This window comes from Armigeres subalbatus, chromosome 3 (genome assembly GCF_024139115.2).
Source record: "Armigeres subalbatus isolate Guangzhou_Male chromosome 3, GZ_Asu_2, whole genome shotgun sequence".
In the NCBI taxonomy this organism is placed as follows: Eukaryota; Metazoa; Arthropoda; class Insecta; order Diptera; family Culicidae; genus Armigeres; species Armigeres subalbatus.
The window spans coordinates 54565458-54630457 of NC_085141.1; the positions used below are offsets into that span (position 1 = coordinate 54565458).

General features: G+C 40.6%; 2 long non-coding RNA genes across 2 annotated transcripts; one reads left to right on the forward strand and one right to left on the reverse strand.

Annotated features, from left to right (window-relative positions):
• The first annotated feature begins 20919 nt into the window (after window positions 1-20919).
• On the forward strand, window positions 20920-22013 carry LOC134226025 (uncharacterized). The gene is made up of 3 exons (XR_009983373.1): window positions 20920-21196; window positions 21719-21823; window positions 21911-22013. It is a non-coding gene; the product is annotated as an uncharacterized LOC134226025 (long non-coding RNA).
• Window positions 22014-31593: 9580 nt separating this feature from the next.
• Window positions 31594-35506, reverse strand: LOC134224824 (uncharacterized). The gene is made up of 3 exons (XR_009983076.1): window positions 35172-35506; window positions 34853-35117; window positions 31594-31854 (listed from the first exon to the last, which is right to left on the reverse strand). It is a non-coding gene; the product is annotated as an uncharacterized LOC134224824 (long non-coding RNA).
• Window positions 35507-65000: the final 29494 nt, after the last annotated feature.

Here is a 65000-nt window from a genome sequence, read left to right on the forward strand (position 1 = left end):
CCTACTCCAGAGATTCCTTGTTCAACTCTGAGGATACTGATATATAAAAGTAATAATATTGCAATTAAATTGGAGCGAGCTTAAAATCTGTTGAATTGACTCATAACACATTTCTATCAAATCTGGTGATTGTGACCAAATTCAGACATATAGGGACATACTGGTCGTAAGACGATCATACGATTCTCTTTGAAATTTCGCCAAAGAAAATGATTTTCATACGATTCAATAATGGAATGCATTTTATAAGACAATCTTATGAAAAATTTATGTTCGTTTAAAAAAGTGTAACCTGGTTTCGAACCGGACGTGTGATTAGGAGGCGTGAGATCACACCACACCCACCGACGCTTCAGGAAACGTCTTGTTGGATATACAATAAAAAGATTAATTTGACCGAAATATGATCTAATATTTTCATAGTTCAATTCTTATGAAACATTTCACAAGTTTGGTCGGAAATACTTACGACCAGTATGCTCAGTGTATAAGTTTCGACACCTGACTTGGAACATATGTGCTACTCGAGGGATTGTGTTTTTACTTCCGAAACATACGCAACACTATCACCATATTAGCTGCAGATAAAATGGAACACAAGATTGTCTGTATTCTCTGCATATGAAACAAAGAGTTACTGCTATTCTCTTTTGTTGCTGTTTATTTTTGCATTTTCAGCGACAATTAAACCTTTCAACATCCACACATATCACGAACACAAAAAGCGAAAGGCTATAAAAACACATCTCATATTCCTTTCGTGTGGTTTCAGTCAGAAGGCTTAATTCAATAACAAAAACACTTCATACAGTAACCATAGAGGTGTATAGGTCACCGCATCTCTCAGACGGTTTTGTTCATGCTCTAGGTTCGAATCCTGGTGACAGCCATGGAGGGGAAGGGTGGGGCATTTAAAGAGACTGTAAGGTGTTCAACCGTACGGCACACTATTTTTGTAACACATACACGCTCACATGCACACATATAGCCTAAAGAGACTAATAGAAATTTTTGATTTGGGGCAAAGCTTCTTAGTTGTCGACCGCGTGACTAAGAAGGACGGCAGGGCTGTATGACCAAGTATCCCAAAATAAACTATTTTTCATGCGGTTTGAAAAATGGGATTTTAGGGTAACAAATCAATACTTCCATTACGAAACTGGGACCAGTCTGGGTGTGGTATAGGAATCTGCACAGCGGGAGCGCAGAATGTTGGCTTTGTGGGGAGTTGATAGTAACAACAGTGCATCATTGAGACCCATGTGGGCGGTAGCAGTGCGAAACCACCTGCGAGAGCGCAAAATGTTGGCTTTGGGGGTTGATAGTAACCAACAGTGCATCATTGAGACCCATGTGGCGGTAGCAGTGCGGAAACCGCACCTGCGAGAGCGCAAAATGTTGGCTTTGGGGGTTGAAGTAACCAACAGTGCATCATTGAGACCCATGGCGGTAGCAGTGCGAAACCGCACCTAGCAATACGTAACCGAACGAAGTACATCAGTCTCAGCTTTACAAGAAATCTGTGGAGAAAGATCTCGGGTCTACACGCGTAACCAAAGTTCTATCGACTAGAATCGAAGTTTCAAAAGAGGTACACGCTATTTGTGGATTTTAGTATAAAATGGGATCACTACATATATCCTGCACTATTCTAGAAATATATGGAGTGAGGTTTAAAGTCAACATGCATAATCAAAGTTCTATCGACTTGTTTCAAAAGTGGTACAATCTGTTCATGGTCCTTGTAATAGAATATGACTACAGCATATGTTCTGCGATATCCAAGAAATTCGGGAGTGAGATCTTAAGGCGTACACCCGTAATCAAAGGTCTTTTGAGAAGCTTCAAATATAATACATGTTTTTGTGGATCTTAAAATACTATGTGGCCTTGTCCCATTCATTTCCTTGAGAAATCTATCACACATAGGAATATGTACCATATTTGAAACAGTCTGGTAGATCTTCATTTACGATTGAAATCTTAAAGGATTACTTCAGAGATTTCTTGCATAGTTTTGAACACATGATAAAAATACATTCTATTAAAAATACTAGAATAGCTTGTTCAAAATTTAAAACGGGCTAATAGACCTCTGGTTACGCATGTAGACCGTGTAAACAAACGCAACACTGATGGTATTCCCATCGTCCATGCTCTAAACAGTTGTATTAACCCTTAAATGTGCTATTTTGTTTTAAAACAACAAATCAAGACAAAATTTTCAAAACGACTTATCTGCTTTTGTAAACAAAGATTTAAACGACGATTTGACGAATCTGATAGCTCTCCCATGTAAACCAACACCATCCATAGGTAGGTGAAGGTTTCCGCTACCTGTTGATGGTGTTGGTTTGCGTGGGCGAGCTATCAGATTCGTCAAATTGTCGTTTGAATCTTTGTTTACAAAAGCAGATAAGTCGATTTGAAAATTTTGCTTTGAAATATTAAATGATCAAGGAAATGATCCATTTAAGTAAAGCATTCCAATAAAACGGCGATAATCTTGCACTTTATCGGTTGTGTCTAGACATTCGTGTATATTAGACCTCTTCATGTTTTCAAAAAGTATCAAAAATTCAACTGGTCAGCCCAGAATCACAATTCTTATGATAAAATAAGTCTCCTGTCAAATTTTCAGCTAATTCGGATAAAAATTCGAGGTGGCTCAAGTCGATTTAGTGTTTTTGGGCTACTTTCAATTTTGGAAAAAAATCTAACATGAGATATAAACGTCAAAAACTATCGCAACAACCTCTATACGGAAGCTATTGGTGTCCTCTACAAGTCTTGTGAACATTGCGATTCGTTACGTTTACGTTTTGTCCATGTTAAAGCGATTTTTATGCTTTTAGGTGCATAAAAATACTGTTTCCCCCAAAAGTCGTTGCTCTACAAAATTCTTGAGTTTATAACAAATGATTGTTAATTTATTATATTATTATTCCTCTTTTTTCCCTGGAAATTTGAGTCATAGAATTGCCCATTTGCGATTTACCGTTAAATTCTTAAAAATCAGAAGCTGAACATTTGTCATAAATTTGCACGCTGAGATTTCTTCAAACAAGTTGTTCAAACAAAGAAGCTTCGATTTCACTTGTTACTACGATGCACTCAATGTTAAAAGCATGCAGACATATGGTGAAATTAACAAAACTTGGAAGTCGTTTGTTGTAAGCATCAAATATCATATGATTTGATTTATGTTTTGTTCGAACAACTTGCTTGAAGAAATCCTAACGTGCAAATTCATGACAAATGTTCAGCTTCTCTGATTTTTAAGAATTTAATTATATCACTCAAATTTCCAGGGAAAAAAGAGGAATAATAATATAATAACATAATAACAATCATTTGTTATAAATTCAAGAATAAACACTAAATCGACTTGAGCCTCCTCGAATTTTTATCCGAATTAGCTGAAAATTTGACAGGAGACTTATTTTATCATAAGAATTGTGATTATGGGCTGACCGGTTGAATGTTTGATACTTTTTGAAAACATGAAGAGGTCTAGTGTATATATTGGTAAATGATTCATTGCGCTCAATGTTTTACTTGCCAGAAAACGCAATGAATCATTGTATTTGGGGATGCGGGACGCAAAGTCTGTCAGAATAAAAACTGAATAGAGTTTATTACCAGTAACACAGATGAAACATTGAAATCGTTACATCAAATGCAATTCAGAAACCAAAAAAACCCACCACTGATTCTGGCAACTTGTATTGTTATAACGGCGCCGATCAAGTCCTTATAGTCAGTTAGGAAAAGAGAGGAATGCTAGTATGTAGTAGTAGTAGTGTTTTACTATTTTGTGATTTTTTCAGCAGTGAGCACGCATGTTGACAAAAAGAAGCGACGAATTTGGTGCCGTATTACTTTGTTTAGCGATGAGATGGATATATGTACAGTGAGATGGAGATCGGAACATTTCCCGAATTGTTGCGAACCCAAAACAAAAAGTTGTGACATTCTTTGTATTAAGCGTTTTGTATGAAATCTCGCATGCAAACCACTCAGAGAATGTTATATTTGTTATGCCAGCTCATTGCATAAGTGCGGTTTATTTGGTTTCGATTAATACATCTAAACGATTCTCCTTACTCCTTCATATGATAATTATCAGATTCATATAACATAAAACGAAGATAATGGTAGTCTTTTATCACTACTCATCTCTCATCTGGTATACAGTCCAGATGGCTAGCGCGTCAGTCGAATAGCGCAAGGGCTTGGTGGAGAGTTCAATTATCTTTTTAGGCCGATTTTTTCACATGGTATGAAAACTAAGAAATAGTGTATTCACACCATAATGAGTTCGATACCATATGTATGTATTGTCAGAACTCATAACTTGTTACTTTGAGCGACATTTGTTTCAAAAAGTGGAAACAGTTGAGTGTTGACGGAAAGGTCTTACAATTTGCAGACCTAAGTTCGATTCTCAGGTTGTTTTTTTTTAAATTAAAATTTAATAAAGTACAACATGTAAACTCAAACACATGTTTTGAGATTACGAATGAAATAAAAATGAAATGTTTTTAAAAACTTGCTTTCAATAATGCCATTTATTATTGATAAAGGTTAATCAATAATAAAAAACTGAAGAATTTTTCTCAAGGACTTTTTCTGAAATTCTCATTGAATTCCTCCAAGTACTTTTCATGAATTACTTCGAGAATTTCCACAAAACTCCTTTTGAATATCACATAGAATTTCCACGCCCGGAAATTTCTCCAGATTTTTTTCTGAGAATGCTTACGGAAATTCAATTGCGAATTTCTCCAGAAAATACCTCCACGTAGTTTCCGAAACATTCGTCCAAGAATCCACCTGGAAAATCGTTTTCAAATTTGTCAGTAATACCTTCGGAAATTTCCCTTAACACTCCTTAAAAAAATCTTCTGGAATCCACATGAAAACTCCTCTGTAAATTATAAGGCATTTTATGAGACAGATTGAAACAGCTGTTTCTCTCGTGCTTATCTACTTTGGCAAATAGTGGGAGCCCGTTTGTTTGGTTAATTCACGCTGAACATTCCAATGGGTCGGATCATCACTTCTACCTAGTTTTTTTTGGTTTCTAGAGCTTAAGAACAAAGCTTTTCATACCATTTCCAATACGTGTTGCTAGATTATTCATACTATTGCATTCTTAGCATAAAATGCTGAAGAAAACATTATTAAAACAAATTAAAAGTTAGAAAAATTATTTTGTGTTTGGACATAACTAGATGTTCACGCAGAATTATACCAAAACAAAACATTAAATTACATGTAATCGGGCCGCCGCGAAACGTTTCATAAAATACCTTATATCCAGCTGGGAATTTTTGACAAAATTTCTGATTAATTTCCCATTGGACATCATGGAAAAGTTACCGAAAAAAATCTGAAAGAATTGAAGTATTTCTAAAAGAAATTCGAAAAGAATTTCCTGTTTCGAATTAGATTTTTTTAAATAAATTCTTGAAATAACTTGGGCGGATTTCTCGATAGGCTTCTATATTCTCGACGGAATTACTAAAAGAAGTATTTTGAAATGGAGTTCCTTAAAAAAAGAATCTTTCGAGTTTCCAAATTAAATTACTTGTCATAAGACAACACCAATGAAAAAGAAGAATATGAAATTGACTGAAAATTTGTATTTCCTATAGGATGAACCAGTAGAAATGTTCAGTACGAAACTCGTTAACTTACTGGTTTAATACTCGTTCAATAGCCATCGGCGTGGTGAAAAATATTCATGCGGCGGCTCGCCGATTAATTTTCGACGGCGGCGGCGACGTGAGAAAATCACCGGCTGCGGCGGCGGCATGACGCAGCGGCGCACAGGTCTTCATCATGCAGTAATCCATGTGGTACCATACGGTACAATCACACCATACTGCTACACCACATCACACCACAATTAGCCTTACTAATCTTCTTTCACTTTCACTTTATGAAATCCTGATTCAGGATTTAAATAACACTTTCTTCTCATTTCTTCTTTCCGCAGCAATACGAAGTGCACATATAAATTCAATAAACCCCAATTCACTGAAAAAAAGCCCACCACACGACCGCAACTACCGTCACTTGCGCGATAAATTCAATTGAACACTACTAAAGAAGAAAAACAGTCTATATTCAGCTGATGTAACTGTTATTTCTGTTTTTCTTCAAAACTATCACGAAATAGTTACAACCGACGACCGTGTTGACAAGACTTGAACTGTTCCATTCGATTTACCCGCCGTGGAAGGCAACACGAACCGCACGAAGACTCTGAGCGGGTGGTTCGTTTGCACGCTTAAGTTAATCAACATAGTTTTGTATACACATAACGGGCATTTCATGAGATAAAATTATTATGTGAATGGTAAATTAACCAACAGTGGATCTCCTAGAACCTGCATTTCACTATTGCTACTATTGTGGTGTCAAATTGTTGATTCATTGTTATTATTGTTTCAGTTGAAATTAGAATGGACCGCAAAAACCGCCGCTATGAAATGAACAGATCGTGCCACCGTAGACATGTTCTGTCAAAAGCACATGAATAGAAATACATGGACCATTGCATCATGACGTCATCGACAATTTTTTTTTACCCGTGTTCAAATGGCGAGTGAAGTTTCATGAGGGCAATGTTTACATTTTTTTTATATGGAGTTTTTGGCTCGTGCAATCGTCTATATGCGTATACAGTGCGATACCTTGATTGATCCATTTCGATCTCGCGAAAACTGATTTTATTCGCGTTCAAATTATAGCGCATCATTGCGCATGTAGTACATATTGTCTGCAACCAGATGCGCTATGCAGCGCACCAGATGCGCAGTAATAAAACTTGCGACTAATAGGAGAAACATTGATTTTCGCGAGTAAAAGATACCAGCAAAATACAGCAGTTACCCTTCCTGGCAATCTGAAATGAAACCTTGGGCCTCGAAGGTTACACAAAAAAAAGCTAAAAACTCAACAGCGCAGATACCACAATTGGCAGGATTATTTGCTTCGTCGCATGAATCAAATCTCTTAGGCTAGAGCTAGACCCCTTTTGCTTTATTTTATTATGAGTAATCGAACTGATTGCTCAATTCAATATGAAGAGAATTATTGAGAGAAAATGGAGAATTCAAAGATTCTACCATCCTTTTTGTTAATGCTCAAGGTATAGCAACGTGGAAACGAGACCTTCTGAAGGTTTTTTCCAGAACGGTGTCCTTGCAGGCAGAGTGTATGTAATTAAGAGTGGCGACGATACTGTCAGAATTGGAACAAAATTCATCTGTCATTCCCATATAAAATTGTGTTCCAAACGAGCAGGAGACCTGTCAAATGCGGCACACTCTGCTTGCAGGATCACCACCGCTTGGCGGAATTTTTCTTTTGCAAATGGCTCCAACGTAAAACGGAGGCACATGTAACGGGATCAATAGGTACAAAAAGCTCTGAGAAGTGCTGTTGAAATTAAAATAGCATTGGGTAGCATTAAAAACTTCCTGCAACATTGTACATATTGCACAGAGAGAAGGGGTAACGATGGTAAAGTGAACAGGTGGGGTAAAGTGGGTAACGGGAACGGCTTGTTTATTTATTTTTTTATTTATTTATTTATAGAACAACTAGGATTTAGCTAGTCGCGCTGCAGCAAGGTACCCGGCAGAAAGTGGAACGTTATAGACGGAATCGGAGACAGCAGACCCGTCTTTTTCAGGAGAAGAAACGCCGCCTGTTAGAGGCGGAGTGCGAGGAGATGGAATAGCTGTGCCGTTCTCAAGAAACACGCAAGTTCTGATAGAACTCAACGCATCCCGCAAAGGCTTCGTGCCGCGAGCCGAAATGTGAAGGGATAAGGATGGGAGCATCTTGACGGATGAACGTGTGGTGATCGAAAGGTTGAAGCAGCAAGTGAAAGTCAAGGCAGCGGAGGAGATGACTACGTCAGTTCAGCGGACGATGGAAGCCAACCAGCTTCACCCTTGAGGGAAGTTAAGGATGCCATCCAACAGCTAAAGACCAATAAAGCAGCTGGTGTGGATGGTATCGGAGCTGAGCTCATCAAGATGGGCCCGGAAAAGCTAGCCACTCGCCTGCACAAATTGATAGTCAGAATCTGGGAAACTGAACAGCTACCGGAGGAGTGGAAGGAAGGGGTTATATGCCCCATCTACAAGAAAGGCGGCAAGCTGGAGTGTGAGAACTTTCGACCGATCACCATCCTTAATGCCGCCTACAAAGTGTTATCCCAGATCTTTTTCCGTCGTCTGTCACCATTAGTGAATGAGTTCGTGGGAAGTTATCAAGCCGGCTTAGTTGACGGCTGCTCGACAACGGACCAGATCTTTACTGTACGGCAAATCCTATAAAATGTCGTGAATACCAGGTACCAACGCACCATCTGTTCGTTGATTTAAAGGCGGCATATGACAGTATAGACCGCGTAAAGCTATGGAAAATTATGGACGAGCACAGCTTCCCTGGGAAGCTTACCAGACCAAAGCAACGGTGGATGGTGTGCAAAACTGTGTGAAGATTTCGGGCGAACACTCCAGTTCGTTCAAATCACGCCGGGGACTAAGACAAGGTGATGGACTTTACTGCCTGTTGTTCAACTTTGGTGTCATGCGGAGAGCCGGGTTTTCAACAGATGCAGTTAATTTATTTGTTTCGCGGATGACATGGACATTGTCGGCCGAACATTTGCAAAGGTGGCAGAACTGTACACATGCAGACAAAGTACATGCTTGTGGGCGGAACCGAGCGCGACAGGGCCCGCCTGGGAAGCAGTGTTACGATAGACGGGGATACCTTCGAGGTGGTCGAGGAATTCGTCTACCTCGGATCCTTGATAACGGCTGATAACAATGTTAGTCGTGAAATACGAAAGCGCATCATTTGTGGAAGTCGGGCCTACTGCGGGGTTCAGAAGAAACTGCGATCAAAAAAGATTCGCCACCGCACCAAATGTGTCATGTACAAGACGTTAATAAGACCTGTTGTCCTCTACGGACATAAAACATGGACAATGCTCGAGGAGGACTTGCAAGCACTCGGAATATTCGAGAGACGGGTGCTTAGGACCATCTTTGGCGGTGTGCAAGAAGACGGTGTGTGGCGGCGAAGAATGAACCACGAGCTCGCCCAGCTCTACGGCGAACCCAGTATTCAGAAGGTAGCTAAAGCTGGAAGGGTACGAGGCAGGACATGTTGCAAGAATGGCGGACAGCAACCCTGCAAAGATGGTGTTCGCTTCCGATCCGGCATGTAAGAGACGGCGTGGAGCGCAGCGCACGAGATGGGCAGACCAGGTGCAAAACGACTTGGCGAGCGTGGGGCGTATTCGAGGATGGAGAGTTGCGGCCTCGAACCGTGTATTGTGGCGTCAAATTGTTGATACAGTGTTATCTGTTTAGATGTAGACCAAATAAATGAATATACTGAAAATAAATTCTTTCCCTAGTCGCTATAATCAAGCAGGTATCTCAAGCATACCACATCGTTATATAGTTGCATGATTGAGTGTTTGGTTTTAATAAGATATCGAAAAAAAATTATGCCTAAAAAAGGTGGTAGAAAAGATATTTTAGTTACAAGATAAAGATTGTCGCTGTCGTCGCTGTTCGGAATATCTTTTGCTGGCGAAGATAGGGTGCTAAATGTCAATGAAGGAAAAATACATACGATTTGACAGATTGGTACCACACATGTTTGGGACAGCAGAACAAATGGAAGCGACAATCTTTATCTTGTAACTAAAATATCTTTTGGTAGTAGCTAATTAACACTGTTATTTACATTTAGAACCAAATCCAGATGTCACACATATCGGGGTAGGGTTTTACTGTTCCGCCTTCTTCCCCTGCCGGAGTGGCCTGTGTAGTACACAAAAGTCTTCTCCATTCAGCTCGGTCCATGGCTGTACGTCGCGCAACCACGCAGTCTGCGGAGGGTCGGCAAATCTTTCCCACCTGATCTATCCACCTTGCCCGGTGTGCACCTCGCCTTCTTGTTCCCGTCTATAGATAGTAGAATCTATAGATGAGCGAAAGCATGGCTGAGTCGATTTTTTTGACCGTGCACACGCGCATATGACGTCACAGCCCTTAACGTTTCCATTGAAATCGTGACGTCATGCTCGTTTGGAGACACGTTTGACAGTTCGTTTGGAGACAGAGGATTTATCTTCGCTCATCTATATATTCCACTATCTATATTCCCGTCGGATCACCACACACTATGCCGCCAAAGTACTCTTTAATGGGTAAAAAAACACCCATTATGAAGTTAAATAGTTCAACTCATTAAAAGAGTAAACACTGTTTACTCATTAATGGGTAAATGGCCTGTACGTCAAATTTAGGTGTAATTTTTACCCATTATTGCGATGAGATGTTTTGGCATAATGGGTAAAATTTACTCTTGTTTTGCAAAATAATTCGTTTTAAAAGATAAGTGTAATGATTTGATTTATGTAGATAATTTTTTATGTTTAAAGGCATTTAGTTTTTATTAGTCAACTTTAATAGAGTGTTTACATAGAAGACATAGAGGAAAACATTAAAGCACTGCCTAAAATGTTGTGCTGCGCGGTGCTGCGATCATCTTCCGTCGTCCTTCACATTGTCCTAAGGAATACCGGTTCACTTTCACCGTCAGCTAAACGCTGAATTTAAAGTTAACCACATCTTCCGGCTACCGATCCCTGCATTTTGGATGATAAGTTTCGCTGACGCTAGATCATGATCGTTTGCTGAAATTAGTAAAATGTATTGAATTTTTATTTATAAAATAAATTATAAAAATAGAAGTTTTACCTTATTTGACCATTAGATTTTTTGAATGTTCAAGATGAAAAGACGACATCAAATGTTGGATGCTTGTTTCATATTGGAGCAGTGGCAACAGCAGATGAAACAATTTGTTGGATCCACATCCGGATCAGATTTACGTATCCAGGCTCTCAATTTTTGATAGCTTTTAATTGATATCACCGGTTGTTGAACAACGAGATTCTTTCTTTCATTGAGCTGGAATAAAGGAATGTTGAAATAATTGATAATAGCAGCAGAATGCTTCTAATCTTACGTTTCATCGCCATTGATTGCACAGGATTTTATTCACTTTATCATATTAAGTTACTTGCTTCCTCACAAGAAGATTTTCACCCATTAATGGGTAAGCATTCAGTTCGATAGAATGGGTTCAAAGTACGCATTATTCAAAAAATCAAAATACCCATTATTTTGACAGCTTCATATATCGCCAAAAAATGAGGAATTTTTACTCCTTAATGAGTAATGCCAGGTTTACAGTGCAGTCTTCCGATTTTCACGGTGTGAATGATGGATGGTTCTATCAACAGCTGGTGCAATTCGTGATTCATTCGCCTCCTCCACGTACCGTCCACCATCTGAACCCCGCCATAGATGGTACGCAGCTCTTTCCTTTCGAAAACTCCCAGTGCGCGTTGCTCCTCTTCGAGCATTGTCCTGGTCTTGTGTTCGTAGAGAACTACCGGTCTAATAAGCGTTTTGTAGATAGTCAGTTTTATACGGCGGCGAACTTTATTCGATCTTAGCGTTTTGCGGAGTCCAAAGTACGTACGATTTCCTGCCATGATGCGTCTCCGAATTTCTTCGTCTTGTATCGTTAACGGGGGCCACTAGTGAGCCTAAGTACACGAAATCTTCAACCACCTCGATTTCATCACCGATAGACCGATAGAAACTCGTGATGGGTGGTTTACATTGACCTCTCTGGAGCCTCTTCCTATCATGTACTTCGTCTTCGACGTGTTGATGACAAGTCCAATTCGTTTAGCTTCGCTTTTCAGTCTGATGTAGGCTTCCTCCATCCTCTCAGAGTTACGTGCCATGATATTGTAACATATCCTATGTTTCAACCCAAAACATTTCCCTTTTGGTGATAGTTTCCCTCGAAAATCAAGAACAAAAATACTGTACTTAAAATATATCTATTTTGCAAGAACTCTATTTGAATTATATAAATTTAACTTGTACCGTATCGTCTAAACCGCCAATTGAAATATTTCAAGTTAATAGATAGAAAGATCAGGTACTGATAGGGCACATCAAAAACTATACGTCGATAAGCGACTACTGGCCCTGCTCGAGAATTCTCATGCCGACGCAACACACCAACTGAAGCCTGTGAGTGTTTGTTGAAACCAAAATCTCCACACCATCATGTGTAGAATGATATGGGTGAAATAATCATCTGAGTATCGAATGACGATCACGCGATATTCTACCCAACAGCTATATAAGGACCGGCTTCCTACTTGTCGGGTCTCTTTTTTTTAGAAAATTCCTGGGAAGCGAGAAAACGGTGCGATAGTCAGAAGTGTAGTTCAGCAAGTTGAGGATCGAACGCTAATAAATCTGGAAGTAGTGATTCGTAACGGACAGTGAGTTTATCCTAAGTGATTTTATCACCCTTCCAATAGATCCTCAAATAGACAATTTGAAGCATAGTCTTTGCTTAAATCTAGCTCGCGTTGAAAGTGAAAACTTTTAGTGGCCACTGGGTGGCGAACTGGACCTCCTTACTGCCAACGTTGAGGCCAGTTAGTGTTTAGAGGTCGTCCTCCGGTGTTGCAAAAGTTAAGACGATACGAAGAACTGTCCGTGTAGTTAAGCCACCGGGAAGACAAGGTGTCGCGATTGTGAGCTAGATAATCCCTCTAAATTAAAAACTGCAGTGATCAGTGCAGTGATGTGATTCCGCTCCCAGATGCGCTGAACAGGTCGTCCGTCAACATACGACCGCGGCCAAACGTTATATACGGCCTGCAGCAAACGGAATTCGAGCCCGGATACGGGTGAAGCGCTCCAGCCAAGAAAGCTCCAGCATCATCTAGTAGCGAGGGAACCACGTGGCATCAGCAGCACAGGCAGATTATTGAAGGTAACTCGAGCAGAGACCCAATTAGGCTTTCCAAATTATAAGTGAAAGGAAAATGAATATAGATCTAATTGATGTGGCGATTATAATTAGCTTTTCCTATTGATTTCTTGCATCCACTGAAAGAAACAGTTACAGGTTGAGACATTTTAAGTGAACAGGTGAGTTTTCCCCAGCACGTTGTGCCGACCCTGAGAAACTGAAGAGGTGAGCTGGCTCGGGACGTAAGGACGTCCATGCCACAGACGCATGGGCGTCATTGGTAGTTACAATATCTATGTCGTCGGCGAAACCAAATAACTGGACGGACTTCGTGAAAATCGTACCACTCGTGTCAATCCCTGCCATTCGTATTACTCCCTCCAAAGCGATGTTGAATAGCAGACACGAAAGACCATCACCTTGCCGTAACCCTCTGCGCGTTTCGAAGGGACGAAAGACGTTCAAAAAAGACTTCACAAGGGCCCTACGAATCGCCACGGTTTGCCTTTTTGACAAAGTTATACTGATCTGATACATATCTGATTACATTTACACTCTATTTAAACATTGAGTCGGATAACTTTTGTAAAAAAAATAGGACAGAATAGTTAAAGATACTTTTCGTTTTCTGTTAGATATTTCTAACAAGCCACTGAAGACGTAGGAAAAAAACGGCTTTGGCAGGTTTTGTTCTATTATTGTCAGGGGGTTTTTGTCGACCAAATTTTATGAAATTTGGCCACATTAATTTTGATATGCAAAAGAATGTTTAAGCCAAATTTGAGCATAATCAGTCATAAAAAACCCCGTCATTCCCCTATAATAAAGAAAAATAAGTACGCATTTGTCGACATTATATAGTAAGCGTTAACAGAAAATGTGTATAACGAGTATAACGAATTGAAAATAGCTTTATGATTTTTATTCAGCGGCCCGGCCAAAAATTTTGAGTTTACTCTTGCACTCAGAGTTATATTTTTTTTGGGGGAATAATTATGCCAAAAACACTAAATCGATTTGAAGCGCATCTAAATTCCAACCAATTGAACTGAAATTTTCACCAGAAGTCTATCTTAGCATAAGAATTGTGAATACCAGTAGACCGGTCGATTTTAGGAAACTTTTTGAAACAGATCTAGTGGGCAGGTTGTATTCTTGGCATTTCTGCGATACCTGACGTACGGCGAATACCTGATCTGTGGTAGAGCGTTCACCCATAAATCCCGCCTGGTACTGCCCCACGAACTCTCTTGCAATTGGTTTTAGTCGGCGGCATAAAATTTGGGAGAGTACCTTGTAGGAGACGTTCAGCAATGTGATTGCGCGGTAGTTGCTACAATCCAGCTTATCGCCCTTTTGTAGATGGGAGACACGACACCTTCCATCCACTCCTGCGGCAGAGCCTCATCCTCCCAAACCTTGGAAATTACCCACTGCAGCGCTGTAGCCAGTGCCTCACCACCGTGTTTAAGCAGCTCCCCTGGTAGTTGGTCAACTACTGGGGCTTTGTTGTTTTTCAGCCGGCCGATCTCCTCCTGGATTTCCTGAAGATTTGGAGCCAAAAGTCGTACGTCCTGCGCGCGTGCCCAGGTTCATTACCATACCGCCACCGTTGCCTGCCACATCGCCATTCAGGTGCTCTTCGTAGTGCTGCCGCCACCTTTGGATCACCTCACGCTCGTTCGTAAGAAGGTTCTCGTTCATGTTCTTACACATATCGGGCTGTGGCACGAGGCCCTTACGTGAACGGTTTTACTTTTCATAGAACTTTCGTGCGTTATTAGCGCGGTACAGTTGCTCCGTCTCTTAACGGTCTCGATCTTCCTGCTGGCGCTTTTCTTCCGAAAAATCGAGGTGTTGCAGCAACCTCACCCATGCTGCATTCTTCTCCTCAACTAACTGCTCACATTCGCTGAAACATTACATAACAGTCGTTCTCTGGTCCGGGGACACCGTGCCTAGTGCAGCGGTTGCGGTGCTTCCAATGGTGGATCGAAATTCCAGCCATCTTCAAGAGACGCTGCGCTTAACTGCTCTTCCGTTGGGAGTGCCACTTCCAGCTGCTGCGCCGTATTGTACCGCCCAGTCGTTAGATTCAATATTCGCACTGCAGTAAGTGCGGACGCTCGTGATATCAGAGAAGAATTTGCTGTTGTTTAGTTTTCCGATTCTTGATTAGGTGATCTCCATGTCGCCTTATGGATATTCTTGCGGGGAAGAAAGTGCTTATACCATCCCGCGGGAGGCTACAAAGTGTATACACCGTTGGCTGTTGTCTGTACATGTAAAAGGGTATGAACCACAAATTGTATCAGCTGTTGGGAGAACCATTCTTTGTTCGCACCGCACAAATTGGACGACGGTGGTGGACGGTATATTTAACTTCACTTAAGGTGCGAGTTGGTTAGTTTGCATCGTCCGCTGAACTGACGTAGTCATCTCTTCTGCTGCCTACAGCCTCACTGCCTTGACTTGCCTCTCACTGCTTATGTTCTCAGCGCCATTAAATTTTCCACCTTTCGATCGCCATATGTTCATATGCAAGGAGGCTCTCATCCTTATCCCTGCACAGTGGACACTGGCGTTTTTTAAACGGTACTGTTCCATCTCCTCGCACTCTACTTCTCCCAGGCCGCTTTGCTTCTCATGGAAGGGGTGGGTCTGCTGTCTCCGTTTCCGTCTATTGCGTTCTACCTTCCTCCGGGTTCTTTGCTGCAGCGCGACTGTCCACACTGCGCCCTTCTTCTTCCGAATCTGTATGCACTCTTCGCCGAACCAACTAGGAATGATTACTAAGGTATGATTACCTGTAAACGTTCACACCATTATTGATCCCTTCTAACACTCCTCCTGCAACGCTACGATGCCGAATCTGCTGTCTTTCAGCACTTCGACGAGGATCCGTGTGCTCCCAATGAGGTTGGAAGATTTGCAATTCAACGAACCGAACTTTCAGATCAAAGTTTCACTGAAATTCGTAGTTTTAAATATGCGCCCTCATAACCACCTTGTTGTACTAGCGCCCCCTTTAAAAATAGGCGACTAAGTAGCTCATATTTTACGACGACAGGGCTGCTCCTGGCACTGGCCGGCTTTGTGCCTGAAGAGCACTGTCAAGGATCAGCTGGGATAGAAACTCGTACTCTTCTCGCGGTGGAAGTGCTTCTATCGACATTACGCCATCAATGATGACCTCCGCATATGTGCCCCAATCGATGTGCTTCGTGAGGTCATATGAGAGGTCGACAGAAACAGATTAATAACGTCCATTGGATATCGAGACTTCGATCGGCAAATGATCACTACCATGGGGATCTTGGACCACCTTCCAAGTACAGTCCAACGATAATGAGCTCGAAGATAGAAAGACCTAGACGGCTATCTCTTGCTGGAGGAGCCACTCATGTAACTTCTCCTGTATTCAAAATTGACATATTAAAGTCGTCGCAGAGGTCGTATATCATTGTTGAACGGTTGTCGTCGTACAGTTCCCCCAGCCTGTTCCGTGGGAGCTAAAATCTCCTAAGACATGCAACAGCTTCGGTGCCAGACATCGGCGCAAGATCGACTCTATAGAATGAGTGCTGTTTTTTGATCCCTAAAAGCACCCCTCCATATCGATTAGCCCGATCGTGGCGGATTATGTTGAAATCAGGAAAATGAAGGTTCACATCTGGTGTTAGCCAAGTTTCACATAAAGCAAAAGCATCGTATTGTAATTTGTTAACTAAAAATTTGAAAATATCTAATTTTGGAAGAATACTTCGACAGTTCCACTGTAGAATCCAAATCATGTTACCCTTATTGACTAAGTTAGCCATCGAAAGATACAAATGACTCGAGGAGGGGCATTTTCGAAACCAGCTGCTTCAGGAGAGGAGTCAGAATAGGAAGAACAGTTTTGACCATGTTCTTCACGGGATCGGAAGCATCAAAGAAGTTGAGGATGAGCTCCACGATGCCAGAAAGTTCACACTCGGGAGTTCTTCTGCTCGCTCTCTATGTTCTCTTTCCGGCTGAGAAATCGCAAAAATTGGGGCATGTGGAGGAGCATGGAGCATGTGGAGGGCTTTTGTTACAATAGACACATTTCGGTGCCGTCTTGCACGCCCCCTCCGCATGATGCAGAGCGAGGTTTATTGCAGCAGTACTGAGCGGTGTGGCCCAGCTGCTTGCAATTAACACAGTTCATCACCTTCGGTACATACAGCCGAAGAGGTAGACGAAGTTTGCCAATCACTACGTAGTCAGGCAGTGCGGACCCGGAAAAGGTGACGCAGAAAGAGTCAGACGGGGAATAAATCCGCTTCTCTCCCTCCTGCGACACCGAATACATTTGTTTGCAATCCAGTATCGCAACAGGAGGCAAAGAAACGTTCTTGAAACGACCGAAACCTTGTTTCAAATCGTCGCATGTCATACTTTCCGCCGTCACCACCCCTGCGATCTCACACACTGCTGACGGTAAACACACCTAATATTCAAAAGTGAAAAGCTCGCAGGTGGCAATCTCGTTGGCCTGTTTGCGATCACTGACCGTGACGCGAAGCTTACTGGACCCAACCATGTCAATGGTCGTGACAGACGAAAATCGCTCTTCCAGATCTTTGCTGATTTGGCTGATATTCAAACGTTTGCCTTTGGGTCGAAAGAAAACCACATACGGCCCACTAGAGTCGTGAGGGTAGACCAGGGAATCAATATTCGAGCAACGCCCAACAATATGTATACCCATTGTCGTCAACCGAGTTTGTTACTGACAAACGCACCTCGCAACAAGCCTTTGTCAGAACCCAAACACAATATGACAAGAATCATTTGGCCTGTATGCTCTGATATTTCCGAGAATACCATGATAATTTTGTAATCAAAGTTATATTCTCGAATATTTCCATAAAAGCAGAAACTATGATAGCTTAAAACCGAGATTTGTTGTAGAGATAATGCAAAATAACGGGATGAAAAGTTAGCAACAAAATTGTCTTCTTTTTTGTTGCTGACAAAACAAATCGGATCTTTGTCATTATTCTCTCCGACAAAAACAAAGCTTTGTCGTTGGTTCTCTCTTGTCGCTTGTTTCGCAAGCGCATCCAAGAAAAATTGATTCCCTGGGGTAGACCTTGGGACAGGGGCTCGTAGAGGAAATTTTAGCGTTGCTGGTGTCCATTTCGTTTTGGTTTGGAACACCCGAATGCAACGAAACATCTGACATGGAATACGAAGTACCCCCGCCAACTTCACCTTCGCGCATTGCGGACACGAAATGCGCCGCTGCAGCGAGGCACAATCTATTTTAAAACTAAACAATTGTCACGAAGACAGAAAAAAACACACACACAGAAATTAATGAGAGGGAAAGACGAGTTAAAGAAAAGAGGAAAAAAAACTATTCCAATAGGATGAAGAAGAGAGGGGAACAACGAGAGGGAGCTCAAGTAAATACTTGCGTTCACACTGCTGTGTTGCCGGCTAACGGTTCTGGCAGCACACACTGGCTGGATGGACACTCGCCGGTGGTGCGGTCGAAGCGAACCACGCTGTTGTTGGTGTTCTTGCCGCAGACAACACTGCAACTGGGAGGATGGATGGTGGCCTGGCAGGACGGTAGCGTCTGTGTTGATGGAGACGCACGATGGATGATGACTGTCGGCGTGGGGTGATGATGCCTGCGCCTGCAATGGACGCCGAAGAAACTGTAAAACTTTGCGTTGTCTTGCAAAAGCAACGAAATGGCTACTTAACTGCTTCAGCTAAGCACCACTTCCACTCAAGCATTATGCTTTAAAACACTTTCGGAAAAAAACCTCTACCTGTACTTCAGGAAAAAACCAAAAGAGAAGCAGACCGTACGCGGACTTACAACCGTCTCGCTCGGATGCTCGACGTGGAATGATCTCTGAGAAATTCTAGGGAGACTTTTGCAAGGAGTTCCTTAAGGATTTTTCGACGGAATTAATGGGACAATTTTTGAAGTAATTCCTGGAAGAATTTTCAAAGGAAATTTTACATATAATTTATGAAGTTACTCCTTGAGGAAGATTTCCTAAAGGAATTTCTGAGGCGATTTCTGTTCTGAGGAATATTCATCAGGATTAATTCCTGGAAAATTTCTAATGGGATTTTTAAATGAATTCTCGAAGGAGTTCCTGGAGTTATTTCCGAAGCAAACGTGTTCGCGTGTGAAAATGAATATTATTTTTTTGTAGAGATCAGAACCCTAGCTTCGGCAAGACATATTCTATTCGGGTATATTTACCTGGACAGACCAGGGCACTTTACCCATTGGTTAGTGATGACGAACGTCGAAATCTGGATGCTTTTGGCGATGGCAAATTTTTGTCTTCGAGTGGAAAGGTTAGTGGCGAAATTGTGATTTATGGCGTTGGGGTGCTTCGGGTAAGTGCGATTCTCAATGGCGATGATTGAATCCTCAAAGCGCGTTTTTTTTTTGGTTGCCGAATGTCTCCAGACACCCGGTTCGATGAACCAAATGCAGGGACCGCTACCTTCGATTGGCTCTGGTTCCGGTTGATTTTTGGGTTTCGGTTAGTGGGGTTTTGGGTTCCTTGGATGGTTTGGGGTTTCTTCTTCGGTTTTCTCGCCTTTGCTAAATGATCCGAACGCACTTTTACACTCATTTACTCCACTGCACTTATCACTCATTTACTCACAATACACCAAATTTATTCTTCTACCTTACAATACACATTTTAGACATTTATTTCATCTTACAGACTAGACATTTAGATTTGTGGTATTCGGTACGGCGATCATTTCTAACTAATGATGGTGGATTTCTGTTGATTGTTCGTGTTGCTGTTTTCGTTATTCCCGCCGTAGTTACGTAGTCAGTAACCGATCTCAAAAGGGGTGGGGAACTTATTGGTGCATTCCTAAACAGATACACTATGCCCAGAGAGAGGAGAATGTTTGAAAACATCCTAGACCGAACCGAGAATCGACCTCGCAATCTCTGGATTTGCAATCTTAGGCTTTTGCTCACAAGGCTAACTGGAGACCCAACACCTGGTATTTAAACTATAATTGAAACTAAACCAGCCGAGATTTTGCTTGTATAGCTCAACTAATAATAACATTAAACTCTATTTTTTTATGGGCTTATGGCATCACTGGAAAGCTTTGGCTTTTCAATTCCAACTAAATAACGGTATGACTGTACTTGGCTCAAAAACACTGTTGCAGTGGGCTCTGTTAAACTTCTTTAAAACGCTGCGAGTATCCGTAAGCACCAGGTTCCACCAAAGCGACCATGTGCCGCTCAAAGCGCACAAGCCCAAGTTGATGCTGGGTGGGACACTACGCAGACCTGAAACGACGGCCCTCCGAAGAGACAGGAGATTCCCGCAGACCAAATAAGCGAAATGTAAAACCAATAAATACGAACGACATAAAATTTAATACAACTCGATACAATCGGCAATGAATTAGGCGACGAATAACGGATCTTGAATCAGATTCACGACACGACTCTCCGACGACAGCAGGCAAGATTCCGCCCTGGAAGATCATGTGTTGACCATATTGTCACGCTTCGTATCATCCTGGAGCAAGTCAACGAATTCCAAGAGTTCCTCTATCCGGTATTCGAAAATCTGTGAGACGCCCTTAGACGCAAGGACTCCCCGGATAAAAATATACAGTAACTTGTATGACATAACCCATTGAAATACAATAGATTGTGTGGTAAACAATACAAACTATTGTATGCTTATTGTAAAATGTTCACGGTTGTAAAAGATCTTTATTGTACTTACATTCAAATAACAATATATTTGAGTGTTACCAATACATTCTATTATATTTTTATTGTTCGCTTATGTTTAGTATTGCTCATCCAGAAACTAAACAAATTATAAAAGTATTCGGTTTGGAAATCTGGAAATTCGTCTAATGTGATTAAATTAATATATTTTTGGGATATTTCATGGATTTATGATATTGATGAAATAACAATTGAAAACAATAAAATTACAATAGCTTTGCTAATTAAATGAATGAAAATGTTATATGTACCGATTCTCAAGTAATATATTTTCATATTGCAGGTCTAGAAATGTTATGCAATAAAAGTTTGAATTCAAAAAAAAATAAAAGGGAACAAAAACTTTTGCTCATCATTTTACTCGGAGAATGGCTAGATTCATTTGAGCGTGTACAGTTTTGTTTATAATAAGTGAAGAGATGAAAATAATGAAACTGTATGGTGCAGAAAGTGTCTTTTTCATTACAGTTTCTGGTGCTGGGCATCGGTAGATCACTAGGGCTTTGTACCGTGGTAAGTATCTAAAGTGCTAGAACGCGTTAGAGCATCATTACTGGGCGCGAGTATTTTGATCACCATCGCCGTGCTGTCATTTTAGATTAGTCAAACTTTTTCGCATCGGTCACTATTTTCGGTTATCATTTTGGTGGCTGCATTCCGTACCGGTGGCATTTGACATGGTGGCGTTTGACATTTGATAGTTCACCAAATAGCAGCGCCGTGATCGCGCTGTAAAATTGGTCACCTGTCAGCTGCGCTACTGTTTTATCAGCGCGTTTAGTAGCGACCGGTAAAGTGAGATTTTTGAAAATGAATACTGCGCTGGCAAACGGCTTCCCTTTTTGTGGCACAGACCTGTTGGTCCATATATTGCAAACGGCTTATATTCACCACCGGTAATCGTAATCTGATACTACAAAAGTTCAATGTACATAATCGACGCAGTGGTTCATCCCGAACAAAAAATAAATAAAAATCGTATCATCATAATACCTGATGACATACCTGATAACATGTATCCTTGTTCCTTTACAGAAATGAAGCTTATGATGAAATACTGGTGCTTGCCGTTCACTGACTCAAGATCGTTCAGTGGTTATCATTGGCCAATCTCACCAACGGGATATAATAAGAACTGATGTAGGTATTTTTTATCTTTTCTTCTCAACGTTCTTTTTCTAATAAAACTAACATTCTTTTATAATTTACATTTTCATTTACTTTCAGCGTTTATGCACCCGTGGCCAAGTAACAACAAAGCGAGGTAAAATGAGTGAAAATTAAGTTTGAACTAAATTAAAATTATATTAAAAATAAAATAATTTATAAAACAATTAATTGTATTGTATTTTTATTGTAATGTTGGAGTATAATGTATTCTAAATCCTGTTGTATTTCTATTGTAAAACAATAGAAACAGTAATTGAAAACATTTAAAACACAATGTTTTCTATTGTTTTGTTGCTCGAAATCATCCCATTGAAGAACCGTTAAATCAATTGTTTTGCTCAGAATTTTGTATGGAAAATTTTCGATTTTTTTATTGTAAAGATACATAACAACCCCCCTTTTTTATTGTAAAAGTCCCATTTACCATTCATTTTATCGTGGAAAACCATTATTTCTCATGTGATTTTATTGTCAAAATTCCATTATATTCAATGGTAAAAACTATGTTTTAAATGGTGTTGTAACAATAAAATTTATGATATTTTAATGATATTTTTTATCCGGGTCCCTCGGACAAAATTGTCAGCCTCATCTAAGCACAGTACAAATCTTTCAAGTGCAGAGTCCTGCATCACGAAGCTTTGGCAGTTTGGAGCACCTAGTATTGTATTCATCTTGGGATGGCCTTAAATTACGATAGATACGAAAATTCGCAGTGTCGGTTTTACCCAAAACTCTCCTAGATATCTGCGTATTATTCCATTGTATTCCATTTTATTCTTATTCTACCATTTATACTTTCAGATACGAACTTCAGCTCATGCGCAAGTCAACTCTCTCACGATTCTACAGGGAGATCATTGCACTTGACGCTGACGCTATGTGAGATCAAATTTAGTGGAAGTCAAATGTCATTCTCGTTGCCAAATGCACCATGCAAAAATTCAAATGCAATGGAACAAAAGTGCATCCACGAAGCTCCTAAAAAAATTGCTTCGCATATCTCAATTATTATTCTACACTCTATTTGCCTTGCTTCGATAAGCTTCTAATACCCAGCGTTTTCCAGTTCCGTGACCTACCGATTCCACCCAGTCCTGACCGCAAATTCCAAAGCAACGCATCGCTCTGATGACGTGACTATCTAGCGAATTGTTTTGAATTGCAGTGATAATTTCGTATTCATAGAGCGTTGCACGCTGGAAAGGAGTAAACAGCGGCACTCCCAAACACACTCATTGCAATGGCAAAATTGCAAACGCGAGATAGTGTGGCAGCGAGCGATTGTGAAATTTATTGCGCTTGAGACGAGATGAAAATTTACGATGATGCTCCTCCCGGGAGGAATTTATGGTGCAATGGTCCAGCGAACATTCCCATCTACCCACTAACAGCCAGATCGTTGATTCGTTTGTACAATTGCCGGAGTTCATGCATGCTTGCACACCGAGGCACATCATCCTTGCATCATCAGCATGTTTAGTGGCTGTTAAAGTTGTATCGCATTCCAAATCTCGCACAAACACCAAATTTAAGGTTTGGGGTTGCCAGCTTCGTTGTTTCCCCGCCGCAAAAGCGCTGATTTCGGCAAACGTCGATGCTAGTTTCCCTCCATTTTCCGGATCTGACAACAAAAAGTGAAATCGACACTCACTGACTTCGCACTGGCAGGTTTTGAGTCAGTTCTTCAGCTGCTTACTGGAAGCGAATTGTAAAATAAATTCCAACTCTATTTACATAATTTGATTACAAATGGTTCAAGCTTTTATGCGAGAACGCCATTCAACTTGAACCATCGCCGAATCGGAAATCGGTTTTTATCGCGCAACAGCTCATCGGCGTGGCGAACAGAAAGACATCGGGATAAACTTTCACTTCTATTGGGATTGGGAACCATTAGTGTAGCTGGGGTTGCTGACGAGGCATTCGTCAAATTTGAAAGGTTACCAGACCTAACTACAAATTCGCCAGAAAAACATCCAGAATAATCAACTGTCTCTAAAGGGCCCCGTACAATGGATATGTTTTGATAATTTTATCCATGGGAAAACTGTTAGAGTGTACGCAAATATATCCAAATAAATACATGCTGCAATGCAGCAAATCTGAAATAATCAAAATGACAGTTGTGCGTTGCTTCCGTGAAGAGTGGTGTGCCCTTGAAAACGCGAGTACTTTGAAATTTGGATTCCGTGGGGGAGTGTTGTTCATTAGGATTGTACCCCGTTTGGCATAAAGTCATTTGGCATAATGCCGAATGGCATAATGTCGTTTGGCATAAAGTCATTTGGCATAATGGCCGTTTGGCATAAGGCCGTTTGGCATAAGGTCATTTGGCATAATTGTTATTTGAGTTGTGTAATGGATAAGTAAGATTTGTTGAGCCATTCAGTTACGTGGTTTCCTTCATATGGGCAAAACACGATAATTGGGAACGAAATTGTACGACGTGACAAGTTAAGAATAAAGAACCTGTGAAAACGGGACCATTTGAAATGTTGACGCACCTACAAGCAAGATAGATCAGTATTAAATTAAATTTAAAAAAAAAAATACTGTAGGGTTATGGGTTCGAGCCCCATCGAAGGGAAAGTGGTTACCTCCAATACATTTTCCAAATCAATATCTTCCACATAACGTACATATTCACCTGGGTGGTGCGGATAGAAACGATTTGGTTGTCAAACTGAAGCCAAAATTTTCTATTGTGCCGGAGCCAAACATTGAAGATTGTGGTTATGCTCGTTTTAGATCTTATATTGAGAAGTATTGTTATTATTTGGGGAAAAAATAAAAATAAACTTAGTTTGAGTTTTGCATTCTTTGTAACAAATATATTCACATTATATTTCGAGTGGAAAATTAGTAGGAATACAACTAAAAAGCACTCGTTACGAGATTTCACAGCTTCAGATTTAAATTCAGCTGCTGATTGGAGCAGGAATGTATGTACCAATCGTAAAGTCATGTAGAGTCTCTCGCCTTCATGCAGCATGGAAAGAGAAATTCGAAGAGCGGGAAATGTTTGACAGCCGAGTAACTGCAAAATAATTTTGCTTATGGGATTGATTTCAAAATATCCCGCTACTCGCTTGAGAGCAGAAAAGCGGCTCTATCCGCAGCACCCAGATATAGACGAATCCAAGTAAAAATAAGAAGAAGACACACGACGGTGTTAACTTTGACAGATCCTACAGCACAGCATAGGAAGATCATTTTAAAATGCTTATAATAAATTCTAGACAAATTGTAATTAAAATCTGATTAATGTAGGGTTCGGAAAAAGTTCTGAATTACATATTCGGAAGCTTATCTCAATTTTTTGTATATTTTCCAAAAATGTATCTATCATACAGTTCAGAACTTTTTCCGAATCATGCTTCAATCAGATTTTAATTATATTTTGTCTAGAATTTATTATAAGCATTTTAAAATGATCTTCCTATGCTGTGCTGTAGGATCTGTCAAAGTTAACACCGTCGTGTGTCTTCTTCTTATTTTTACTTGGATTCGTCTATTCACATATGAGTTTTCATAACATTGGAAATTAACGTCCAAGTCGGGTGGTTTAATCCCCGGAAATAGGCAATTAACTTTGATTGAATTGACATTTGTGGCTTGTTTTGTCTTTCATGTAAGGGCAAGCAAGAAAACTTGCCCATTTCTCCCTTTTATGAGCAAACGGTTTCTAAGAAGGATCATATTTCCCCTTGCATTGAACTGAGCGTATCAAATTCTTGAATTGAAAGAAGGAGTCATATTCTCTTTGGCTTCTGCTGGGCAAATGCCCCCTTTAAAAGAAGGGATAATTATTTCCGTTTCCTTAAGCCGAGCAAATGCCTGAATTAAAGGAAGAAATCATATCGTCTTTTGCCGTCTGCCGAGCAAATGCACCTTTTGAAAGAAGGGAAATATCTTCCCGTGTCTTAAGCCAAGCAAATTCCTGAATTGAAAGAAGGAACCATTTCGACTCTATGACATTACCCATATATCCATTACCCATAACGCCATTACCCCAAAGACCACTACCACGAACGTCATTACCCGAATGAATGTCATCACCCATCACCCCGAGTGGGTCACTACCCCGAATGAGCCAGTACCCCCAGTAGTCCTGATTTCAAGTTAATAGTTTATTTCAGTGAAAAAAAATTAATCAATAGAAATTTATTTATAATTCATGATAAATAAATTATTACTTGTTTTACGACTTATTCAATAGCAGGCGACTCCAGTTGAGTAAATTACAAAATTTTTACGAGAATTTTTATCGTGGATCCTTAGTTATTTTTTGATCCTTTTACAAGGTTCACCGTGTTGGACTCGCGATTCGTTTCATCGAACTCGAACTGTTTGAAAACAGTATAGAACGATTAGTTATTGGTCCAAAAACTCCCATTACATATAGCACATGATATGTAATGGGAGTTTTTGGACCTTCGAAGATTGTTTAAGCTGAGGTGAGAATTACGAGAAAATTTCAGCCCACGTCGACTGGGCTTGAGCCGGCTCGCAAACATGTATTTAAACAGAGTAAAGGGGTATAAAAAGTTGCTTCTGAAATTTGCCGGAGATAAACCTTACTGTGACAAGAAGGGCATGACGACAAGACCCTAGAATGAGAAAATCTCTTCTATTCTTCGAATATGCTTGTTCCTCTAATAATTTCGTTATACCTTGCAAACGCAATCATTTAAAAGAGGTGTTATCTCTGTTCGCCTTATATCGGGCAAATGCATTCATCTAAACAAGGCATTATCATCTCTGTACACATTAAACCGACAAATGCGTATTAAAAGAAGGTATTACCAACTCTGTTCGCCTTATATCCGGCAAATCTGTTATGCTAAAGAAGGCATTATCAACTCTGTTCGCCTTAAACCGGGCCAACGCATTTATTTAAAGAAGGTGCTATCTTCTATGTTCGCCATATACCGAGCAAATGCGTTCATTAAAAGAAAGCATTATCAACTCTGTTCGCCTTGTATCGGGCAAATACGTTCATCTACAGAAGGCATTATCACCTGTGTTCGCCTTAAACCATTATCCTCTGTTTGCTTTATATTGGACAAATGCGTTCATTAAAAGAAGGCATTATCATCTCCGTTCGCCTTAAACCGGGCAAATGCGTTCATTTGAGAAAGGCATTACCTCCTATTTCTGCCTTATAATGAACAAATGCATTCATCTAAAGAAGGCATTATCTCCTATGTTTGCCTCATACTGGGTAAATGCGTTCATTTCAAGAAGGCATTACCTCCTGTGATTGCCATAAACCGTTACCGTTCATTTAAAGAAGGTATTTTTTCCACTGTACACCTATGTTAATAGAAAGAAGGTGTTATCTCTTCACTTACACCATTTCGTAGAATAGAACTTTTCCAGATGATAATGGCGTAGAATGATAATTTAAGTCAAAATTTTTTATTAAACATAAGCTTTATTGCGTTTATCTGAGTAACTCTAAGTAGTATATACTTTTATTTTAAACAAATTCTTTTCAAAGATTGTCATTTTACGATTCATCGGTATCTGTGGGTGTTAAAAATAGTAATAGTAGAAATGTATTCGGGCTAATGGGCTTTCGGGGTAATGGATCTCGGGGTACTGTCCCATCCGGGATAATGGCATTCAGGGTACAGGGGTACCCAGAAGGAAGAAGGAAGCATATCGTATTTCGCCATCTACCGGGCAAATGTATCCTTTAAAAAATGGAACCATATCTTCTCTGATGTAACTGTCGGGAAGATGCATCCTTTGAAAGAAGGGATCATATCCCTCTTTGCCTTAAACCGAGCAAATGCCTTAATTGGACAAATCTCGCGTGATTTTTGAAAACGTCGTAAGTCCAAAGGAGAGACTCTCTTTCATTACGCTCTCTTTTGCTAATATCTATGCTAGTTTAAAATTGGTTGCAATATTTTCACCTCAGCATACTAGACAAAGCTATTTTCTTCAGATCAGTGCTGGAAAATCCAATGTAAATGTTAGCATGGCTTTGTAATAATCGAAAGAGAAAGTAAACAAAGAGAGCCTCTCTTTTGGACTTACGACGTTTTCAAAAATCACGCGAGAAATGAATAAAATCTCCCTTTGCCTTCGCCAAGAAAATGGATCCTTTGAAAGAAGGAGCTATATCTTCCCTTTCCTAGAACTGAATATTGCATATATTGAGAATAGAAACCATACATATTCTCCCTTGTGTTATGCATAAAAAATGCATTACTTGAAAAAAAAAAGAAGCTTATACTTTTTAGACTTATGAGCGACAAAGTATGCTTTTAATGAGATGAATATATGTCATGCAGAAATAACTTCATTTGCTTTTTATTGCACTTACAATTTTGCTATTTGACTTTCCGTATATTGTAGTTTGTTTTAGTCAACGACGATCTTGCAGAGGTAAAAAGATTTTAAGTGAAATAGACAGATAATAATAAGTCTAAATAAAGTACCTTCAAGCAGTGATTTGATAGAATCTGAACTTTGAGTCGAAAAAATCAATTTAGAACATCTCTTTTATAATGTTAAAGGGACAATCATTATAAATAAATGAACATATTATGCATAAGTTTTATGCCATAAAAATTATATTATGCCAAATGACCATTATGCCAAACGGCCATTATGCCAATCGGCATTATGCCAAACGACATTATGCCAAACGACCTTTATGCCAAACGGCCTTATGCCAAACGGCGTTATGCCAAACGACTTTATGCCAAATGACCTACCACCGTTCATTAGCAATGTACTTTTTTTTAAACGATGATCGACTGCCGGGTTTGCGAATCTTCCAAGCAAAACCTAAGTCGCTTACGTTTGATGATCATATAATTTGTAGTTTCTACTCCGTAATTGATCAGAATTATCAAAACTACACATGAATCCTCAAATTGAGACTTGGGCTTAGCTTCTAGCCCCAATGGAGTCCGCCAGACTTGTAGTTTTATATACATTAGGTGAGGGGCCCTCCTTAGCCGTGCGGTAAGACGCGCGGCTACAAAGCAAGACCATGCTGAGGGTGGCTGGGTTCGATTCCCGGTGCCGGTCTAGGCAATTTTCGGATTGGAAATTGTCTCGACTTCCCTTGGCATAAAAGTATCATCGTGCTAGCCTCATGATATACGAATGCAAAAATGGTAACCTGGCTTAGAAACCTCGCAGTTAATAACTGTGGAAGTGCTTAGCGAACACTAAGCTGCGAGGCGGCTCTGTCCCAGTGTGGGGATGTAATGCCAATAAGAAGAAGAAGAAGGTGAGGTTATTTAGAATATTTCAATTTTAGTTCTGCGGTTCTTCGGAAATTTCATGGACTGAAATTAATAAAATTAAATTTATACCGCAAAAGTAATGCTTAGCAAGTGCTTTTAGAACCAAACAAAGCAAGATAAACATCGTGATTTGTACTTTTTGAACGTTCTTCTACTAGCGATGCCACTGATACGATGAAAGAGAACTATGCTCCCTCGTGCATTATATCGAGTTCATGGCGTGATGAAATGCCATGATCGTGGAACTGATAGTTTTATAATGCAAACACCCGTCCCTGTTTCGACTCGCTCAATGCCATCACCTCGAGTTGTCCCGCCGAACCTATTGGCGAAAATTGAAGGAAAAAGTCGAGTGCCAGTTAGTCAGGCGGACGATGAACTGCGGTGAAAGGCCGCGCGTGTTAGAATCGAACAGGCGATTTCTACAAGCTGTAAAAACACCTTGAATCTAGGTAGGAGCTCTCGTGTTTGGCGTTACTTGTTTTGCTCTCTGCTGCAGGGAGATTAGCAAAAACATGGGTTGAAACTGTGGGTGAACAAAGTTTTCACTGCAATTTTTACTCAATTACTGGTAGTGGTAAAATACTCATCAGTGAGGAAGATTTCAATCCAACAGACCATTCGCTTCATAGGATTCAATCCTCGACGGGAAGTTGATAAACATAAGGGAATGTGGGTAGAGTTGATCCTTCGGAAAAGTTGATTCCCTTTTGTTTCGGAAAAGTTGATTCCCTACCGAGAATATGACCAACATATTTTTATCTGTGTATTTATAGGATGCTGGGAAAATATGAGATTGGTGCACTATGTGTTTTTAAACCGTAATGGGTCGGAAATGTGTGCGAAAACGTTTGTTGTTTTTAAGGTACCTTGGCTCGAAATTAGGCTCCGCAGAAAATCCCATACAATTCTATAAAGATTCGAGACCTTTCGAGACTACTGAAGAATTTTTCTAAAAAAAATTAAATTCCTGATAGTTTTTTCTAAAATTTTTAGAGCCTTTCTTCGGAAATTCTGGAGAACTTCTTTCCTAAATCCTAGGCACTGTTTTTCAGGAATCGTTCCAAAAGTTTCGTTAAAACCTCCCAGGAACTTCTTCGAGAATTTCTTATTTATTTCTCCAGGAAATCCTTCAAAAATTCCATGAGAAGTTTCATCAAAGGTATTTAAAAAAATCTTCTAGAATTACTTTAAGATTTCCTCCATTGATTTCTCCAGACATTATTCATTATTCCACGATAAATCACTAAGATGTTGGATTGTTGGATATATGGAGAAGGAAGTGTGGCATTGTTCGTTTTGGTAAACGGTATATCGTGTATAGACGAATCCAAGTAAAAATAAGAAGAATACACACGACGGTGATAACTTTGGTAGATCCTACAGCACAGCATAGGAAGATCATTTTAAAATGCTTAAAATAAACTCTAGACAAAATGTAATTAAAATCTGATTGATGATTGCTACGAAAAAAGTTTCAAACTTTATGAAAGATACGTTTTAGGGAAATATTAAAAAAAAAATGAGATAAGCTTCCAGATATGTAATTCAGAACTTTTTCCGTATCGTACATCAATCAGATTTTAAATACAATTTGTCTAGAATTTATTACACCCAGGTTTTTTTTAACACGGTTTGGTTTTGGTCGTTTAAGACCTTCAGCGTCAATGGAGCAATGAGTTAACCCCACGAAAAAAATCACAAAAATCAAAGAAAACTCAGGGGGTATTTAAAAAGCTGTGAAAGTTCAGGTTAACCGGAAATTTATTGAAATCCAACCGCGTAAAAAAACCTGGGTGTATAAGCATTTTAAAATGATCTTTCTATGCTGTGCTGTAGGATCTGTCAAAGTTAACGCCGTCGTGTGTCTTCTTCTTATTTTTACTTGGATTCGTCTATAGCGTGTAGTTTGATTGATTTTAATCAAACACATTTGAACGAACACCAATTATTTTAATTATCGACCGCACTAAACAGAACAAAATGTCAAAGACCGGCCGATCGTTCTGCTTACTGAAGAAAACACTACCGCACTCGATACAAATTTTTACTTTCTGATTAATTTACTCACCCGCACAAAGCAGAACAAAATTTCGATGACAGGCCGATCGTTCTAAGCACTGAAAAAACACCCTTACTGAAGGTGGAGGTGATCGATTCCTCTGTGCTTTTGACGTAAGACTTACGCCTTTCTTTACTACACACAAAAAAAATCGTTGGTAAAAATAAAAGAAACGTTGGTAAACCTAAGAAAATTAGTTAGTGATTTTCAGTAGAAAGTATAGCATTGTTAAATCTACCACAGGAAAACTGTCACTTTAGCAAGAACCTTGACAAATGCAAATCTATTCAAAATAACATTTTCCTCTCAGCATGAATTGTGAATTTAACTTTACAATCGACTAGTGATATTGTCAAAACAACAAGTTGTGTTATTTTCAATTTAATATGTGCCTTTTCATTTTCTGTTTTCCCAAATCAAATCCTAAACATTTGAAATGAATTATTTTTTCATTTTATTTACTATTTTACTTTATTTCCATATTGTTTTTAGGTTTCATTATTTGAAAAAACGTAAATGCCACTTTTTTATCGTCTCGATCAGCTACTAAAAAGCCGGTATAATATATCAGCCTTTGTGGTGGCTTCGATGTGCTAGAACAAGCCGGAGCATCGTTGAGTGGACGCCAATTTAGTTCATGAAGCATTTGAAACATCTCGAAGCGTCTGTAGAATGAAATAAAGAAAATGTAATTTAAAAAATAAATGAAATGTTTTAAAACTTAAGCCTTACCTTCATGGGCGTAGCCAGAGGGGGGCAGGGGGGGGCCGTCGCCCCCCCTAAATGGTGGAAAGATTTAACGGCTACTGAAATGAATTCGCTTAAACATGTGGACTTTACGATCCAATCATATTCAGAAATAGGTTTTTGAAATTCAAAAGATTCCCAAAAAAACTTATAAGGGTATCCAGGATCCATACTATATGAAATTTCAAAACAACTCGAAACATTTCGGGCTCAAGAATTGTCCTAGAAATCCTCTAGGAACTCCCCTAGGAACTTCTAAATTCCTCTGGAAAGTTATCCACAAATTCCTCTGAAAATCGTTTGAAAATCCTTCTCCTGTATGTAACCAACTATTTTCTTTTAGGAAATTCATGTGGAAATTTCTGAATTTCCTCCCAAAATTCCACTAGAAGTTTCTTCAGTAATTTATGACGGAAATCCTCCGATTTGCTCCATAATTTCATCTGCTAATATATAAGAAACTGCTCCGGGCATTTCTCCAGGAACTCTTCCTTAAATTCCTCCGGGATAGCTTCCAGAACTTTTTCCGGGAATACCTCTATGAATTCAATAGCGAAATCCTCTAGAATTACATTTTGGAATTTTTTCTGCAATTATTTCAGAATATCCTTCAGGAATTCCTCTAGAAATTTCTTTATGAATTTCTCCAAGAATTCGTCCAAGTATTTCCCCGGAAATTCTTCTCTTACTTCAGGAATTTCTCCGGGATTTTTTCCGCGAAATTGTCCTAGAATTCTTTCCGGACTTCACTCGGAATTTACTCCAGAATTTCATTCGGAAATTAATGTTAGAGTTAACTCAGGATATCTTCCCAGAGTTCTGCCAGGAATTTCTTCAGCACAAACAAAAAACAGCAATTCATCTGGGAATACCTCCTCTGATATTTCTCCAGAAATTCTTTCATGAACTTCTCCAATAATTATTTCAGTACTACCTTGTGAGAATTCCTCAGGAGGTGCTTGTGGGAGTTCCTCCAGGAGCTCCCCCAGGAGTTTTTCCAAAAGATCCTCCAGGAACTTCACAGGGGATCATTGAGGTTATTTGGCAGGAATTTCAAGGAAAATGGGATTTTGGAAGTTCAACTCCGGGTATTCCATCGGCTGTTCCTCTGAAAATTTCTCCGGGAGTTCCACTAGTAGTTCCTCCGGAAATTCATTCAGACTTTCTTTCAGGAGTTCATTAAGGCTTTCTTTTGGGAATATATCTACAAATTCCTTCAGAAGTTCCTCGGAAAATTTCTCCGAAAGCTCCTCCGGGAGGTCCTTTAAGAATTCTTCCAGGAGTTTGTCCTGGAATTCATCCAGAAGTTCTTACGAGAGTTCCTCCAGGATTTCCTCCGGAAATTGTTCCTGTAGTTCTTCAATAAATTCATCTAGAAGTTCCTCTGGCAGTTCTTCCGAAAATTCCTCTGATGCTTTCTCCGGAAATTCCTACAGAAATTTCTCTGGGAGTTCCTCCGGAAATTACTCAGGGAGTTCCTTCTCAAAGGAACTGCCGGTGAAACTCCCGGAGAAATGCTCATAAAAACTGCTGGTGGATCTTCCGGAGGAATTCACGTAGAAACTGCCGGAGGAGCTCCCGTAAGAACTCCCGGAAGAATTTCAGGAGAAACTCCTAGAAGAATTTCTAGAGGACCTCCCGGAGAAACTCCCAGAAAAACTATCGGAAGAACTTCGGGAGGAATTTCCAGCTAATTTCCTGACGAAAGCCTAAATGATTTCCTGAAAGAAAGCCTGAATAATCTCCTGGAAGAGCTACTGGTGGAACACCGGAGGAATTTCTAAAGAAAATCCTGGGAGAATGTTTAAATGAACCCCCGGAGGAACTGCCAGTGAATCTACCAGAAGACTTCTCGGAAAAAATCTTGGAGAATTTGTCTTATAGACAAATCTCATCTAGCTGAAACCTTTGTAGGGGTATGTAGCAGGACCATCATCATCATCAGAGGACCTCCCGGAGAATTCCTTGAAGAGCTCCCAGAGAAATTCTCGGAGGAGCTTCTGGAGGAATTTCTATATAACTCCCGGAAGAATTTTCAGAGAGCGCCGTAGGAACTGCCGATAGAACAACCGGAATAATTCTCGGAGGAAATCCTGGAGGAATTCTTGGAGGATCTGCCGGTTGAACTCCTGGAAGAAATTTTCGAAGAAACTCCTGCAGGATGGCCAGTGGAAGCTTGAAGTTTCCACCGGAATTCTTTCTGGATTTCTTCGGGAATTAATCTAGGAACTCCTCCAAAAATTCCATTGTTGATTTTATTTTCGGTATAATTTCTGTATAAATTTTCGGTGGAATTCCTGGAGAAATTCTTTGAAATTTTTACAAGAAATTATTCGAAACTTTCACGGAAAAAATATGGAATTTACACAGGAAGTTCGAGGATTTTTCGCGAAATTCTCAGAAATGTTTATTGGCAATTCTGCGGAATTTCCACGGAATATTCTTAGGAGTTCCACGGTGCAATTTTTCAGATTTTTTTATGAGAAACAGCACGAAAGAATTATCTGAAGAATTCCCTGCAGAACTTATGAAAGAATTCGTGGAGGATTTCTTGGAGTAAATAATGGTGGAATTTTCGGTCAATTCCCGGCGAAATTGATGGTGGAATTCCTGAAGACATTACCGAAGAAATTGCTGGAGGCATTCCTGAAAAATCCGGGCGTGAATGCGTCACGTTTATTGGCATTACGTTTTAGTACAAAACGCTGACTTCAACGCTGACGCGCAATGCGCTGTTGAGATTCAGCCTTTACTGTTGGTTGTGGATTTGGTTTCAAAGTGTTTGCAGCTTTGAAGGAAAATGTACCAAGCACTAATATTCATGTGTTTTTATAAAACTACTATAAAACTACGATTCAGAAGACCTAAAAAATTTGGCCCCCCCCTAATCGAAATCCTGGCTACGCCCATGCTTACCTTAGCCCTCGGTGACCAACATCAGCACCTTTCCAATCCCCTGCCATTCGATTCGATACACATATCAAAAATCTCTACGGAAGGCCTTCATGGCGGCGTTCTTTCTGCGTGATGAAACAGTCCTCCTTTGGTGCCACCTCAGACCAATGAAGGAAAGCCAAAAGGTAGGCTTCAACAGCTGTCGGTTCTGCAGCAGCACCCGATGAACCACGGCCACCGAATAGCGACACTTGTTAAATGTGACAACTTTTCAATCCAGGTTGTACTGTAAAAAAACAGTTATGAGTCATAAAAAAGGAACGCTATCCCATGAACTTACCAGAAAATGGTCCTCAAGTTGCACTGCAGTATTTCAAATTTCGGAAGTCGGTGCACCCTTGCGAGAAATACAGCCATCGGATTCCTCTCGTATCTTCCGCAGTTCATTCAGGAAAATCTTCAACCGAACATCTTTCAGTACAGTATTTACTTCTCGGTTCGGTTGTGGTATGATCTTCACCAGCAGGTTCATCCGGTTCCAGCGCCGAGTAAATGTTGTGATGAAACTCGAGTTTATGACCGATCGTGAAAATGCCGCTGGATCGTGTTCTGCTCTTGGTCCTGCTGCATTTTAAACGAGCACGTTTTTATTCAGTAACCGAGTAACCTTCTCACAAATATTTATTCTTGTCTTCGTCTCGAATTTATAAATTCACAGACTGATTTCTATACTAAGTTTCTAATTCTACTTTTAAACACGGACTTTGACACATTAAAATCAAAAACATCACTAACATTATTAAAAAGTCTAACACAATTGTCAAGTGGGTTGTTATAACCGTAGGTAGTTCTATGTCTTCTAACAAGGAAAAGGTCTCTCACGCGGAGCTGACGAGAAGGTGCATAAAAATTGATGTTTCTCAAGAGTGAAGGGCTATCTACGTTATTCATGATGAGATCAAACATGAAAAGTCTAGCAAGTTGTTTTCGTCTCAAATCTAATGTTTCTAAATCGATTAATCTGCAACGGTTGCAATAGTCTGGAAGATTAGATGGGTCGTTCCATGGAAGCTGTCGAAGTGCGTATCGTACGAGGCTGCGTTGAACCCTCTCCATACGAATGATTTGAGTTGTGTGATGGGGTGACCATACACACACTGCGTATTCCATTATGCTACGAACGATCGAGCAGTATAAAGCCTTTAGAGCGTGAACATCCGTGAAACCGTATGTGTTGCGACGAATAAATCCCAGTGCCGCGAATGCTTTTGCTGTTGTCGTACTAACGTGCTCACTGAATCTAAGTTTATTGTCTATAATTACACCCAAATCACGGATAGTTTGAACTCGATCCAGGGCAACCAAGTTGACGCAATATTCAAACTCAGTTTGAAATTGGCGGCGTGAAAACGAAATAACCTTACATTTGCCAACGTTCAGTTCCATTCCATTTTCGATGCACCTTAGCTGAAGCTCGTCAATATCAGCTTGAAGGGCACAGCAGTCAAGATACGATGAGATTACTTTGTAAATTTTGAGATCATCGGCATAGAGCAACAGATGCGATTTTAAACGGTAGCACAAATCGTTCACGAAGAGAATGAACAACAAAGGTCCCAGAACGCTGCCTTGAGGGACGCCTGATGTGATGGCAATAGTGCGAGAACGTGATCCATTTATGTTGACAAACGCCTTTCTTCCACTCAGATAAGACTGTAGCCATCCAGTGAGCCATTCGGGTAATCCAAGGTGTCGGAATTTGGCTATTGCGAGATCACGAGGAACCTTGTCGAACGCCTTCGAAAAATCAAAATATATGGCATCCACTTGTCGACGACTTTCAATTTCCGTAGAGAGATTATTCACAAAGGTCATTAGATTGGTTGTTGTCGAGCGCTTTTTAACAAAACCGTGCTGTATATCTGATATCAGCGGAAGAGAAGCTGTGTACAAAACGCTGTGAACCAGACTTTCAAACACCTTGGCCAGGCAACATAATATCGAAATACCTCTATAGTTTTCCTCAGCATGATTATCACCAGCCTTGAAGATCGGAGTAATGGAGGATAGTTTCCATGCTATTGGAAAAGTGCTCTCATTAATAGATCTATTGAAAATAAGCGTTAATGGCAACAGCAAATTAGGAGCACATTCTTTTAAAAACAGCGGTGGTAGATTGTCCACACTGTGCGGTTTGGTCCGGCAGAAGCAGTCGTCTGCGAGGCGTGTCCGTCTTTGGTGACTGGTCGATGGAGAAGGACGCGGATAGTCGAGGCATGCTGCGATGGATGTGCGTAAGATGAATGCTTGAGCATTCATCTGTCAACTGACGAAAGAGTAAACACGCTCACAGTTATCCACCAATTATGTATCATATACCACACATTCCCCTTCTGCTCCGAAAAAAAAAAAATTAAAAGAAAATCCCAAGGCATGGGATTTTTACATGCATTTTCACAGATGGAATTCTTATTCTTACACACAGGATAGATTTTACGTTTAAACTATTTTTTTTTTTTTTGAGGGTTTATGTAAAACTTTTTCTACTCGTATTTACAAATGTCCAAATCTAACATAATAATGTTTGTGGACGAAGATTTTAGTCGATTGCTTAGCACGAGTAAGAAAACGATCTACCAAAGTTTCACCCCTATGCGCATTATGGTTTTCTCAGATCGTGCTCTAGAAAAACAAATGGTTTCCAATATGGCTGATTTGTGGCTTTTATGTATAATATTCTCATCAAATCCGTTTTATTAACATGTTCCTAGTCGAATTCAAGGAAATAAAAAAATTTCCACAATCTTGTTTACATAGACCGGATTTATTTCGAGGTGAATCACTTTTCTATTACACTGATCTTTTAATCGTAATATATTTAGTATATGTATGTTGGTCTCATATTAACTTCATAATCAAAAAATCAATTTGTTGAGGTCGCCAAGATCATGTGTCTCAAACTTGGTCTCAAATATAAAATGTTTATAACCTGTCATTGTTTTGTTATCAACATTTCAAATCAGAAACACATGCAATCTCTAGTTCTACCAGATAACATTTTACTTCTCAAGGAAAAATCGGCAAAACCCATTCTCTTCATTAACTTTGAATAATTCTATGAAAAATGTTTCCTCTATCTTTTCCGCATCACACTCAAGCTTGTTTGAGTGTGTGTTGTACAACAAAAACCATCGATCGTGCTTCACAACCTAAGCAAGCATGCAATCGCTTCTCAGGAACGCACGCTAAAAGGTGAATATATTCTAATACAAGCGTTTCGTAGGAACACAGTTTGATACGACGGTCTACTCTGTTCGATTAAAGAGTCTTACGAAGTCCAAAGCACAGAGAACAGACATGGATGCTCGAACAAAATTTCGTTAAAAACGTGTGTAAAGATTTAAATCGCACCTCAGCGCCGCCAACGCAGGCTGCCCGACATAAAACTCAATTCCACTAAGTGATGGCGTTAGCATATACTTTATAAACAATGTAGTGCTGCCACCTAGGAGCGAGCCTAGGAGCAATTCGGAATGAACACTAGAGCTAAAAAGTAAAACACAGCAAATTTTAATCATATTTATCAGCACACTAGCACCGCGCAACGGGGGCATAACGACATACTTTAAAATGACCAGTACAAACTTTTACACAAGCACGCGAATGAAGATGAACGTCTGTTCTCTGTGTCGAAAGTAAAGACAATTTTATGTTACAATACATATACGGATATTTCTCGCTGGTACGTTTTTAGCTTGTCACCAGTGAACCCAAGCGTACAAATTCATCAACCAGCTCGAGTTTATCACCATCGTAGAAAAAAAAAACTTTGACAGGCTCAAAAACCAAAGATACAAACCTTGAGCAACGTTTGATTAGAGCCGAAAAGCCAACTATGCTGAACCGATAAAAATGAGGTTCATGTTTTCTATAACTAGGGTATCTGTTCCTATATCAATAACAATAAGGCAATGCACATATGAAATGCATTTATTTCTCACCCAATAATCAAGAAACATGAGAATAATTATGCTCGGCTCACGTCATTTTTAATTGAAAACAATTTGGTAACTTCAAAAATGAAATTGTTATCACATTATAGAAGTATTTATCTAAAGAACATCATCACTGCCATGCACCTATTTCAATAACATTCAAAAACAGTTAATCCTATGCCTGTACCTATATCAATAATACTGTTTCCAACATAAAATACGCACACTATTACTTGTGTGTATACGTAACGATATGATTGCAGTGATGCCGAATTCTTCAATGTTTTGTATTTGAGTTGAAATATAATTACAAAATTGCAGTTTTTGTTGTAGTTTTCCAATTTATCAGTTTAATTTTATGTTTGTCATAGCTTATCTCTTCGATATACCTTGATTTACAAACATAAAAGTTGAATTTCACAATGAAAGTTCATTCAAGCATTTTTGAAATAAAAATCTAGGTCGGCAACCCTTGCAGATGCTGCAAGCCATGTAAATAGTTTGGAATACGGACAAGGATAATTTAGACGTTGTTCGAAATAAACCTATATCAAACTATAGGAAATCGCGTTGGTTTTTCGAATGTGATTATATTTATAGTGAAAATGTGATGTGCTCTATGTGTTGTGAAGTGAATTTTGAAAGGATACATTTGTTTTAGCTTGGAATTGAGTGGAAAACAACAGCGTGAAATGAGATGAATCTGCTAGTAGCAATCGAGCAGTGCATCAAACCAACAGCTCAGAGGTAGGAAAATGAAAATAAATGTGTTTTATAATTTTGTTTTTAATAATTTGAGTCTTGTGAACTGAAACATTACTCAAACGGAATTTTAAATAATATTCCAAACATTGGAGAAGGTGATCTATTCATTTTTGTGTACATACGATGTGAGAAATTGTAATCAAATTGATTTTTTATTTGGTTTATCGACGGTTGGGATTAATATGCGGGCTGTTATTAATATGGGAACAGATACCCTAATTTAATTCATTGATTGAAGTAGAAACTTATTTCGTTGCCAAAAACATGTCGATGATATACGTAAATGGTTATATGATAACAGCTAACTTAAAGATGTAATTGCGGCTTTGAAGGGGTAAGCCAAAGTGCAATAGCCTGACAGGAATACCTTCCGATACCCAACTTCGCTTATGAGGAATTGATTACTTTCTCCGATTCGCTTAGCATCCCTTTTCAGTCGGATATAAACTTCCTTCATCTTCTTAAATCCACATGCCATGATATCAATGCGGTCGACGAAACCAAGTAGCTGAACAGACCTTGTCAAAAGCATACCACTCATTTTGGTGTGACACACTCTTTTTGAATAGTAACCCAAATATATGCTCTATTAGAATACTGATTAAATTAATTAATGCAAGAACTTCATTTCTACATTTTGCTTCATCTTCATCCGTTTCTCAATCAGAATCTACACAAGTATCTCGTTCCAAACACACTTTTCTTGCACTTTCAGAAATCTATGACGCACTTTTTTTTTTGGCACCACAAGCCAAAGCAATCCGATGCTCTTCCAAAGCATCTTCGACTTTGCAAGTCGAAACCGCTGCAAGTGGTCTTCCAGACGCACTTGTTTTTGGTACCACAAACCAAAGCAATCCGATGCTCTTCCAGAGCATCTTCGACTTTGCAAGTCGAAACCGGTGCAAGTGGTCTTCCAGACGCACTTGTTTTTGGCACCACAAGCCAAAGCAATCCGATGCTTTTCCAAAGCATCTTCGACTTTGCAAGTCGAAACCGGTGCAAGTGGTCTTCCAGACGCACTTGTTTTTGGCACCACAAGCCAAAGCAATCCGATGCTCTTCCAGAGCATCTTCGCCTTTGCAAGTCGAAACCGGTGCAAGTGGTCTTCCAGACACACTTGTTTTTGGCACCACAAGCCAAAGCAATCCGATGCTCTTCCAGAGCATCTTCGACTTTGCAAGTCGAAACCGGTGCGAGTGGTCTTCAAGACGCACTTGTTTTTGGCATCACAAGCCAAAGCAATAAAAAGGGGAAAAAACAATATCACTTACCATATTTTTCAATTAAATGGCAGGATCGCCAAATGTGCGGGTCGGAGTAGGGAGTGTGCGGTTTGGTTCGGCAGAAGCAGTCGTCTGCGAGGCGTGTCCGTCTTTGGTGACTGGTCGATGGAGAAGGACGCGGATAGTCGAGGCATGCTGCGATGGATGTGCGTAAGATGAATGCTTGAGCATTCATCTGTCAACTGACGAAAGAGTAAACACGCTCACAGTTATCCACCAATTATGTATCATATACCACACACACACCAGATCCTTTCGACGCGTCGAGATTCAGCAAAGCTGACAAAATATCCCTCTGGTTCACTACTAAGGATGGGCAATTCATGTCGAAAGCCGGGCCTGTGCTCATACTAGTCGGAGAGAAAGTTGTTGGAGCAGTGCTGTATACACTCTCGAAAAAATCCGCAAACAGGTTCGCAACTCCTTCTGGTGAGTCAGCAACGGCGTCGTTGAAAGTCATTTCGGCAGGAATACGGTTTGTGCTTTTTCTGCTTTTGATATAGGACCAGAATGAAGCAGGATTTTCTTTTGCAGATGTCTCTAATCGAACAATGTAACTACGGAAAGCAATTTCCTGGCTATTACTGTATTGCGATTCGAGAGAGCGAAGACTGTTCAAATTCTCATTCGTTCGGGAACGGAAGTAGCGTTTACGCGACTTACGGATAACGTTCCGGAGATGTTGTAATTCAGGTGTCCACCAAGGTTGTCGGTAAGCAGCTCGTCTTCTCCTTTTGAGCGGAACATGGGTCTGCAGAATATCGAATATTTTTTCGTAGAAAATACATACCATGGAATCGGTGTCTGTAGCATGAATCATTTCCGTCCAATCCACGCTCGACATTGCGCTATTCAAGTCAGAAAAATTACATCACCTGAAGTCGAAATCTAAGCTATCGGAGTGGACAAGATCTCTAGCGTGCTGCACACAGTTGTCATTGACCTCGATATGAAGAACGAACGGTTTGTGATGACTGTCGATTTTAAGAAGTGGTGTCGGCGGTTGAATAAGATCAGCGGCATTCGGATCGCTTACAAAAGCCAGGTCAAGAGTGCGATCATTCGAGTTTAGCAGATTGTTGATTTGATATAGTCCAGAGCCAACCATTGTCTCAACCAAAGATATTTCTTGTTCGGATGATGCATTCGAAGGGATCAGGCTGTTTACGTCTTCATCAAACGACCATGCCAACTGTGGTAAGTTGTAGTCACCAACAACGACGATCTGATCTGAGTCCAAAGCCATATCACAGATTTGAGGAGTGCGTAGAGTACAGAACGGGTTGGGAGTTTGGTCGGAGGTAGATACCGCATACATAGAGCGTTGTTCTCTGTAGTTTAATACGCACAGCAATTTGCTCGAGATTTTCACAGTTGGCGAGTTCCACTGAATTGCAATTTAAGCTGGATTTAACTGCAATCAAGACCCCTCCACCACGTTGAAGATCGCTGGAGGCGGCATTTCGGTCACAACGGAAAACTGAGTAGTTTGCTGCAAACTCGGAGCTAGCGACATCGGAGCGTCACCACGTTTCAGTGAGCACAATAATGTCGTATTCACAAGTACATAGTTTGAGTAAAAGCTCGTTTGTTTTAGTACGGATTCCTCTCACGTTTTGGTAGTAAATGGTTACGAATTTCACTACAGTGTTTTCGGAATTGGCGATTACAGACATTGATGAAATATCTGGCAGAGATGCAGCAGCGTTATTTCTTACATGCGTTGATCTGCAGTACTGCTCGTCATGTTGCTCCGCACGCTTGGAGAACTGGATTCTGTCACAGTACCGGAAGGTATCGCCGGTAAATATGCAATATTTAAATGTCCTCCTTCATGGCTCCCATCGGAATTAAATGTTATTTAAAGCTGGACAAAACGGATAAAAAACGCGCGGAAGGTTGTTGTTGTTTTGCGGATCTTTTTCGGCAACTGGCAGCAACTATCGTGGGCTGCCAGAAATCATATTTTTATCTGTCAGTGTTGCCAAAAATGTGAATTGTATAAGTTTATTCAACTGTTTTACAATTTTTGTTCTGAAAGTTTTCACTGTAAAACTCAAAGTTTGAAACTGAAAAAAAACTTTCAATTAAATCAATTTTATATTTGACTGAAAAGTTTTAGCTGTTAAAAATACCAGATTACCAACATTGTTAAAATGAAATTAGAAAATGTTGGAATCCCAACTTCTTTTGGCTATGTGTATATTGGGTGTCATTTAAATTTTTGGAAATCGTTAGCGTTACGCTGAAAGGAGAGGTTTCGAACCTTACTAGCGCCTATATGTTACCAATCCCGTGCATTCCTGACTCGGACATCAGAATGATGTAAGTGACGGGCCTTCGAGTTCACCGCAAGTTATTCCAGTTTGTGACAGCAGTGCGTACTGATGTGCTTTTTGCTCGCGTATTATTCCGAGTGTATTTTTTCGTTCTTTCGCTCGCTGTGTTTACGTACACAACTGCATGCTATCGCCAGATATTTTCCATGTAGTTTCGGGTGTAAAAGTTAAATGATTCATTAGTGATGACACTCATTATACTCAATTCACTAGAAAATAAAATAAAATTTAAGTGAATTTTCGTTTAGCCATGTACTTAAATTTTAAGTGAAACTTCAATAATTTTTTTCTCTATAGTATCCCGTCCACTAGAAGCAGACGAGGGCAAAAAAGGAGTAGAAAATTAATTCACACTCAAACATATTTTTTGCAAATCGTTGTCATAATGCTTCTGCAAAATACAGTAACCGTTCGCTAACTGGGCGCTCTTTAACTGGGCTGCTTTTTAACTGGGCGTTCGCTAACTGGGCTACAGCCCAGTTAAAAAGCAGTTAACTGTCAAAAATAGACGTCAGACGGAGTTTGACGTTTTATTGTCAAAACTAGCGAGGGGCGCTCAAAAGGGAGAGAAGTAAATATAATTGATTCTCGACTTACATGCAATTTGGGCGTAAACATTTATTGTTTTTTTATTCGGATTTTTTTTTCATTTTTCACATTTATTCATTTTTATTTATATTTGGTCGAGGTTCAGCCAAACCGCACCAAGCGGCTTTTTGACTGATTTGTGATATTTTGTTCGCAAAAGGAAAACGGAAAATATTTTATGTGAATTCATTAGTACATTTTTTCTAGGATATCCTCAGTTATGGCATTGAACGATGTCCGACGCGATTTGTGATTAATTGAATCTGTTACACGAAAACTTTGGCGAAAAAATTGGAAATTTTTCATTGGCGCTTGGTGTGATTTGGCAGAACCCCGACCATTTTATTCAAACAAAATTTAAAATTGCAAAATAATGCTCAGAAGTGTTATTTAATAAAATTCATATACTGATTATAATTATTTTCAAATGAACCAATTAAGTGAAATACAATACAATATGGTTAAAAAGCTCGCTTACGCCATTCGTTTTCAATCAACTTCGTTCTTAACGTTTTAAGGCGGCTAACATCTGCGGCATCATTTTGGACGAAACGAAGCAAATAATCTAGAGATTGGATCGCATGAGTGAATTCCGGTTCTTGTTGATCATCTGCTACACTCGCAGATGATGTCTCCATTGACGTATTGTCAGCTTGGTCTTCTGGGAAATGATCTTCGGCTGGTTGAATCTTCTCACTGAGTACTGAATCAACTATTTCCTCATCGGTAAAAACCACACTTGTAAGCCAAGCTGGATTTTTATCTTCATCATATACACGGTCTGTTATCCATGTGTTGATCTCATCTTCGGAAGTAGTGGTGCCGGCTAAAGTGTCTACGGCCGCAACAAGAGCTTTTATGTCATCTCCACCATCAAGCTCACCAGGATCAGAAGAATTCCACTTGCATTCCGGGAACTCGTGGATCAACTTCTTCCATGAATTCTCGATAGTGGACTGGCCTATCTCGTCCCAAGCAGCGGATAGCCAATCAATACTTTGTTGAAGAGAGATTTTCTTGAGCCGGTCCTCGAATTTTAAATTCTCATCTTCTAGAACCAATTTGAGCATGAGCTTCCGCTTGTATCTCATTTTTATGGCATTAATTACCGCCTGGTCCATAGGTTGGCATTCGGAAGTGACGTTTGGTGGTAAATAAATTACCTGTCAAAAGTTTAAAACGCCTCATTACTTCATGTGATTTAACCATGCTTTCCATGCTTTCGCTCATCGCCCTTAGAGTAGAGTGGGGCAAGAGTGCGCGTGGGGTAAGAGTACGTTTTCGACTTTTTGAAGTAATAAAAAAAGATAAACTGGCAGCACTGCATCAGTTTGACAAGTATACTGGCCAACTATTATCATGTGTAATTGTAAACGATTTGAATAAACAACAAGGGAGATATGGAGGTAGATAACTTTTTGGTCATTTTGCTAAAAATAATTGGGTTTCCGCAACTAGTATTTCATTACCATATATACGTTTAATCAGGTGAACATTATACCATTTCGATAACCTATTGTATAGAGTACTTTATGGTACAGAACACCAATCCGGTTGGTTTTCCAAGAAGTCAAAACCATTACTTGAATAATTTTTGGGACTGTGGGGTAAAAGTACGCAGGAACGGGTGGGGCAAGAGTACGCATATGAATCTTTAAGTTATGATGTCAAACCCGTATCACCGGCCGAAATAAGACTTCTTCCAAAGCGTATAGATCCACAACTAAGAAAAAAGGGACAGCATTCGAAATTATCACAAGTTTTCAGGATAAGTTGAAGTAATTCAGTGTTAGCAAGGACTTTGCGAACAAAGCACCGAAGCGAAATAATGAAATTGTATTAGGACTTGTTGTACACCTAAACATAGTACGAAAACACAATTTCATCTAAATGATAATTTCATTTAATCAAAAGAAACATTCATAAATTACGCAACGATTAGCTGGGAGGGGTTGCGAGATGTGTGAAGATCCATATAATTTTTAGAGGATTCATACAAACAGTGTAAGATAGGGGGGAGGGGTGACGAAATAGCCAAATTTTACGTTATGTGATTGGTGGACTTTCTTTAAGGAAAATGCCTTTGTATACGCCACGTGAAACCTGATATATATTTTTACCTCTGTAGTTTTTTGTATATATAAAAAACAACCGTTTTTCGTATGAAAGTGCACCTTTTTAGGACCCCCTCCCCCTTTTAAGAGTTACGTAATCTTTAAACATTCCCTAATATATGCTCATTAAACATCAATTAAATGTTATTAACTCTTATTTGTGTTAATATATACTTAAAGCACATGATTGGATAAATGCGTACTCTTACCCCACCCGATGCGCACTTTTACCCCACCGGTGGGGTAAGAGTGCGTTTTTCACTTGTCTTGCAATAAGGGTTCTGCTAAAACGAATCTCAATAATTTCAATATTTTTTCCACTGGTGAAGAGTATATTAGTCATCGACACTGATTTGATATGCAGAAGCTTGCTTCATAAGGGCCACATGATCGATTGAAAACTAAGTGCGTACTCTTGCCCCACTCTACTCTATAGCGTTTTTGTAACGCCACATGCACGGAACGTCCAAATAACGTTGGTGTGCATCGGCGACACCGAGGGCGACACTGCGTTACCGTTTTTTTTCCCGATGCATACCTGTGTGCTTTTAACACGCGGCGTTGAAAAGACGCTACGTGGACATCGAGCCTTATTAACCCCCTACGCAATACAGCGGAAAGGCAACGGAAACGGCAGGATTGCTAACTGTCAACATATTTCCTGAATTGCGTCTGGGTAGGGTGACCATATGGTATCCTAAAGGAGGACATGTCCTCCTTTTCCATTAGAAAACCAGATGTCCTCCTAATGCGCTAAAATGTCCTCCTTTTCGGGAATTTTGAAAAAACAGTTGTATGAATAACTATTGCTGAAAAAAATCTAGTTCAACAAACAATAGCACAACACGTCCATTCTGTAACAAAACATTGCACACGTTTGCGTTTCTGCTTTTAATTCTGAATATGTTTTGGAATAAAATAATGCAATAATTATGTAGAGGGTTCGACTTGTTGGGTTGTTGGTGTATCGTCGGAAAAAATCTAAAACATTAGTTTTGATTATCCAAGACTGCAATGCCGAGAGTTACAGTAATACAGGGATAAAAAATATCGGAAGCATAGGAATTGTGAGAAAAGGATTAGGAAAAAAATGCAAATGCTTCTCAAAATTTTCTACAAGTTAACACCCATCAAATTGCCTTTTAAACGCAGCCAAAGAGCAGCCACCTTGCCCTGCCTAGAATAGAGTAGTAATACCTAAAACTAGTCTGAACAGTTTTGAGTTTCTTTAGTCTAAATCTAAACAGTTTAGAATTTGTTCAAAAGGGAACTTTGTGGTCATACAGTTAACGGTATCATTCTAATTCACATGCCTTAAATTATGATTCTCAATGGCATTCAAGAAAAAAATCGCTGGACAACTAAGTATCTTGTACTTGGTCCTTATAGAACCTAATGTTCGGTCAGTTGTCTATTTTTGCAATAAACTATTCAGAATTGTAAACAATGATACTTGTTAGAATTCCGTGGAATATTGCTGAAAATGACAGCATAATTATATTCAACATTTGTTCGCAACTGATTTCAAAATTAGTTGAAGCTAAAATCTTTCTATTAAAAAGATGTTGCTGGTAGTTTTTAATTAGAAAGTGCTTTAAGTAAACTATTTCCCTGTGCAAGAACAGCTGATCTGGTCATAATGGAGTAGCAACTACGAGCAGTCAATCAAGCTCAAGAAAGTGTTTTAAGTAGACTATAGTGATAGTCGAAAATGTTCCATTTGGACTTAATAAAGTAATCTGTTATGTTAATAAAATAGAAGTGTTGTGTTTGTGTTGTATTTGCCTCGATTTACAAAAACCTCTTCCAACAGACTTTAGGGTGCAAAAATCTATCAAATATAATACTCTTAATCATTTAAAAAACTTAAAATCGATGGATATTTGTTAATGTCCTCCCTTTTCAACCAAATGTCCTCCTTTTTCGCTCAATTCTGGTTGATTGTCCTCCTTTTGAAAAAAATCATATGGTCACCCTACGTCTGGGGCTTAAATATCTAGGTACGCGAACTTTCAAGCATGGCCACAACTATTATTTTTTTTAGATTAGGCCAAATGAACTTATTCAAGAAGGGACGTGGTTTATATTTTTTATTGCATCTGTTAAAGCATTCAAAACATTGCATCGAAATCACCCTCGGTGTTTATCAGCATTTGACAGGTCAGCCCAGTTAGCGAGCAGCATTCGCTAACTGGGCTGTGCTCTTAGCCCAGTTATTTAATTTATTTAATCAGACTAAGGCCGAAGTGGCCTGTGCGGTATATAAGAGTCTTCTCCATTCGGCTCGGTCCATGGCTACACGTCGCCAACCACGCAGTCTACGGAGGGTCCGCAAGTCATCTTCCACCTGATCGATCCACCTTGCCCGCTGCGCACCTCGCCTTCTTGTGCCCGTCGGATCGTTGTCGAGAACCATTTTCACCGGGTTACTGTCCGACATTCTGGCTACGTGCCCGGCCCATCGCAGTCGTCCGATTTTCGCGGTGTGAACGATGGATGGTTCTCCCAACAGCTGATGCAATTCGTGGTTCATTCGCCTCCTCCACGTACCGTCCGCCATCTGCACCCCACCATAGATGGTACGCAGCACTTTCCTTTCGAAAACTCCAAGTGCGCGTTGGTCCTCCACGAGCATCGTCCAGGTCTCGTGTCCGTAGAGAACTACCGGTCAAATTAGCGTTTTGTAGATTGTCAGTTTGGTACGGCGGCGAACTCTATTCGATCGGAGCGTCTTGCGGAGTCCAAAGTACGTACGATTTCCAGCCACTATGCGTCTCCGAATTTCTCTGCTGGTGTCATTTTCGGCAGTCACCAGTGAGCCCAAGTACACAAATTCTTCTACCACCTCGATTTCGTCACCACCGATGCAAACTCGCGGTGGGTGTCTTCTCTTGAACCTCTTCCTATCATGTACTTCGTCTTCGACGTGTTGATGACTAGTCCGATCCGCTTAGCTTCCCTCTTCAGTCTGATGTAGGCTTCCTCCATCTTCTCAAAGTTACGTGCCATAATATCTATGTCGACGGCGAAACCAAATAGCTGGACGGACTTATTGAAAATTGTACCACTCGTGTTAATCCCTGCTCTTCGTATTACCCCTTCCAAAGCGATGTTGAATAGCAAACACGAAAGACCATCACCTTGCCGTAACCCTCTGCGGGTTTCGAAGGGACTCGAGAATGCCCCTGAAACTCGAACTACGCACATCACCCGATCCATCGTCGCTTTGATCAACCGTGTCAATTTATCCGGAAAACCGTGTTCGTGCATTAGCTGCCATAGCTGGTCCCGATCGATTGTATCATATGCGGCTTTGAAGTCGATGAATAGATGATGTGTGGGCACGTTGTATTCGCGGCATTTCTGCAGTACTTGGCGAATGGCGAACACCTGGTCCGTGGTGGAGCGTTCGCCCATAAAACCCGCCTGGTACTGCCCCACGAACTCCCTTGCAGTTGGTGCTAGTCGACGGCATACAATTTGGGAGAGTACCTTGTAGGCGGCGTTCAGCAATGTGATTGCACGGTAGTTACTACAATCCAGCTTATCGCCCTTTTGTAGATGGGACACACGACACCTTCCATCCACTCCTGCGGCAAAACTTCCTCCTTCCAAATCTTGGTAATGACCCAGTGCAGCGCTCTAGCCAGTGCCTCACCACCGTGTTTAAATAGCTCTCCTGGTAGTTGGTCAACCCCAGGGGCTTTGTTGTTCTTCAGCCGGCCAATCTCCTCCTGGATTTCCTGGAGATCCGGAGCCGGTAGAATTATGTCCTGCGCGCGTTCTCCCAGGTCCATCACCATACCGCCATCTTCGTCTGCCACATCGCCATTCAGGTGTTCTTCGTAGTGCTGCCGCCACCTTTGGATCACCTCACGCTCGTTCGTAAGAAGGTTCCCGTTTATGTCCTTACACATATCAGGCTGTGGCACGTGGCCCTTACGTGAACGGTTTAACTTCTCATAGAACTTTCGTGTGTTATTAGCGCGGTACAGTTGCTCCGTTTCTTCACGGTCTCGATCTTCCTGCTGGCGCTTTTTCCTCCGGAAAATCGAGTTTTGTCTGTTCCGCGCCTGTTTATATCGTGCCTCGTTCGCCCTCGTGCAGTGTTGCAGCAATCTCGCCCATGCTGCATTCTTCTCTTCCACTAACTGCTCACATTCGCCGTCATACCAGTCGTTTCTCTGATCCGGGGGCACCGTGCCAAGTGCAGCGGTTGCGGTGGTGCCTGCCAATGGCGGATCGAATATCTCTCCAGCCATCTTCAAGAGACGCTGCGCCTAGCTGCTCTTCCGTTGGAAGTGCCACTTCCAGCTGCTGCGCGTAATCTTGGGCTAGTCTACCATGTTGTAGCCGCCCAATGTTAAGCCGCGGCGTCCGACTTCGACGCGTGTTGTACACCGTCGAGAGTTTTGAGCGCAGGCATACTGCAACGAGGTAGTGGTCGGATTCAATATTCGCACTGCGGTAAGTGCGGACGTTCGTGATGTCGGAGAAGAATTTACCGTCGATTAGAATGTGGTCGATTTGGTTTTCCGTTTCTTGGTTAGGTGATCTCCATGTGGCCTTGTGGATATTTTTGCGGGGAAAGAAGGTGCTTCGGACTACCATTCCGCGGGAGGCTGCGAAGTTTATGCATCGTTGGCCGTTGTCATTCGATACGGTGTGCAGACTATCCGGTCCGATGACCGGTCTATACATTTCCTCCCTTCCTACCTGTGCATTCATGTCACCGATGACGATTTTGACGTCCTGCAGTGGGCATCCATCGTATGTCTGCTCCATCTGTGCGTAGAACGCTTCTTTCTCGTCGTCAGGTCTCCCTTCGTGAGGGCAGTGCTCGTTGATGATGCTATAGTTGAAGAAACGGACTTTCATCCTCAGCTTGCACTTCCTTGCGTTGATTGGCTGCCACCCAATCACGCGTTGGCGCATCTTACCCAGCACTATGAAGCCGGTTCCCAGCTCGTTGGTGGTGCCACAGCTTTGGTAGAAGGTAGCCGCTCGATGCCCGCTTTTCCACACTTTCTGTCCTGTCCAGCAAATCTCCTGCAGCGCCACGACGTCGAAGTTGCGGGGATGTAATTCATCGTAGATCATCCTGTCGCAACCTGCGAAACCTAGCGACTTGCAATTCCATGTTCCAAGCTTCCAATCGTGATCCTGTATTCGTCGCCTGGGTCTTTGCCGATTATATCGAGTCGCATTATCTCTTATATTGTTCGTAATGATTGGTTTTCTAGGCGGCTTATTGGGCCTGCGCAAACCTCCTGTCTCGTCGGAGGGCCGTCGTGTCAGGGCTGTTTAGCGTCACACCTAACACCAGGACTTGGGCTTGTGCGCTTTGAGCGGCACACGGTCGCTTTGGTGGGGCCTACTTGCGGATACATGCAGCTTTTTATAGAGGTTTAACAGGGCCCACTGTCAAACCCCACCACATCCTAGGCAAGCCCCACAACTCGCAGATGGCCTGGGGAGGGATCGTCAAGCCCTTGGACATAGCCCCTGCTGTCCCATAGTCCCTTAGCCCAGTTACCGAATGATTACTGTATTTCATTAGTGATTGTTAATAAACATACTTTTCGCTCTGAGAACCTCTCTCATATATTTTTTTATTTTATTTTATATTTATTGACTAGAAGAGTATATAGATATTATTTTCTACATTTTCTAATGAATTCCACTAGATTTCTTATTAAGATGCACTTATGATTTGAGTAAGTTTTATTTGATAAGGCCGATGAAAGCTTCGATTTTCAAAGTCGACATGACTTTTTACAGTGGAATTAAATTGACAATTATTTTTAGTGAAGGGAACTGCCGGTGGGTCTGGGAATATAATAGAGGTAATAAACTATAGAGGAAGATTGTCGCTGTCGTCACTGGCGAAACATCTTCTGCTGGGATAGGGAGCTAAATCGGACGGCTGCGGTGGGCCGAGTACGTAACCAGAATGAGGGACAATAACCCGGTGCAATTGGTTCTTTACAGCGATCCGACGGGTACAAGAAGGCGAGGTGCACACCGAACAATATTGATCGATCAGGTGGAAGACGATTTGCGGACCCTCCGCAAACTGCGCGGTTGGCGACGTACAACCATGGTTCGAGCTGAATGGAGAATACTTTTATGCATTACACAGGCCATTCCAGCCTTAGTCTGAGCAATTAAATTAATAATAAATAATTTTTTTTTAACGAAATCGAACTATTTACAAGCTTAATATTTTTGCATGAATTTCAACCAGAAATTGAATTCAAAAGAGAGTGAAAAAGTCTCTCGCTTACCATACGATCTGTAGCATACCGCGAGAGACTTTTTTCGCAAGCCATCATGATATAGAAAAGATTCGGGCGGCTATACCATGATTAATTTATTATATTTCTTTTAAAAAGCTCCAAACGCGGAGAGCACTGGTTTTGTTTATGCATTTCAACTTGTTCTACACAGCTGTGCGGTCTCCAACACAGAATGAGCGAGAACAAAGCGAGAATCCTCACTTCTCTATGGGGGCTGCCCATCCGATTTTGTTTTTTCGCAATTGTAGGGTAAATCACTACTTGGGCCTATGGACCCGATTCCCGGCTCACTGCACAGAAAACTAAAGATTTATACTTTTTGGAAGCCGTAGGTTTATGGTTGGTAATTTAAAAAAAAAAAGTCTCCCATTTATTTCGCACAATACTCAATATATTTCAACCATTTATTTCACTCCTAATTGGTCCAATTATAGAAAATAAAAATGTAGATTCCGTACATTCGCTTTCCGTTGCTACACCACTGAGCCGGAGTGAATCTTTCCACTTTTATTGCGGTATTTTCATATAAACACCAACCTGAAAATCGTCACAGTTCTCAATACTATTATTGCATGAAGCTGTTAATCACCTTATTATAATTCTAAATTCACGCACTTTAATCTTTTCTATTTGTTTGTTTCACTAGAACTAGTACATTTACAATACATTACAGAACAAAACAGTACAGAACAATACATTTAAAAATCTATCCTCAAACCGAACAAAAATTCACCTCGGCATAAGAACTTCTAGCCGCACCGTGCTGCCAAAAGGCCAGGAGTCTTTTTTAGTATGAAAAAAATCCTTCAATGTTCATAAGAAAACTATCTAATACGTTGACGCTATCATGTTATTTATAATTCTCTCGATTTCAAAAAGTGAAAAAAATATAGTTTTTAAGCGTTTGGAAGTAATTCGGATGAGTGAATATATCTTTTCAACCAAATAAAAATTATTATAAATAATACCACCTGGCATCATGTCAGCGTTGAACGTGCATATTTTTGTTTACGTTGCATTTTCTACCGCCCCGAGAGAGAATGAGAGTAAGATTTTGAGAGATTGAGCAAAATTTTGCTTAGGCCGGGAACTGGTGTGGAAGTGGGCCGGAAACGAAATCGCTATGACTGAAATGAGTGCTGGACCTCGTTAATTTAAATCAAATAAAAGCTTTCTCAAACGATGTTTACCAAGAAAAGCTATTTTTAAGCAGAAGTGAACCCCATTGCAGTATTGCACGGCCCACGAAATTTAGGAAAAGTTGCTTCCTGTCATAAATATCAATTAAATAATGCAGTCTTATGCATGTTAGGCCGGGAATGGGGTAAGAAACCCTATACAAGTTAGATAAATTTGTTATCATGGCTTGTTATGATTCGTAACAGTTTTTGCCTTTCTTTTATCGTTGTTCCTTGTCGATTGAGAGCGATTTAGAACGTTTGGGCTAAAAACAATAAATCCCCAGGAACCTCGAAGTAGGGATTCCTCCAAATTCCTAAAAGAGAGGACCTTTTTTAAGCTCTGGGAAAGGAATCCGCAACTCCAGCACATATCTTGGCTTTACTCTTATTAATGTGCATGGGGAATGCTCGAGCAATGAAAATGCCTGCATTTGCCCACTGAAAGTCGATGAACATTTTACAAAAACGCACAAAGAGTTTCCGGATTGTGACTGAAAGGTCTTACATCAGGGCTGTCCAACGTACGGCCCACTGGCCGGATGCGGCCCTTGATTCAATTTTTTGGGCCCGCGGCGTGTAACAAAAATACTTGAGAACCGGCTGGTGGAAGAGTGGATTACCAAAGCAACAAACTTTCTTCATTCGGACAAATACGAAGTCGAAAACTGTAGAACGGGCCAGTTTTACTGTTAGTGAGTGTCGTAACTGTGCGTCCACCCATCAACGAAATCGTTTCATTATTGACTTCTTGATTTTGAGAAACAGATGAAACCATTCTAGAACGATGACTTGTTAACGAATTTTCTATCTGCTGTTGTTGACATCGTATGCACTAACGAAAAAGCCTCCTTCAGTAGCTAGTGTTTGTCGCGGAACATGGTGAAGTGTAAAAGTTCTCACAGAAGATTTGAAAACTACGTCACGTGAAAAAGCCTCCTGCTTCAGATTCTACTCTCTCGCAATCGATGAAAATATTGATGTAAAAAACATGGCACATGTAACTGTTTTTTAACTTCAAATCATAGAATAATAGACAGCTTCGATCCCAATGACTACTGTGAAATACCTGAAGGAGCTTGGACTCTCCTATGAGAGTCTATGAGGGAAAACGATCGATAATCTTGATGTATTGATGCTCATCACTAAAACAATCAACTTTATCATCGCGAGGTAACTCAATCAGCACCAATTCCAAATAATGTTGACAGAAATGGAAGTTGAAAAAAATGGAAATAGAGGCTTACGGGATTATTGGAAAGTTCGTTGACTGAGCCGTAGTACCATGCTTGAGATGTTTTTTTTCTCGTCGCACTATTTTTACAAGATAGAGGACAACAGATGTTCGAGCTGAATGATCCTGAATAAATGAGTGACTTTGCTTTTCTAGTCGATATCACTAAAAATTCTCCCTGACTTGTACTTGAAGCTGCAAGGATCAACACATCGAACTTTTATTATGCAACATTGAAGCTTTTGAAACAAAATTAACCATCGGCACAGTTATTGGTAAAATCGAAGCTCTTCAGTTGAAATTTTCTAGCCTATTTATTTTTCAACATCGTTCACTGATGTGAATAATGTAATTAAAATGTTTCAAATGGAGATTGTTGACCTCCAATTTCAGATAGAAACATCTCTCATAAGATGTTTTTGCTCTTCGGAAGTGCATATCTTTGTGAACAGCTGTTTTCAAGAATAAAAGCCGTAAAAAACTTAAAATCCTAATTGCGAATTTCGGTCACCGATTGCAAAACCAATATGCGTCGTGTATTGCAGAGTAGCCAACAATTCCATGTTTCCCATTAAATGTTTAACCAAACGACTTGTTATGTAGAAACGAAAATAGACATCAAATTTTGAACACAATCAAATTTTATATAGTTTTTCACCATTCTGGAAAAATGAAAATAATTACGTTGATTTCTTGAAACCAGACCGGGCCGGGAATCGATCCCAGCCACCTTCAGCAAGATCTTGCTTTGTAACCGTGTTTCTTACCGCACGGCTAAGGAAAGTGCAAAACATAATAGAATCAGCAAAAAAAAAGTTACCAAATGAAGATTTATATAAAGTGCTTAAAGGTTTCACTCTTCTTATATTCCACCATTTATTTCCTTGCACGATTCCAATATTAATTAGATGTGCACCCAGTCACTGGTAAAGAACAATGAGGAATTCATCAGCATGCTCATTCACAAGAACTCACGTGCCACCAGTTGAGCCGAGCTGCGATAATTAACTACTTCTGCGGAAACGGTTAGTACAAAATTCCGGGAATCTCTCTGAAGGATACTGCACATTCACACACCGGCGGAGGAGAAGTTGATCAAGTACTGCTAAATGCACAAATATTTCACCCTGGGGAAATGCTGGTGCTCTCCTCTGACAATGTAGGTTCGAGCTTTAATCCACCTCTCGCATATTGGCAAGCGGAGCACCTTAGCTACCAATCGTCGGAAGATGATTGCGGCGGGGTTGAAATTTATTGGTGAGCGGTCACAATCGACCACCCCAAGACAAATAAATGCCGCACACAAAAGAGCAAAAACATGAGAAGAAAGGTTATCCCTGGAAAAAGCAATAAATCTAAAATGCTTTTCCTTGCAATGTGGTTTTAACTCTAGACCACTGTGGTCTGAGTTGTTTTCGTTTTGTCGCACGGAATGCTTTCCGGATAATAGCATGTTAGAGCAAGTAGAAAATCTGGTCAAATTGCTATAGGTTTTATGGAAATTTGGTGAACCGTTAGTCAATCGATTCGCCGGTATCTCAGACAATTCAAAACATGCGACTGCCTAAAATTCCGTTTCAATAAACTTCTATATCGCTTATTTCAAATTTCAAGGGTCTTCGCAATGTGGTTTGTTTGTTTTACCAAAATTATTGCTTCGGACATGAAGGTCGAAATACGGGTATATAAAAACATAAGTTGATGAATTTATTTATTGCATATTCTTCATCGTTGACATTACATTCACCAATAGGACAGCATTGTCGCCAAGCTTGATGTTTACCATGGAAGCCATGAACTGAATAACAAATCATGATAGACTTGATTGATACAAGAGATAAAAGGACAGGCAACAATATCAAAAATTTGCACCAAAATATCATTTTAAAATTAAATTTTCTATGGTTAAGAACAAACTAATAGCGTGAGATATTGAGATATTGAGCCCCACCTGACCAAAACGCCCCACTTTTTTTTCTAGAAAACTATAAATAAATTAGGGTAAAAATCAGTTGGTACCTTTAAATTTTTTTAAAACAATAGTTATATGCAATATTAATGCAAAACTATGTGAATGTGGAAGTATTTTTGTATTACATAATGAAAATAACAGCAAGATACAAAAATCCAACTTTTAATGTTTATTTGCTCAACATTCTGGAGTGACTATAGCATACTGTCCGCTAAACTTGCACTGGAACACTCAGTTGGGCAACAAAATAATTTTTCTCAGTGGTTAATATGATGCAAAATTGCTACCATCTTCAAAAACGTAACGGTTTTCGAAAATATGTTTCACTGGTCAAAACGCCCCAGTGTATGCAGGACGATATGCCCTTACCAACTGAACACAAGCGCAGTAGTTGCTTCCAAATGATATGGAAAATATTGAAACGTAATGAACTTATGTTGGTTTTTTAATGTCAAGCACATAAGGATTTGTAACCTTCTTATTATGGGTTAGTTAAATACTATACTAGTGAAGGGCTATGAAACGTCGGTTACGGTGGGGCGTATTGCCCAGACTCTTTTTAAAATCCATTTTTCACGACTTTTCAAAAAAGTTTTATTACGTGTGCTCTGCAATATGTTTATATGACTACTCAAAAGCAATGCATCTGCGACTTTTTGGACTACCAAATAACACAAAGTTTGCAAGCGGGCTTGGTAGTCATATGGCTACTGCTTCTGCCTCATACGCAGGAGGTCGTGGGTTCAATCCCAGGTCCGTTCCATTCTCCTACTTTGTATCTTTATTTCTCATGTTCTAGCAATCGCTAGAACTGGAAATGGACTTCCATACCGTTTCCATTACTATTCCTATACCTTCAACTTGAGTATTCTATCAGTAATCTGCTAGAATTGGAAATGAACTATAGAGCTCGTTTCATACATCCAATTAGAAATTCCATCAGTTACCTTCTCCTATCTATCACATTGGCAGCTCGTTAACCAAGACGGACCTCTGCCTCTCCAACCTATCCCAGAAATTCCAACAAATTCCGCATGAACTCGTGGCAAGTGCAGAGGTATATTCGGCTTGCAGTGGGTGAGTGATTGCATCATCATTTCCTCCCCCTTCCCTATATTGACTTGCATTCTGACGTGGCAGGCGCCAGTATGACCTAACAAATGAGATCACCAGTACTTGTACATTGAAGATGTGTGCTAGTCCCAAGCAAAACATCTGTTGGTTCCCTGTGCAAGAACAGCTGATCTGGTCATAATGGAGTAGCAACTACGAGCAGTCAATCAAGCTCAAGCTCAAGCCAAATAACACAAAGTTTGCATAAATTGCGTTGAAAAGTAAAAAGTGTTCATAAGCCTTAGAGGGACATATTATACCGTCTTGCCCTATCTCACCACTGGCCAAGTGTTACGGTGGAGTATTTTGATTATCCATGTACTAGATTTTAAGAATTTCATTCGCTTTCTTTATCCCAAAATTGAAAATCCTATCAAGGTGAAATATTTTCTAATCTTTCGATGCGATGGGAGAGTTCGGGAGATGGTTATCACCGCTAAGCACGTCCTACGTCACGTAGATCGAACAAGAAACGAATCGAAATTTATTGCCTTGACATCGGCGTCTTCACCCTTCCTGTCGATTGGAAACGCCATTCGGAACCTCGCTAGTGAGAAAATGTGACGCCATTTGGGTAATAATTCATCTTGGCATCCCGTTCTTCGAACCGTGGTGCTTCCACCATTTTCATTGGGGACGAAAAACAACGACGCTAAGGAGGAAACTTTACCCTAATCGCATTTTCGGTGTTTTCGTCCGGTCCAAATAGTCGACAACTATGTCGATGAATGCGTACTATACTTTACGTCCTGGTGGGTTGGGAAGTCGATCGGAATGCCACTTTCTGTCTGTACTGACAAATCGCGGCGGATGTAGTTCATTGTGGCACTTTGTTGGGTCATTCGTTTTGTTTTATTGTTTTTGCTTTTCGCTTTCACTAAAATGAATTGAAAAGTTGTTTTTCACTTTTGAAACTCAGGGTGCCAATGGACGACCATTTACTCACTTTTGATGAGCAATAGACATAAGATTCTATATTATATGGTATTAAGGAGCAGAGGCTGCAGAATTTGCACTTTTCGAAGCCCCATAAAGCTTAACAGAGGCGAAACGACTTCTCAAAATACCTACTCTCTAACTTGTTATGATTGAATAGATGAAACAAACAACAACGAAACATTAACCAAAGCATAGCCACTTCTTTAACATTCAATATGAAAAATATAAACCCATGTTTGCTTTTTATTCAGGCGAACAGATCCATTTCTATACTACGCCGTCATTTTCATATTATCTGGTACTTAAAACACCAATTTCATCGGATGTTGGTTTTATTTCTTCATCCTGTTGAATATGCGAGCAATTAGACTTAGTATCATCGCATTCACCCTACATCATAAATCAGCGATAATCTTCTCCGAACTCATTCCCACTCCCAATCCTCTGTCACATGAACGCACTACTCAGAAAGACGCTTTGTTAACTAATTGTGATTGACTCGAAAGAAATGCCAGAAAAACGAATCACATTGTGTATCTCCTCACATCTCGCATGCACGCTTTTCTCCGTACCCAGTCCTCTGTTCTTGTAGCAGCAGCAGCTCAACCACAGTCACATCAGCAGCGTGCAGCCTGCGGCACATCTGATGAGAACCCAAAATGCGTTCTCATTTTCGCCTAATGAAATTTCACGCTTCGGTGGCAGGGGTTCTGAAATATAATCTACTTTTGAGTTTCGTTTTTTATTCTTTGCCATATCCCTACATTTAGTTTTGTGTCATGGCTGAAGCGACTAAGCGAGTGTGCATGAGTGAGGGAAGAATGATGGCAGGGAAAATCGTATGGGGTCATCCACAAAGTATGTCACGCGTTGAAGGGGCAGGGGCGGGAGGAGCTTCGAGAAGCGCGACGATCCTTACACATTTTTTAGAAAATTATTACAAAAATTGAAACGAAGGGTGGAGCGGGATTTGAAAATTACCATTTTTCGCGTGATGTACTTTAGGGATCTTCCCTAATGTATACGCTAGAAGAAATATCAAAAAATAAAAAGTAGAATCTCGAAAAAAAATTCACAGCGAGATATGGGATGCAATTCATTAAATAATTTTAAAAATTTCAAAATTATATGTATTTGAAAATAATTTTGAGCACCGAGTTAGACTTTTGATTATCTACATTGTAAATATATTTATTTGATTGTTCATGATAATGAATGTTTTTCTCGAATTGATACCGGAAAAGGTACTATTTTTGAAATTTATTAAATTTCTAATCTCGTGCAATAAAGCATTTAAAAAAAATCGGGTTGTAATTTTTTAAATTATTTTTAAGAAGAATTTTTAGAATTCCGTTGGCTATACCTTACCGTGGTAAATTTTAGTGATTCTACTTTTTCTCTGATGACAGCATTCATCCGGTTCTCCTAGCCCAAGTTGTACAACAGAGGTTTTCAAGCAAGTTTAGGGCCGATGCCCACGTTGTGGTTTTATTAGCTACGTGCACGCCGTGTCCACGCCACCCAGCATCAAATGGAGTGGGGCAATTCAAATATGACGTCCACTACTTTTTGAAATTTCTAGACCCCCTCTCCGGGCTGCGATATGGTGAGTTGACATCTGGGAAGGAGCGACCTACACAGCTCTGGTCTTCACAAGTTCCAATCTCACGCTTCCATGGTCCTCCGATGACAATCGACAGCCAGCTAAGGGTTGCGTATTTAGCTGGTAGTGCAGCCTGGGCACTGTTGTCCTTCTGACATAAGCTAGAGTGAGTGGGTGCGACCAAGGGGACCATCGTCCCTCACCCCTAATCCCAAGGCGTTAAGCGTCCCATGTAGAGGGGATGCATGGCCAGGGGGGTGAAATAATGAGCTAGGCCTTCAACGGAGCCTGTGGAGTACCTGGGCACTCTCCACAGTAATTGTCCCTTACCGCGTCATGCTGGGCTCTGGCGTGGTGGACCTCTTTTCCCGAGCAACTCGTGGGACCAAAATGGAAAACCAAGTCAATTCTTCAATTAGTGGTAGTAGTGTAGGCGACAACCCTTTCGCAAGAGGTGGGTTGTTCAGGTCTCCGCCCAGGAGGCCAGAAGCAATAGTCGGCAGCTCAGTGCGCAGCGCCAGCGTGGGTCACTTATTCATCTCGCAGGCTCCGCCGGTAGAAGTTATAGACGGCCCATGGCTTGTGAAAGCGATGAACCGCAAACGCGATGGGCTTTCGGCCTTCGAGGTGGCGACGGAACAGCTGGACGCCATCATCGACTTTGCGTCATCGAAGCATAATATCAGTAAGGAACTCAAGAGGAGCTTGCTGAAACTTTAAAAGTCGATGCTGGACGCCAAGCTGGAGAGGGCGGTCGGGACGGCCAAGTGTAAACCCGTGAAATCCGTGGAGTCGAGGTCTACCCAGACTGAAGCCCAAGGATTCGCGGACTCGGGCAAGGTCGAATCGACCGAGGGCGTGCCAGCGAAGATGGTGGTGCCAAAGTCTACCCAGACTGAGGCTCAAGTATTTGCGGGCACGTCGGGGGTGACTGCTCCAACGGAGCAGACACAAAAACGGGGGAGACAGTCTCCAGGGGATGAGCTCCATGGGGGCCGCTCCAAAACGCGGAGGGTTACTACCCCGAACAATGGTAGTGGGGCTGGGAAGCTGAACCCCGGCCAGGTACCTCCCAAACCGGGGGAGGAAGGACCTGGAAAGGTCCGTCCACCCAGGAAAGACGGTGGTAAGGGGTTACGGCAGGCTGAGAGCTCTCAGCCGCACCAGACCAGGGAAATAGAGGGGGATGACGCCTCCCGGACCCTGGTCAAGAACAAGAGGAAACCGAACACGTCAAGGGCCGAAAAGAAGGCCCAGGCGAATGAGGGTAGCAAGAAGTCTAGAGTAGGCGCCAATCGCTCCAGGGGCGATGCCCTAGTCATCAAAACGGACGAGGCTAAGTACTCGGACGTCTTGAAGGCGATGAGGAGTGACGTCAAGCTCGGTGAACTCGGCGCCGACGTACGTCGAATAAGACGTACCCGGATGGGTGAGATGATCCTCGAGCTGAAGCGGGGCGTCTCGCAAAAGGGCGCCGTCTACAAGAAGTTGGCGGAGGAAGTCCTAGGCGAGACGGTCAAGGTGAGGGCTCTCACGACGGGGGTGAATCTAAGGGTTAAAGACCTGGACGAGATCACCGAAGTCGAAGAGCTCGTCACGGCACTGCGGCGACAGTGTGAAGTGGAGACGCCCACCGCAGCAGTTCGGCTACGGAAAGGTCCGGCAGGGACGCAGGTAGCATTGGTTCGGCTATCTGCAGCGGACGCCTCCAAGGTAGTCAAGTTAGAGAGCGTCAAGGTGGGATGGTCGGTATGCCCTTTGTGCATATACGAGCAACCCGAAGTTTGCTTCAAGTGCCTGGAACCGGGGCACAAGCAATGGGACTGCAAGGGCCCTGACAGAAGCAATCTCTGCCGACGGTGCGGATTGGAGGGACATAAGGCACAATGCTGCACGAACCCTCCCAATTGTTTGATTTGTTCCAGCAAAGCTGTGAACAGCAAGCACCCCATGGGGGGTTTGATGTGCCCGGCGTTTAAGCGTGCTGCAAAATTAAAGTGCAGGTAACGCAGCTGGCTTGCTCGGCCCCGCCCGAGTGTGTGCGCAGGTTTAGAGGAAACGGCGGAACACGCGTTGTTCGTGTGCTCACGTTTTCGCGCAATGCGTGACCACATGCTTGCCACATGTGGTCTGGACACTACCCCGGACAACCTAGTTCGGAGGATGTGTAAAGATGAAGTTGGCTGGAACGCCGTTTTGCGCTGGCACGATACCATGGTGTTCTTCTAAAAAAGCGAGTCACGATGTTCTGTGCTGCAAGGACACGCAGCTAACCTCGAGGGTGCGTTATGCACTGGCCCCCCTTTGAAGCATTACTTTCTGGTTGATCCGAAGAGACTATGGGCTTGGCGGCAATGGAAACGGTTTAGTAACAATTTCAAGGCTTCATGGATTTATTTAAGTTATTTGACGGTTTTATCGCTGCTTTGTTCTATGCTGCAAGATTAGCTTTGTTTGAAGACTTATAGCTATCTCCAAAACCATAATAAAACGTCTAATAAAACCACAAATGTCAACAGCTTCATAAACTTATAAGTGGGCTAATGATTATCTTGAGGACTCCAATAAAACCAATTCTGAAAACTGTAATAAAACCGGATATTTTGGTCATAGACTTGTCTTACGCATAACCTCCATAAAACTTAGTGGTTTTTTATAGATTTATAATGGGATTATACAAGAACATAATGTTTATGTTGAACTTCATGCACTATGGCCAACCGAATGGCCAAAAACAAATGTTTCTATCATAATGTTTCTGCTACAAGTTTCTCGAAAACTTAAACAAAGAAAACAATAAATAGGGAAAATGTATCGATCTCCATCTCACTGAACATAGGCTAGATGTACCAGTTGTGGCTATAGCACCAGTTGTCGCACTAGTGCTTTATATGTCAAATGGCCAATCAAATCACCGCAAACCAAGTTCATATCGATAAAGCATATTCATATGATACGATAACACCATTGATCTCCTCCAAAACAAGCAAAGAATAATTGTAAAAATTGATTTTGCTTAATTTTTGACGTCCTTTGCACCAGTTGTCGCACTAGTGGTCCTTATTTGGCCAATCCCATAAGAAAACAATGGGATTTGCCAAATAAGGAACCAAAATTAAAAATAGTGCCACAACTGGTGCATGCGTTCCTATTATGGATTAATCAATTTTGAGGATTATAACAAATTTTATTATGGTTTTCACAGCTGTTCTAAGGAGCAGGAAGTAAAACCTTTCGCTTGATATATAAAGACCACCCACATGCCTTTTACTTATTTTCTAAAAAATAGTTGTTCTTAAGTATGGCGACAATTGGTACACCCACCCTATTTTATCTCATTGGGAAACAAAGAAATACGGCACCAATTTTGACGCTTCTTTTTGTAAACATGCGTGCTCACTGCTAAAAAAAATCACAAAAATAAGAAGCAAATCGAATACCTTTCCATTGTTTTGTTTTTGATGAGTGAGCATCGGAAGCATGGGATGAAATCCAGGAGCTGTTCCTCCTCGATGAATACGTAAACTTCGAAAATTGGGCATTCGCATATTTGAAATTTTGTTGTTTATTGACAATAAAATCCATAGATCAAATCCCACTCCTGAAAATGGAATAGATAATCAAAATCGAGTGAACTAACCGAATATGTCATTTTATTTCCGTTGAATTAAGATAGTATAAATACGAACACACAACAAATGGTACGATAACCAATATTTGAGATGTTCTACTGCCACTGTTGGAAGCATAACTTCAATTGCAACGCAACGGTAACGCATAATCAAAACAAACAGCAAAAAGGGTCAGACAGAAACTGTTTTATCGTATGCTTATACTGCTCTTCTACGCATAATTGTCCCATGTTACCTTTGATTAAAAATCTCAAACTCGAGTCAATTTGTCCCACTGAAAAAATGAAGATGTCGTTTGATGATAATGAAGCATACAAAAAGTTCACAAATGCAGTAATCCGTGTTATGGTCTGGAAAAGTGTTGCCTACGCTCATAACATTCTGACTATTACAGATCTAATGTTTTAGAAATTATTGGGACAAACTGACGCTATGCGTAGAACGGCAGTATATAGTTATTCAAAATTCGAATTAGAAATGAACGCCGTTAATTTGATTGAAGTACCATTTAAGTTACTTGGAGTCCACGTATCGAACTTGATTCCTCTCTCCATCTTCTCACATTGCATTCATTTTCCTTGTACAATGAATTAATTAGCACTTTCGAGCAAGTAGTATTACACTTGAAAAATACGCAAAACTGTATTTTGACCATCACAACTACCCACGGTGTAGTAGCAGCCATGATGGTAGTATAGAATTAATTTCATATCGGCAAAATCTTTTGCGATATTCACTGCCATATGTAGCAACCGCTGCATTTCAGAATGATTTGCAAATCTCGGAGCACGAGAAATTTTTCGGTGCGAATCGAAATGACACAAGTAAAAAAAAAACAGTATATTGAATAATGATTTGCTTAAATTTAATTTCAGTAAATCACGATATTGCGATGGCGCACTTAAATAAACTGATTTTCTTACCTGGTTTCACCAGAAATTAAAAGGCGCATCAAATTTGTATGCACGCGAGCGAGCTCTGGAGCATCCAATTTCCAATGATTCCATATTATTTTACATCCATATCCATGAATATTGTTTTTTATCCTTCCATTGAAGGTTTTGTTTTTATTCTTCCATTCCTACGATTTTCCTTTTTCTCCAGAAGAGAAA